Genomic DNA, 72089 nt, shown 5'->3' with positions numbered 1-72089 from the left:
AAAGGTGTGGCTGTCCCCCGGTCCTCGATAATCAAAACCGGTCTTCAGAGGCGGTCTATCAGGAGCACTCTCACTTCTAAGCCCACAGGTGAAACCCCACTTTCTCTCCACTGACTGTCCAAGGGAGATTCACCAGGAGCTAACAGGGCACAGGAATGTCTCTGCAACCTGAGATGGGACCCTTCTGGTCTCCATCTGCTCCCAGAGCTGGAGCTGTCCTATTGCTCTCTAGACCAACAACCTTCCCACAGAGAGATGGTCCCTTAGGAGTGCTCTCATTGCGAATCATACAGGTGGGAACACACATTTGCTGCACAGTTGTTAAAGGAGAGACAAACTGGGAACATTCCTGGCAATGGAGTGGTGGGGAGGCATGGGAGAGGAAACACCTGGTCTCTATCAGAGCCCAGAGCTAAGGGTGTGTCATAGCCCTCCAGACCCAAAACAAGGCCAGAGAGTACTGGTCTCCCAGGAGCATTCCATTCCTAAGATCAGGCGTATATGAGATTCCAGGAGGCACAAGCTAAAGTCAGAAAAAACAAGACCAATTAACATTAGCAATAACTGGATGGCAATAGGCAAGCCCAAGAAGCGAAGCATCAGAAACCAACATTAATTGTCATCATCACGACACAGTACCATGGGGTGGTGAGAAGAAGGTATATCCTTCTGTTTTAGGATAGAATGTAATATGAATATCTGTTAAGTCCATTTGGATCATGATTTCTCTTAGTCCGTCTATGTCTCTGTTTAATTTCTGTTTCAATGATCTGTCCATTGATGAGAGTGCGGTGTTGAAATCTCCTCCTATTATTGTGCGAGGAGCAATGTGTGCTTTGAGCTTTAGTAAGGTTTCTTTTATGTATGTAGTTACCATTGTATTTGGAGCATAGATATTTTTGACTGAGAGTTCATCTTGGTAGATTTTTCCTCAGATGAATGAATATGAAGTGTCCTTCTTTATCTTTTTGATGACTTTTCATTGAAAATTGATTTTATTCGATATTAGAATGGCTACTCCAGCTTGCTTCTTCAGACCATTTGCTTGGAAAGTTGTTTTCCAGCCTTTCATTCTGAGGTAGTGTCTGTCTTTGTCCCTGAAGTGTGTTACCTGTAGGCAGCAGAATGCAGGGTCCTCCTCACGTACCCAGTTTCTTAATCTATGTCTTTTATTGGGGAGTTGAGACCATTGATGTTGAGAGATATTAAGGAATAGTGATTATTGTTTCCTGCTGTATTCATATTTGGCTGTGAGATTATGTTTGTGTGCTTTTCTTCTCTTTGTTTTGCTGCCAAGACGATTACTTTCTTGCTTTTTCTAGGGTGTAGCTTGCCTCATTTACGTTGGGCTTTACCATTTATTATCCTTTGTAGCACTGTTTTTGTGTCCTTTCTTTATTGCTTCTATTTCCATTTTTAACTCCTTCACCTGTTTGATTATGTTTCCTGGAATTCTTTCAGGGATTTTTGTGACTCCGCTTTATTGGCTTCTACATGTTTATTTATGTTTTCCTGCGTTTCTCTAAGAGAGATCTTCCTGTCTTGCTTGAAGTCCCCCAGCATCATGATCAAATGTGATTTTATATCTAGATCATGGTTTTCTTGTGTGTCTGGATACTCAGTGTTTGCTTTGGTAGGAGAATTGGGCTCCAAGGATGCCATGTAGCCTTGGTTTCTGTTGGGTTCCTGCAATTGCCTCTCGCCATCAGGTTTTCTCTGGTATTACCTTGTCCTGCTATTTCTGACAGTGGCTAGACCGTCCTATAGCCCTGTGTGTCAGGAGTGCTGTAGACCTGTTTTCCTGTTTTCATTCAGCCAGTTATGGAAACAGAGTGTTCTGGTTTTGGGCGTGTAGTCTTTCCTGTCTACTGGTCTTCAGCTGTTTCTGTTCACCTGTGTCCTGAGTCCACCAGGTAGGTCACTTGGAGATGAAAAGTTGGTCTTACCTGTGCTCCTGCGGCTCAAGTTGCTCATGGGGGGGCTGCTTTTGAGCTCTTGGTGAGGGAGGCTACCAGGAGGGTCTGCGCTGCCTTTTCCTGGAGCCCCAGTACACCGGGGTCCCAGATGGCATTAGGTGTTTTCCTCTGGAGTCCGAAATGTGGGAAGAGTGTAGTCTCTTCTGGCTTCCCAGGCGTGTCTGCGCCTCTGAAGGTTTAGCTCTCCCTCCCACGGGATTTGGGTACAGAGAACTGTTGATCTATTCCCTTCAGGTCTGGGTGGTGTCTGGCCTGCGGAGGGGGGGTCTGGACTATGAGGGAGTCTTGCGAAGCATCAGAAACAAACACTAAGTGTCATCATTACAACAGTTCTCTCACCACAACAAATAATGGGTATAATAACACAGCAGCAAATCAAGATTTGGACTGAAAATCACATCTCATGGTCATGATAGAGGATTTTAAGCAGGACATAAATAACTCCTTTAAAGCAATACAGAACACATGTAAATAAGTAGTTGCCTTAAGAGGAAACAAAAAAAATCCCCTAAGATTTAAAGAATAGCACTAATAAAGTGGGGAAGAAATTGAACAAAAACCATCTAGGATCTAAAAATGTAAATAGGAGCAATAAGGAGACCACAAAGAGAGACAAACCTGAAGATAGTAAACATAGGAAAGAGATCAGGAGTAATAGACGTAAGCATCACCAACAAAATATAAGGGATTGAAGTGAGAATCTCAGGGGCAGAAGATTCCATAGAAAACATTGATACAATAGTCAAAGAAAATGAAAAAAAAAGTACAAATCTTCTAAGCCAAAACATCCAGGAAATCCAGAACACAACAATGTTGTGAGAAGAGCAAACTTAAGGTTAATAGTCATAGAGGATAATAAAGATGCCAAACTTAAAGGGACAGTAAATATCTTCAAAGTTTTTCTGAGGTAAACTTCCCTAACTTAACGAAAGAGATGCCCATGAACATGAAAAAAGCCCACAGAATCAAAATAGACTGGATGATAATAAAATTTCCTCCCATCACACACATAATTTGATGTCTGCTTCCTGCTATATGGATTATGTTACAAGATGTGGGATTTGTACTATTGACAGACTCAGCAGTATGAGCCCATGAGAAACTTTTGCATCTCAGAAGCTCCTTTTGTAACTAAGAATTGAATTTTTGTAAATCATGCCATTGTCTGGAGGTATAGAAAAGTAAAAGGATTCTAATGAAATACTTCTGAAGGAACCCTATTACCTCTTTTCTACTAATTTCTAAACAATTGATAAAATCAGTCATACAAAACTGAATGTAGAACATTCAGAAATTCAAGAACTCATCAAACCCCATGGGAGAGAGAATTCATCGCCCAGACGTGTGGGCACTCCTGAGACTGCAAGGCAGGAGAGACCGCCAACTCTTCCTACCATTGCCCACATCCCTGGCTCAAGAGGAAACTGTATAGGGCCTCTGGGGACAGGAAGATAGGCACAGTCAAGCTGCAGCAAACTGCAGTCCAGACTGTGCCCTGATCTGAAGAGACCCGGTCAAACAGCTCCCTGTACCTAAATCCCATGGGAGGGAGAGATAAACCTTCAGAGGGGTAGACATGCCCGGGAAAGCAGAGGAGACTACTCTCTGCCCACATTTCTGAGAGGAATCTCTAGAGGAATGTGCATAGTCCCTTCTGGGAGCCCTGTGCACAGGGATCCCGGAGGAGGTGGAGGGCCTGCTGGCTGCTGACCTATTTGAGAACTGAAACCCAGGCCCGAGGAGCGACTTCAGACCTGAAACCAGAGATAGAACCAACTTTTCTTCTCCAAGTGACCTGCCTGGTGGACTCAGGATACAGGCCCACAGGAACAGCTGAAAGCCAGTGGATTGGAAGGACTACACTAATGAAAGCAGAACATTCTGTTCCCATAACTGGCTGAAAGAAAACAGGAAAACAGGTCTACAGCACGCCTGACACAAAGGCCTATCGGACCGGCCAAGTCACTCTCAGAAATAGCAGAACAATGTAACACCAGAGACAACTTGATGATGAGAGACAAGCGAAAGAAGCCCAGCAACAGAAATCAATACTACATGGCATCAGTGGAGCCCAATTCTCCCAACAAAGCAAACACTGAATATCCAAACACAGCAGAAAAGCTATATCTAGATATAAAATCACATTTGTGATGATGGAGGACTTTAACAAAGACATAAACAAATCCCTTCAAGGAATGCAGGAAAACACAAATAAACAAGTAGAAGCCCTTAGAGAGGAAAGATAAAAATCCATAAAAGAATTACAGGAAAGCACAATCAAACAGATGAAGGAACTGAAAATGGAAATAGAAAAAAGTGAAGAAAGCACAAAGGGAGACAAGCCTGGATATAGAAAACCAAAGGAAGAAACAAGGAGCTGTGGATAGAAGCATGAAACAGAACTCAAGAGAAAGAAGAGAGCATTTCAGGAGCAGAAGATTCCATAGAAATCATTGACACAACTGTCAAAAATAATGTAAAAGGTAAAAAGCTACAAAACATACAGGTATCCCAGGATACAATAAGAAGATCAAACCTAAGGATAAAAGGAATAGAAGAGAGTGAAGACTTCCAACTCAAAGGACCAGTAAATATCTTCAACAAAATCATATAAGAAAACTTCCCTAACCCAAAGAAAGAGATGTCCATGAACATACAAGAAGCCTACAGAACTGCAAATAGATTGGACCAGAAAAGAAACTCCTCCCGTCACATAATAGTCAAAACACCCAATGCAGAAAACAAAAAAAGAATATTAAAAGTACTAAGGGAAAAAGGTCAAGTAACGTCCAGAGGCAGACCTATCAGAATTACACCAGCCTTCTCACCAGATACTATGAAAGCCAGATATCCCAGACTCTACAAGAACAAAAATGCCAGCCCATGTTACTGTATCCAGCAAAACTCTCAATTAATATAGATGGAGAAACCAAGATATTCCATGTCAAAATCAAATTCACGCAATATCTTTCTACAAATCCAGTCATACAAAAGATAATAAATGGTAAAGCCCAATACAAGGATGCAAGCTACACCCTAGAAAAAGCAAGAAACTAATCGTCTTGCAACAAAACAAAGTGAAGAAAAGCACACAAACATAATCCCACATCCATATACAAATATAACAGGAAGCAACAATCACTATTCCTTAATACCTCTCAACACCAATGGATTCAATTCCCCAATAAAAAGACACAGACTAACAAACTGGATACGTAATGAGTATCCAGCATTTTGCTGCCTACAGGAAACACGCCTCAGAAACAAAGACAGCACTACCTCTGAGTAAAAGGCTGGAAAACAACTTTCCAAGCAAATGGTCTGAAGAAGGAATCTGGAGTAGCCATTCTCATATCAAATAAAATCAATTTTCAAGCAAAAGTCATCAAAAAAGATAAGGAAGGACACTTCATATTCACAAAAGGAAAAATCCACCAAGATGAACTCTCATTCATCAATATCTATGCTCCAAATACAAGGGCACCTAAATACATAAAAGAAACCTTACTAAAGCTCAAAGCACACCTTTGCTCCTCACATAATAATACTAGGAGATTTCAACCCCCACTCTCACCAATAGAGAGATCACAGAAATAGAAATTAAACAGAGACATAGTCAGACTAAAAGAAGTCATCAACCAAATGGACTTAAACACATATTTATACAACATTCTATCCTATAACAAAAAGATATACCTCCTTCTCACCACCTCATGCTACTTTCTCCAAAATTGACCATATAAACGGGCACAAAACAGACCTCAACAGATATAGAAAGAAAGGAATAATCCCATGCGTCCTATCAAACCACTACACTTAAAGCTGGTCTTCAATAACAGCCAGGAAAGAACGCCCACATATACAGGGAAGTTGAACAATGATCTAGAAATAAAGAAAGAAATGAAAGACTTCTTAGAATTTAATGAAAAAGAAGGTCCAACATAACCAAACTTATGGGACACAATGAAAGCTGTGCTAAGAGGAAAACTCACAGCTCTGAGTGCCTACAGAAAGAAACAGGAGAGAGCATATGTCAGCAGCTTGACAGCACACCTAAAAGCTCTAGAAGAAAAAGAAGCAAATACCCCCAGGAGTAAAGGACAGGAAATAATCAAATCAGAGCTGATATCAACCTAGTAGATAGAAAAAGGCTATACAAAGAATAAACAGAACCAAAAGATGATTCTTTGAGAAAATCAACAAGATAGATAAACCCATATCCAGACTAACAAGAAGACACAGAGAGTGTGTCCAAATAAAGAAAATCAGATAAGAAATGGGAGACATAACTACAGAATCAGAGGAAATTCAAAAAAACATCAGATCCGACTACAAAAGCCTATATTCGACAAAACTTGAAAAATCTGGAGGAAATGGACAATTTCCTAGACAGATATCAGGCACCGAAGTTAAATCGGGAACCAAAAAACTATTTAAACAACCCCATACCTCCTAAAGAAATAGAAGAAGTCAATAAAGTCTCCAAACCAAAAAGAGCTCAGGTACAGATGGGTTCAGTGGAGAATTCTATCAGACCTTCATAGAAGACCTCATACCAATACTATCCAAACTATTCCACAAAATAGAAATAGACAGAGCGATACCGAATTCCTTCTATGAAGCCACAATTACTCTTATACCTAAATCACACAAAGACCCAACAAGGTAAGAGAACTTCAGACTGATTTCTGTTATGAATATCGATGCAAAAATTTCCAATGAAATTCTTGCAAACCAAATCCAAGAGCATATCAGAACAATAATCCATCATGATCAAGCAGGATTCATCCCAGATATGTAGGGATGGTTTACCATACGGAATACCATCAACGTAATGCACCATATAAACAAACTGAAAGATAAAAACCACATGATCGTTTCATCAGATGTTGAGAAAGCATTTGACAAAATTCAACACCCCTTCATTCTAAAAGTCCTGGACCGAACAGGAATTTAAGGCACATACCGAAACATAGTAAAAGCTATATACAGCAAATCAGTAGCTAACATTACACTAAATGGAGAGAAACTTGAAGCAATCCCACTAAAATCAGGGACTAGACAAGGCTTCCCACTCTCTCCCTACTTACTCAATATAGTTCTCAAAGACCTAGCCGGAGGAATCAGACAACAAAAGGAGATGAAAGGGATAGAGATTGGAAAGGAAGAAGTCAAAATATCACTATTTGCAGATGATATGATAGTATATTTAAGTCATCCCAAAAGTTCAACCAGAGAAATGCTAAAACTGATAAACATCTTCAGCAAAGTGGCTTGGTACAAAATCAACTCAAATAAATCAATAGCCTTCCTCTACACAAAAGAGAAACAAGCCGAGAAAGAAATTAGCGAAATGACACCTTTCATAATAGTCCCAAATAATATAAACTACCTTGGTGTGACTTTAACCAAGCAGGGGAAAGATCTGTATGATAAGAACTTCAAGCCTCTGAAGAAAGAAATTGAAGAAAATCTCAGAAGATGGAAAGATCTCCCACGCTCATGGATTTACAGGATTAATATCGAAAAAAATGGCCATTGTACCAAAAGCAATCTACAGATTCAATGCAATCCCTATCAAAATTACAATCCATTTCTTCATAGAGTTAGACAGAATAATTTGAAAATTCATCTGGACTATGAAAAAACCCAGAATAGCTAAAACTTTCCTCAACAGTAAAAGGATTTCTGGGGGAATCACTATCCCTGAACTCAAACAGTATTACAGCGCAGAAGTGATAAAAACTGTATGGTATTGGTAAAGAGACAGGCACATAGACATGTGGCATAGAACAATGAATCCACACACCTATGGTCACTTGATTTTTGACAATGGAGCCAAAACCATCCATTGGAAAAAAAAAAAAGATAGCCCTTTCAGCATACAGTGCTGGTTCAACTCGAGGTCAGCTTGTAGAAGAATACAGATTGATCCATACTCATCACCCTGTACAAAGCTTAAGTCCAAGTCTATCAAGGACCACCACATCAAACCAGATACACTCAAACTGATAGAAGAAAAAGTGGGGAGCAATCTCGAACACATGGACACAGGATAAAATTTCCTGAACAAAACACCAATGGCTTATGCTCTAAGATCAAGAATCGACAAATGGGATCTCATAAAACTGGAAAACTTCTGTATGGCAAAGGACACTGTTGTTAGGACAAATTGGCAACCAGCAGAGTGGGAAAAGATCTTTACTAATCCTACAACTGATAGAGGGCTTATATCCAAAATAAACAAAGAACACCTGAAGTTAGACTGCAGGGAGACAAATAACCCTATTAAAAAATGGGGTTCTGAGGTAAACAAAGAATTCACAGTTGAGGAATGCCAAATGGCTGACAAGCATCTAAAGAAATGTTCAACATCTTTAGTCATAAGGGAACTGCAAATCAAAACAACCCTAAGTTTCCGCCTCCAATGATGGGGTCCTGATTTGGAGGTCCAGAGGATGAGAATGCTAGGAAAGGTAGAAGGTAGAATCTGCAGCAGCTGTGGTGGGTAGATCATGCACAAGCTGTGTTGTCTTATACCAAGTAAGCTTCTAAAGAGTAGCGTCTTTTATATTATTTACAGGGGATAAGTAGAACCAAGTGGAAATTTCTATGAAGCAATCAGTAACTCTCATACAATGGTACAAACTCAGGAGAAGTCTAATAAAACAGTGCTGTACAAGGGAACCCTAAGTATCCAAAATCATTCCTAGCGAAGTCCACAGTTGACGTGGAACTGATAATCATATCTATAGGGCAGACCAGGCCTCAATGTTCTTTGTGACCCTATAATCTCACCTTGGGCATTTTGTTAGGGTCCTGTTCTTTGAGACCATCATGGGTCTTATCGCTGAGTTTAAGCAAGATTAGTCCCCTTTTTTATGGTTTGGAGACAAATATCTGGACAATGCTGCTAAACAAACATATACACTACTATCCTAATCTTAAACAGGACTGCTTAGCATACTCCATACCTGTGAGGTGTTTATAAGCAGTCCTACCTCAGCTACATTCTACTTAGTGTAACTTATTATAATCTAAACGTTGGTAAATCATTACATTCTCATTTCTACTCATGTAGTACACAGCTTATAATTAGAGTACTACACAACACACGAGATATTTCACAGCATCCGAAAATCAAGCCAAATGGACCTTATAACTAACTGTTAACTATCAAGTTCAGAACTTTTAGAAGATAGTTTAAATCCCGGGGTTTCAGGGTTGATATCCTGCCAAGTATATTTCTCAACACAAGCGGCCGCCATAACGATTTCGGAGAAATGCAGGTTTCATAATAAAGTAATTCAGTATCCACACTCTGGTACTGCATTGGACCTCACAAGTGGCTGTGTTAGTTCTGGCTGCCGCTTTCCGTCCAGCCACTGGGATGTATCCTTTGCTAAGCAGCTTGCTCCTCCTGTTTGTGGACATGATCTTGCACTTACCATGTTGGGTGTTCTGAGCTCCTCTCACAGCAACCTGAAGAGTGACTCAGAATGTAACATCCGGAAGCACTCAGAGGGGCTGAGTTTCCAAAGGAAGTTGCTGACCTTGTACCTGGAAGAGCCACCTCCTCCCCTGACTGCTAACTCCCTCTCGAGGTGCTGATTGGCTAGTGAATTTTGAGTGACATCAGCCTTATCCTTAGGGTTCGAGGGTTTTAAAAAGACACAGCATAGTGGTTCCAGCCTAGGCCAATGTTTTGCAATACCTGCAGATCAGAATTTCAGCAGCACAACCGCTTTTCTTCCAATAGCTTACCTGTCTGTCCTCCAGTGAATCTCCCTTGTTCCCTTGTTCCTGGTTTTGTTCCCAGCAGTTAATCCATGCAAGCAGGAAGGAATGATTTGACCTCTATCTACACTTAGAAGAGTGAGACCCCAGACAGATATCTCAGACTGCAAGTTGATTTAGGTCCACATGTACCCAGATAAACTACTGTTTGAGTAATAGAAGCTGCTGTGAGTTAGAAGCTGTGAGAAATTTTTATTCTGCTTGTGTATAAATGCCACTGGAGAATTCAATAATGCATGCCGCGTTGCAAAGCTTCTCTACCTCCCCACTGTCCTGATTGCTGTGACCCTACCAAGGGACCTCAACACATTAGATGATGACAGAAGTGAAAAGGCGGGGGCATCTCCAGAAGGAATGAGAGGCTGCGGAAGGGCTTCTCTAGGATGTGCCAGAGACCTGGAATGGGGGATGATCCATGGAATGAGTGAGTGTGATGGTAGCTGAGACACTTCAAGGAGTATGTGATATGGAGCCTGAAGTGACCACCTCCTGTAACCTGACAGGACTCCCAATGAAGGACTGATCATACTAACCCATCTACAAAATCTTCCTGCCTACAGGAGGTGCAGGGACAAAGAAGGAGTGGGGTCTGAGGGAGTGGCCAACCAATGACTGGTCCAATTTCAGATGAATCCCATGGACAAGAACCAATCCCTGACTGTATTAATGATACTCTGCATCCTGACAGACAGGGGCCTAGCATATCTGTCCTTTTAGAGGCTCCAGGCTGCAGCTGTACAAAATGGTTAAACACTGGAGAGAGCACCAGAAGTTTGTGATATATTTTAGGAGAAATTGAGGAATCTGGGGGTAATAAGAACTTCATACATAGACCAACAGAGTTAATTGACCTCTATATTTAAGGGTTGTCAGAGAACTATCCACAACCCAAAAAGCATTCATGGACTGGACCTGTGCTACCCCCTGAAAACATGCCTAGCATATGTTCAGCTTGGAGCTTTTTATTCAGGTAGGTTCCCCAATACCTGGAGCAGAGTGAGTCCTTGATTCTGTTGGCTCCCTGTGGGGTCTGTTCTAACATCACTGCTTAGTCTCATGGACATGGTATTAATGAAAAATCATTGGCTATTTTACAAAATGTAAAGAAGACAATATTTTACTAGTGTAATGTTTTAGGTAAATTTATTGGCACATCTGTGCAATAAGAACGGGCTACAGAAGACAAGGTAGTTAACCTGACTTTGAACACTATATAAAGAGGGCCAAGAAGGTTCTACAATTGTGTCACTCACTCACTACATATCATCCATGCCTTGGAAACCCATATAACATTAAAAACACACACATGCATGTGCACACCCAAACACAGAGACACACCAAACTGGAATACACATACCATAAAGTATTTATTAAAATAAAGCTCACTTCTTTTACATTATCTAGCATCTCTAGATTATCTCCTTTGATGACATACTTGAAGATGAAGTACCAAGTCCCATGTAATGGGAATCTGAAGAAGCATAGAACATCAAAAAATATGTACCTACACATAACAATCAAGATATGCTGTGAGAAACACAGTTAGTTACTGATTTTTATATTTATTGACTTCTAAGGTATACATGAAAATGCTGTTTTGGATACATAGGAATTATTTTATCACTGTTACATTCTTTTAAAACATTTTAACTTTAACATTGTTAAAATGTGTTACCAAAACAGGACAGAATGAAGTGTTTCTTCTATGTTATAACTTGTGTTCTTTCGGCTGACACATAAAAATCAAGACAAAAGGTTGCCTTGACTAATGACTGACATCCAAGCAAGCATATATAACAAATCACAATATCTGAAGGGAATTTTTAATACTTCTGTTGTCACATCACATGGGAACCTACACCCCTCTAAAGCCATGGGTAAATTAAATTGTTATTTAAGTTGTTTTAGACACTGTTTTTTATCATATCAACAGAAAAGGCGCTAATACACGTCCAAAATGTTTTATACCTGGTTGAGAAATTTTATGTAATTGAAGAGAAATATTATTATAATTTTAAGAAAGTAGGAGGACGATCATATCTTACAGCTTCAAAAGATTATGAACACATTGTTTCTCCTAAAAACTAATCTTCTGTAACAGAATGTCATAGATTCCCTTCACTGTCCTTTTAGACTAATGAGATTAATTATATACTGAACATTTTATTCTTGTATAGAGAATTTGTAAAGTGCAAAACGCTAGCACACTGCCTATAACTATGGATTTATCTACAGGATGACTTTTCTGATGTTTTTTGAGAATAATGCTGCATGCAATGATTTACCAATTGCTTATTGATAGGAATCCAGCCCAGTAAGTGTCATGTATTTGTGGATAACTTTTTTGTAAAAAGCCTTTTACTCATTAATTACATTGGTAGGGTTACTCTCCAATGTGGTTATTTTCTTATTTATTGAAAAATTCCTGATAGACAAATATTGGGTGTATTGGAATTTGGTTAATACCCACTTCTCCCTGGCAACAGAGCACAAGTTTACCAATCCGAACCAGCTGAGGATAGGCATTCTCAGTGTCTCAAATGCAGGAATCTTGTGCAATTTGGGGACTGATTTAACATAAGCAGCATTAGAGCCAATGCACATTTCTCTCATTTTGTCCATTTAAAAGGCCTTTTATCTCAGACATACATTGAACATTGTTGTAATAGTTATATCTATAAGGTATGATATACACTAACCACATCCAGTTCATCAGTTTTGTCAATAGAGTTGGGACACTATTCTGGCATCTATCCTAGCTTAAAGAGTTTACAATTTTATGCCTGAATTTTGTTTTTGTATTAATTTGGATTTCCACGTGAAAACCATGCTTGCAAATCTACATAATCATACTTCAGTGTCTGTTCTACACTTTTCCAACTTATCCACTCATGTGGATATTTTTGTTCCCCTTTTAAAGAAGTAGTGTAGCATCTCAACTTGGGTCATCCTTCTTCTTGAGTTTCATGTGGTTCATGGATTGCATCTTGGGTTATTTGAGCTTAGGGACGAATATCCACTTATCATTGAGTGCATACGATGTGTTTCTTTTTCTGTGATTGAGCTACCTTTTTCAGGATGCTATTTTCTAGTTCATTCCATTTGCCTATGAATCTCATGAAATCATTGTTTTTAATAGCTGAGTAATACACCACTGTGTAGATGTACCTTATTTTCTGTTTCCATTCCTCTGTTCAAGTGCATCTGGGTTCTTTCCAGCTTATGGCTCTTATAATTAAGGCTGCTATGAACATAGTGCAGCACGTGGTTTTGTTGTACGTTAGAGCACTTTTCGGTATATGCCCAGGAGAGGTATAGCTGGGTCCTCAGGTAGTACAATGTCTAATTTTCTGAGGAACCTACAGACTGATTTCCCAAGAGGTTATACCAGTTTGCAATCCTACTAACAATGGAGGAGTGTTTTTCTTTCTCCATATCCTTGCCAGTATCATCTGTCATCTGAATTCTTATTTTAACATAGATATTCTGACTGTTTTGTGGTGGAATCTCAGGGTTGTTTTGATTTGCATTTCAATCATGAATAAGGTTGATGAACATTTCTTTATGTTCTTTTTTGACATTCGATATTCCTCAGCTGTGAATTCATGTTGAGCTCTGTACCCCTTTTTTAATAGGGTTATTTGGCTCTCTGGAGTCTAACTTCTTGAGTTCCTTGTATATTTTGGATATTAGCCCTCAGTCTGCTACGTCGGATAGTAAAAGACCTTTTCCCACTCGGTTGCTTGATTACTTTGCTAATGACAGTGACCTTTAACTTACAGAATCATCACAGTTTTTTGAGGTGCCATTTGTCAGTTCTTGATCTTTGAGCATAAGCCATTGGTTTTCTGTACAGAAATTCTCCGCAGTGCCAATGTGTACAAAAGTCTTCTCCACTTTTCTTCTATTAGTTTGAGTGTATCTGGTTTGATGTGAAGGTCCTTGATCCTTTTGAATTTAAGCTTTGTACAGGGTGATATGAATAGATGGATTTGTATTCTTCTACATGGTGACCTCCAGATGAACCACCATTGGTTGAAAATGCTATCTTTTCTCCATTGGATGGTTTTTGCTCCTTTGGCAGAGATCAAGAGACCATAGGTGTGTTGCTTCATTCTGGGTCTTCAATTCTATTCTGCCAATTTATCTGCCTGTCTCTGTACCAATACCATACAGGTTCTATCACTATTGCTCTGTAACACTTCCTGAGGTCAGGAATAGTGATTTCCCAAGAATTTCTTTTATTGTTGAGAATTATTTTAGCTATCCTGGGTTTTTTTTTTTTTGTTATTCCAAATGTATTTGCAAATTGTTCCATCTATCTCTATCTAAATTTGAGTGGGAATTTTGTTCAGGATTGCATTTAATCTGTAGATTGCTTTTTGCAAAATGTCTATCTTTATTATTTCAATCCTGCCAATGGTCGGCATGAGAGGTCTTTCCATCTTCTGAGATCTTCTTCCATTTCTTTCTTCAGAGACTGAAGTTCTTGTCATGCGAATCTTTCACTTGCTTAAAGTCACAACGAGGTGTTTTATATTATTTGAGACTATTATGTAGGGTGTAATTTTCCTAATTTCTTTCTCAGTATGTTTATCCTTTGAGTAGAGGAAGGCTGCTGATTTGTTTGAGTTAATTTTATACCCAGCCACATTGCTTAATTTTCTTATCAGGCTTAGTAGTTCTCTGGTGGAACTTTTGGAGTCTCTTAAGTGTACTATCATATTATCTGAAAATAGTGATATTTTAACACCTTCCTTTCCAATTTGTATTCATTTGAAGTCCTTTTGTTTTCTGACTTCACTGGCTATGACTTTGAGAACTATACTGAAGAAGTAGGGAGAGATTGGACAGCTTTGTATAGCCCCTGGGTTTAGTGTGATCACTTGGTTTTTCCTTTGAGTTTGTTTCTATAGTGGATTATGTTCATGGATTTCCATATGTTGAACCATTGCTGCATACCTGGGATGAAGCCTACTTGATCATGGTGGATGATGGTTTTGATGTGTTCTTGGATTCGGTTTGCAAGAATTGTATTGAGTACTTTTGTGTCAATATTCATAAGAGAAACTGGTCTGAAGTTCTCTTTCTTTGTTGGGTCTTTGTGTGGTTTAAATACAACAGTAATTGTGACTTCATAGAAGTAATTTGGTTGTTCTCGTCTGTTTCCATTTTGTGAAATAGTTTGGACAGTATTGTCCATTTCCTCCAAATTTTCAAGTTTTTTTGAATGTAGGTTTTTGTAGTAGGATGTGATGACCTTTTTGCATTTTTACAGATTCTGTTCTTATGATTCCCGTTTCACTTCTGATTTTCAAAATTGTACATGCTCTCTGTACCATCTGGTTATTGTGGCTAAGGGTTTATCTATCCTGTTGGGGGGATTGCCAGACCCACAGAACTGAGGACACTCCTGAGAAATTGGTGGAGACTATTCTCTGCCCACATCGCCAAACCAAGAGGAAAATGCCTAGTGCCACCAGTGCCCCCTTCATCCAGTGATCTAGGAGCAATCAGGGGTAGGACACTTCAGGTTATTGCCCTTGCTGAGACCTGAAAGCCAGATACCAGGACTGCCTACACGCCTCAATGCAGAGGTAAGACCAACTTTTCTACAAGTGACTTGCCTGGTTTACTAAGCACAAAGAAAGGCAGAAGTGCTCTGGAACAGGACACTCTGGTTTCTCGATGTGTCAGGAAATGCTCTGATCTCATTCAACTGCTCCCTGCTCCCAATCCTTTGGAGGATATAGCTGAACACCCGAAGTGCAGACAATCTTGAGACCGCAAGACAGATTGCCAATTCTGCCCACCTCTACAATATTTCTGGCCCTTGAGGAAACTGCATAATGCCTCTGGACATCGGAATATAGGAGCAGCCAGGTGTGTCAACCCACAGTCCATGTCTACATCTGGAACTGAATGGAACTGGTCAAACAGCTCCACACACACAAAACATGAGAGGGGTTGTGACTAAGCTGGACCCTCAGAATTGTGGACACTCCTAAGAAATCAGAGGAGACTACCCTCTGCCGAAATATGTGACATCAGAGGAAAATGCTTAGTGCCATCTCTGCACCAGCACCCAGGGAATTAGGAGAGTCATGGTCAGGACATATCCGGTTCCTGTCCTCTCAGGGGATTGATAGCCAACTGCTAGAGATGCATCTAAGGAGAACACAATAAAGAACCTTCAAACTACCTGTCACTATTGTTCATGGTTGAAAGGCATAGCCAGAGTTACTAATAAGCTTGTACAACTCATTTGGGCCTCAGGACAGTAGTAGCTCCTCTACTGGGCGAATCACAGAGCGAATGACTCACACATCTGAGTCCTCCAAGCTCTGCAGTTCCATCATGAGTACAGACAGAGCCCCAGTCCATGACGTTGGCATTTAATAGAATGTTCCAGTCTCCCAGAGCACTTGTTACCCTTTTCCATGGCACAGTGTCCATTCTTTGCACATTCAATTATACATTCACTGAGTAAAATAAAAGACATCACTGCTCCTAGGCATGTTGCATTAGAGAGTTTATTATACACAAAAGAGAGAACACAGATAGATCTTTGGGTTTTTGGGACAGCCAAGAAAAGCATGACCTTGAAACTTGTGGAGAGTGGAAGGAGGGGAGAAGGAAGAGCCAGACAAAGAGGTCAGAATAATAATTATAAATGAAAAAGCCCAGTTATCAAATGGTTGGAAGTGTAAGTGAGAGAATGCCATCCCTACTCTTGGGCTAGAGGATGAGGTATGTTAGCAATATTCTGTGACAGTTAGGGATTGAGTTCCAATGAGAAAATCAGAAGGCCAGATTTGCTTTGTTTTGATCAATAGCTCCCTCCTCCCTAGCCACTATTCCCAGGCTTTCAGACTTAACACCAGGAAGAAAGGAAAAGAAGACATGATTTAATTTTACTCTTAAATGTTTTTTTTAATCTTAAAACACACTGTATGGTCCAATATTTTTCACGGAGTAAAATATGGTCTAGAGCACACGAAGTATTGTAACTTTTCTCTTATTTTCTTTATTTTCAAAGAGGAATAATAACTTTTCTGTTAGGCACAGCCACACCAGTTAGTCTAGATCTCTTTTTGAACTAGGGAAAACACAGAAATTTGGTTTCTATATATCAGTTCAGTTCATCATTCAGGATCATCATTGGCCTGCTCTGTAGAATGCCCCAAGCTGGCCGGTATGGAAATTTACTGATTTTCTAAAATGGATTTCTTGCCTACTCATGCCAACAACTACCAAAGCAGAAAGGCTTTACCTTCCTTCTTCCTCCTCTTTTTCTGGGCTGTGATTATACCTGCTTGAACGTTGGTCAGTGAATTAAATTGTTACACAGCTTCCTCCTAATTCATACTCCCGTCAATCCTAATATAGGGAGGTAGAGCAACAGTCATTCACATGGTCTTTTTCTCCTTAGTGAGCAGACAGAGCCCAGCCTGAAAGGAATTGCATGACAGTCCTCTGACCACTGGTCAGCAGAGGCAGGATTAGGTGTTCAAATAAATCTTGATTATGATCTTAGGAAAGCCTGAGCTGATACCTTAAATCCTATTTTAATTGGGAAGACACACTGTAATGATTATACCAAGAATCTCCTCTTTCAAGTTTGTAAGTTTGTGTACACAATTCTTATCACATATTCTCTGTCTTGTAATACTGATCAAGGAATCCTGAATCAGTGATTGGGCAGAATCAGAGACCAGGATGGGAATTCCACTGGGAAGAGGAAGGAGAGGTGGGGAGCAGATGTGCTGTGTGGACAAATGAAACTGACCCATGAAAAAATGGTCAGAAGAGTCAAGTCAATAATTTTAAATAAGTACCACAGGATAGGGTTTGGAGGTAGCCAGGTCAGCATAGAAGGTCAGCATAGGTCCTTTGATTGCTGAGCAATCGAGGAGCACTTTTAAGTAAATCTAAGTTTTGTTGTGCAGGGAATGGGAACAACAAAAGGTAAAGAAATAACTCTGCCAGATTAATACACTGTTTACATTTATGTTACAATTAATTCATGATCATATGTATGTATGTATGTCTCTAGAGAAAACCTGTGCTTGTGAACATGATTGAGTGGGTTTTCATGTGTTTGCACATGTCTGCTCCACAGAGGACATACAATCACAGGAGAAGCATGGGACTGGAATTACAGCAAAACCAATTTGTAGGGATGGAACATTAATCTTTGGCAACAACATAAATTATTCTTAGCTCTAACTTGGCCGACTAGCCATTTTGTAATTTAAAATTATTTTTATCCTTCTTAATGAATGTGTGCTACATCAGTTGTCCCATTTATTCCTAGGACCATCATGTCCCAAAACTTTTCCCATCAATTTCTGATTACTTTTAACTATGTGTGAAAAAGTATGTTCACATACATGAATAAAGCATGATGAGTCCATTTCAGGTGATGTGTGCATATGGATTCAGGACTGAACAAACTGCATTGATTGCATTGAATGGCTACAGAGGGAAGTCAAGTTTTTCTGAGTCTAATTGTCCTACCTACACGAGAGTTGTACTCTTTATTGAGCAGCAATTTATTTATTTATTGAGTGGTTCAAAGAAAATTCTCTGTGTAGCTCATGCCATGCAGATAACAATCCCAGCCTTTTATTTTACATATCAAGCCAGTCATTTACTCAAAGTTTCCTTGTGATTACCTTTAGAATGAGCATCCCATGACCCCAGGCCCTTAATTTTTTAGTAGACAACAAGGATATATTTTCTGTTAATATTGCAAAAGTACTTAACAGAGATCTGTCTCTGTTAAGCAGACGTGTTAAGAGAGCTTGGTGGCAATGTCCTGAAATTACCATTTCAAAAATTATTGGTCCTGGCCTTATAATGCTGTGTCCTACAAGTGAACCTGAAAATATTCCATGTTAATTACTGTCTTCTCACACTAACTTCAATCTTTTGAATTAATAATGCAAGGTATATTCTCTCTCTCTCTCTATATATATATATATATACATACATATATATACATATATATAATATCTCTACATCTATCTACCTATTTATTTATCTACCTTTCTGTAATTAAGGTCTAACTTTATTCAGTCAGTAGGATGATTGCAAACTTAGATTGTGGCCAGGCGAAGGGGGTCTTTCACTGGGAATTTAAAAGAGATATTTCTAACAACCAGGAAGGTAAATTACTTTGTAAACTTATCTTTAATCATTTTTTACAGTCCAGTCCTTATCTCCCTCCTTTCTGCCCTCCAACAGTTCCTCATCTCATTCCTCCTACCCTGTCTCCAAAAGGATGTCCCCAAACAGATACAAACACAATATCCCACAAGCTTTTTCCCACTCCCATGGATATCAAGGCTCTCAAGGGTTAGGTGTGTATTCTTTCACAGAGTCCAGACCATACAGTCTTTGGTGTACTTATGTTGGGAGTCCCAGGTCAACCAGTAGTCACAACTAAGGAATGATGAATGACTGAGAAACACCTAAAGAAATGTTCAACATCTTTAGTCATAAGGGAAATGCACATCAAAAGAACCCTGAGATTCCACCCCACACCAGTCAGAATGGCTAAGATATAAAACTCAGGTGACAGCAGATGCTGGTGAGGATGTGGAGAAAGAGAAACATTCCTCCATTGTTGGTGGGATTACAGACTGGTACAACCATTCAGGAAATGAGTCTGGAGGTGCCTCAGAAAAGAGGACATTGTACTACCTGAAGTTCCACCTATACCTTTCTTGGGCATATACCCAAAAGATGCTCCAACATATAACAAAGACATATGGTCCACTATGTTCATAGAAGCCTTATTTATAATAGCCAGAAGCTGGAAAGAACCCAGATGTCCTTCAACAAAGGAATGGATAAAGGAAATGTGGTACATCTACACAATGGAATACTACTCTGCTATCAAAAACAATGACTCTATGAAATTCATAAGCAAATGGATGGCACTGAAAAATATCATCCTGAGTGAGGTAATCCAATCACAGAAAAACACAAATGTATGCATTCATTGAAAAGTGTATATTAGCTCAAATGCTCTAATTAACCTAGATGCACAGAACACATGAAACTCAAGAAGTATGACCAAAATGCGACTGCTTCAGTCCATTTGTAAAAGGGGAACAAGAATAACCTAGGGAGGGAATAGGAAGGCATAGTTTAGAACAGAGGCTGAAGGAACGCCCATTCAGATCCTGACCAACATGTATCCCATATGTATACAGCCACCAAACTTGATAAGATGGATGAAGCAAAGAAGTGCAGGCTGACAGGTACCGGATATAGATCTCTCCTGAGAGATATAGCAAGAATATGGCAAATACATAGACGAATGCCAGCTTCAAACCACTGAACTGAAAACGGGATCCCTGTTGAAGGAATCAGAGTAAGAACTGAAAGAGTGGAATTGCAAAGACGAGGGACACCAGGGCAGACAGGACACAGAAGTTGGGCTGATGGACATTAGGAGGCATCCCTAAATTTGCTCCATCTGGTGAAATACTAGCCTCTAAAGCAAGATGCTTAGTGAGGGGCTGAAACCTTGCTCTACACAGAGGGCACAGATGCCCAGAGGGTACAACATCTTTTGATGAATCCCTGGGCCTTTCTGTCTGAGAAAGTGTGCACAGCTTCATAAAGTGTACCTCTTGTGCAGAATGCTCCTTTGCCAATAGGTACTCCACTGAGTCAGGCTGTAAATAGCTCAGATAATAAAGAACTTACATTGTGTTGTTTTGTACATGCTTGGCCAAGTGGGTGGAGTTGTTAGGTGTGTACCATTGGAGAAGGTATATCACTGTGGTTGTGGTCATTATGATCCCTTTCCTAGCTGCCTGGAAGCCAGTATTCTGCTAGCAGCCTTCAGATAATGATGTAAAACTCTGAGATCCTCCTGTACTATGCCTACCAGGATGCTGCTATGTTCCTCTCTTGATGATAGTGGGCTGAAACTCTGAACCTGTAAGCCAATCCCATCTATATGATGTCCTTTGTTAGATTTGATTTTTTCACCGTGTTTATTATGAGATTTGCCTTGTTCACAGTATCTATTATAAGCAGTTAAACCTTGGAAGGTAACATGCAAGCATGAAGGTTTGAGCTGACCCCTAGCCACACTCAGAACACTATGACTCCAGACAGACATCTCAAACTGCAAATTGATTTAGGTTAGCTTGTACACAGATGAACAACCATTTGTGTAGTAAAGGCTGTTTAGATTTAGAAGCTGTGAGAAATTTTTATATTGCTTTCCTATAAATGGTACTGAGAGAGAACAAATTGTATGTAGTGTTGCACAGTTTCTCTGCCTGCCCACTAACTTGATTGCTGTGACCCTACCAAGGGACCCCAACACACTAGAGGATGACAGATGTGAGGAGGTAGGGGGCATCTCCAGAAGGAATAATATGATTGGGACATGATTGTCTAGGATGTGCCAGAGATCTGGTTAGGGGACGCTCCATGGAATGTATTAGTGTGATGGTAGCTGAGACTCACTCCAAGGAGCGTGTGAGATGGAGCCTGAAGTGACCACCTTCTGTAACCTGACAGGACTCCCAGTGAAGGAATCATCATACTAACCCATCTACAAAACCTTCTTGCCTACAGGAGATGCAGGGACAAAGAAGGAGTAGGGTCTGAGGGAATGGGCTACCAATGACTGGTCCAACTTCAGACCCATCTCATGGATAACAACCAATCCCTGACAGCATTAATGATACTCTGCATCCTTACAGACAGGAGCCTAGCATATCTGTCCTCTTGGAGGACCCAGGTAGTAGCTTTCCAAAATGGCCAAACACTGGAGGGAGCTCCTGGAACTGGTGGAATATTTTCCAGGAGGAATTGAGGAATCTGGAAGGAATAACAATTTCACAGGTAGAACAACAGAGTTCATTGACCTCAGTACTTAAAGGATCCCAGAGAATTATCCAAAAACCAAAGAGGATTCATGGCCTGGACCTGTGCCCACACCCGAAAACATGTATACCCCATGAGCAGCTTGAAGGTTGTTATTTATATATGTTCCCAAACAACTGAAAGAGAGATGGTCCCTCAGCCTGTTGGCTGCTTGTCCTATCTGTTCTCTTAACTTCGCTGCCTATTCTCGTGGACATGGCAATATTGAAAAAACACTTGTTATTTTACAATATGTACAGAAGACAATTTTTGACTATGATATTTTAGCTAATTTTATTTGCATATCTTTGCAATAGGAAATGTCTACAGTATGTAATAATCACAACATAAGTTCGAACACTGTATAAAGAGGATCTAAAATTTTGTCTCCCAATCTCAACATCTTACATACCTTAATAACCCATATCACAGTAAACACACACACACACACAAACACTCACACACTACATATTTTATTAAAATACATCTCATTTCTTTTACATTATCTAGCATCTTTAGATAATCTCCTTTGATGACATCCTTGAAGTGGAAGTACCAAATGGGACCTATTTGGTACCTGGAGAACCTCAGAACTTTAAAAAATATGTACACATCCACAACAATCAATGGTATGGATGTTCAAATGTAGGATAGACACACACACACACACACACACACACACACACACACACACAAACCACCCACCATAAGCACACACAGATCTGTATTTAATATGCATAAATCATCTCATTCCCTGGGCCACTCCCAAACTTACACATTGCTAACGACCCTCCCTGTGACAGTTCTGATTGATTGCTTAGTAAAATCTTTATCACATCTTTGCTACTCACAACCGACTTGGGGCGACACCGCTGAGGCTCCTGTTCCATGCCACTTACATGGAGGGTACTCTGTCTTTCTCAGCTCTCAAGCCTGCATCCAATTCCTTTCCTGGTCTGGTGATCCTCTTTGCTCTTGAATCCAAAAGTGATTCCTCTGTCTCTGCCTAGACATTGGTCTCTTGTAATTTTACCAATAAGAACGTGCTGGGGATAGGGAGTCTCAGGTCTCAAATGCAGGATTCTCATGTAATTTGGGAACCAATTTAGCATTAGAGGACATTAGAACCAATCCACACCAATTGGGAAGAAGCAACAAAGAAACAATCCCCAGCCCCAAAAATACCCCCTGCCTTTTTCATCACCCTCCAATTCATCATCTGGTAAAACTAAGTTCTCATTCCCAGGCAGACATGAGTTGTGGACTTCCCATTGGTGGCCACCTTCCTTTACTCATCTTTTTGTTTTTGAAAACATAATTACGGTCTCTAATAATGCCCTGGCTGTTTATCTTGTGCTCCTCAAAACACAACACTTGTACTCTAACACCAAAGATCAAACAAATATCATTGACTAAACTGTAACACCCACATCCTAAAACAGTTGACACTTTAATCTATACAAGCATCTACCCTTAAATTCTGGACAGTGGGAAAATGTAACTGAAATTGGCCCAGATGTGTTTCCTCTTTATTTCTTAATTGATTGTTCAATTTTTTTTTTCATTCCAGTGTTATCCCCCTCCTGGTCTAACCTCACTGTTCCACATTCCACACCTCTTCCCTACAACACCCAAGAGGATGTCCCTATCCCACCATCCCACATTGTGTCACCGTAAGTCTCCTGAAGATATGTGTATCTTCTCTGAATGGGTCCAGACCTAAATGTCCTCTATTGTATGTGTTGGGGGCTCCTATGCTCATGTACATGCTGCCTGGCTGGTTGAGATGGGACCCTTCTGGTCTCCATCTGCTCCCAGAGCTGGAGCTGTCTTATTGCTCTCTAGACCAAAAACCTTCCCACAGAGAGATGTTCTCTTAGGAGTGCTCTCATTGCGAATCACACAGGTTGGAACACACATTTGCTGCACAGTTGTTAAAGGAGAGACAAACTGGGAACATTCCTGGCAATGGAATTGTGGGGAGACATGGGAGAGGAAACACCTGGTCTCTATCAGAGCCCAGAGCTAAGGGTGTGTCATAGCCCTCCAGACCCAAAACAAGGCTAGAGAGAACTGGTCTCCCAGGAGCATTCCATTCCTAAGATCAGAGGTATATGAGATTCCAGGAGGAACAAGCTAAAGTCAGAAAAAACAAGACCAATTAACATTAGCAATAACTGGATGGCAATAGGCAAGCCCACAAGCGAAGCATCAGAAACCAACAGTAATTGTCATCATCATGACACAGTACCATGGGGTGATGAGAAGAAGGTATATCCTTCTGTTTTAGGATAGAATGTAATATAAATAAATATCTGTTAAGTCCATTTGGATCATGATTTCTCTTAGTCTGTCTATGTCTCTGTTTAATTTCTGTTTCAATGATCTGTCCATTGATGAGAGTGCAGTGTTGAAATCTCCTATTATTATTGCGTGAGGAGTAATGTGTGCTTTGAGCTTTACTAAGGCTTCTTTTATGTATGTAGTTACCCTTGTATTTGGAGCATAGATATTTAGGACTGAGAGTTCATCTTGGTGGATTTTTCCTCAGATGAATGAATATGAAGTGTCCTTCTTTATCTTTTTGATGACTTTTAATTGAAAATCGATTATATTCGATATTAGAATGGCTACTCCAGCTTGCTTCTTCAGACCATTTGCTTGGAACGTTGTTTTCCAGCCTTTCATTCCGAGGTAGTGTCTGTCTTTTTCTCTGAGGTGTGTTACCTGTAGGCAGCAGAATGCAGGGTCCTCATTGCGTACCCAGTTTCTTAATCTATGTCTTTTATTGGGAAGTGGAGACCATTGACGTTGAGAGATATTAAGGAATAGTGATTATTGCTTCCTGTTGTATTCATATTTGGCTGTGAGATTATGTTTGTGTGCTTTTCTTCTCTTTGTTTTGTTGCCAAGACTATTAGTTTCTTGCTTTTTCTAGGGTGTAGCTTGCCTCCTTCATGTTGGGCTTTACCATTTATTATCCTTTGTAGTGCTGTATTTGTGTCCTTTTTTATTGCTTCTATTTCAACTTTTAACTCCTTCACCTGTTTGATTATGTTTTCCTGGAATTCTTTCAGGACCCAGCTATACCTCTCTTGGGCACATACCCAAAAGATGCTCGAACATATAACAAACACATGCTCCACTATGTTCATAGCAGCCTCATTTATAATAGCCAGAAGCTGGATAGAATCCAGATTCCCTTGAAGAGAGGAAGGGATACAGAAAATGTGGTCCATCTACAGAATAGAATAATACTCAGCTATCAAAAACAATGACTTTATAAGATTCATAGGCAAATGGATGAAACTGGAAAATATCACCCTGAGTGAGGTAACCCAATCACAGAAAAACACACTTGGTATGCTCTCATTGATAAGTGGTTATTAGCCCAAATTCTTGAACTACTATAGATGCACAGGAAACATGAAACTCAAGAAGGATGACCAAAATGCGGATGCTTCAGTCCTTCTTTAAAAGGGACAGGATAAGGAGGCAAAGTTTAGAACAAAAGCTGAAGTAAAGCCCATTCAGAGTCTGCCCCACATGTGGCCCATGCATATACAGCCACCAAACTAGATAAGATGGATGAAGCTAAAAGTGCAGGCTGACAGGAAACAGATGTAGACATCTCCTGAGAGACACAGCTAGAATATGGCAAATACATAGGCGAATGCCAGTAGCAAAGCACTGAACTCAGAACAGGACCCGTGATGAAGGAATCAGAGAAAGGACTGAAAGAGCTGAAGGGGCTTGAGACCCCATATGAACAACAATGCCAAGCAATCAGAGCTACCAGGGACTAAGCCACTACCCAAAGACTATACATGGACTGACCCTGGGCTCCAACTGCACAGATAGCAATGAAAAGCCTAGTAAGGACACGAGTGGAAGGGGAAGCCCATGGTCCTGCCATAGCTGGATCCCCAGTGAACGGGATTCTTGGGTAGGTGCGTGGTAATATGGGGAATTGGGAGGGGAACAACCATATAGAAAGGGAGGGACAGAGGCTAGGGGGATGTTGGCATGGAGACCGGGAAAGGGAACAGCATTTGAAATGTAAATAAGAAATACCCAATTTAGTACAGATTGAGAAAAAATGTAACATTTGTCAGATGTGTTCAAAATTGCCCTTAATCACTGTGCTCAAGAGGAAGTGGTGGGCAGATCTACGTGAGTTCTGGACAATCAGGACTGCACAGAGAGACCCTGTCTAAACACCCCCATCCATTAAAATCAAAGAAATTCAAGAAATCAAGCCTTCACTTTGCCAATCCTGTCCTACTGGAAACAAAACGCAAAGCAACACCTGTGTGCATGTCCTGGATCGTGAGATGTAAGTGCAACACCTGGCCTCTCCAAGGGCTACAGAGCCCCTTCCACTCATGTGCATTCACACTCAGGAAGGATCAAAATCAAGAGACTCTGCTCTAATTACCGCATGGACAACAGAACCAGAGTCTGACCCACAGTGCATCTTAGTACCTGCAGATCACAGTTGGGTATGTCACCAGACTTGCTACTCTTGCCCTGGCAATGGAGATTCCCCACAGTCATCAAGGAATGTCTTGTGGTCTTCCTCACAGTTTGCTACAGACACATCTGAGGAGAATACTATAAAGAACTCTAAAGACACCTTTCTCTACTATCTCTGAATGATAGGCTTGCCAGAGTCACTCATTAGAATGGAAAGCTCATTTGTGCGTCATATGAGAAGCAGCTCCTCTACTGGGGGATGACAGAGCAAATGACTCAAACAGCTGAGGCCTTCAAGCTCTGCAGTTCCATATTAGGTACAGACAAAGCCCTAGGCTTGGAAGTTTGCATTTAATAGAATGTCCCAGTCTCCAAGAGCACTCATTCATCTTTGCGAAGGCAGTGTCCCTTCTTTGCATATTCAGTTATACATACAATGTATAAAGTAAAGGACATCCCTGCTCCAATGCATGGTGGAGTAGAGTTTATTGTACACAAAAGAGAGAACACAGAGAGATGTAGGCTTATCTGTGACAGCCAACAGTAGACATGACCTTGAAACTTGTTGAGACAGGAAGCAGGGAAGAAGCAAGAGCCACACCAAGGACGGGGTCAGAATGATAATGAGAAATGAGAAAGATCAGAAACTGAATGGTTGGATTCCATAAGGAATTGCAGCTGGGAGAATGGCATCCTTATTCTTGGGCTAGAGGAGGAGGTATGCCAGCAATATGCTGTCATAGGTTAGGACTGAGTTCTGGTGAGAGAATCAGAAGGCCAGCTTTGCTTTGATGTGATAAACAGGGCCCCCCAGCCATTTGTCCCATGGATTCATACTTACCACTATGGGAAAGGAGAGGAAATGGATTAATTATATTCTCAAATACTATTTGTCAAATTCAAAACATGCTGGATGATCCGATATTTTTCAAGGACTGAAGTGTGTACTAGAGCGCACCAAGCATTATACTTTTTCTCTTACATTGTGTATTTTCAAACAGGAATAATAACTTTCCTGGTTAGGAACAGCCACACTTTGTCTAGATCTTCTTTTTCCCAAACTAGTGGAAATACAGAAATTTGGTTTATACATATAAGTTCAGCTCCTTTTTGCTCTGATCTGGAAAACGCCCCAAGATGGCCAGTCTGGAAATTTACTGATTGCCTAAAATTACTTGCCTACTCACGGTTAATGGGAACCACTTCCAAAGCAGAAATGCCTCACATTCTTTATTCCTCCTCCTTTTTTTGGGCTTTGATTACACCAGCTCCAAAGTTGGAAAAAGAACTCAATTCTTAACCACACAGGTTCCTTGTAATTTGTAGTTCTCGCATCCCTAACACAGGGCGGTTAGACAACACTCATTCATCTGTTCTTTTCCTCCTTACTGACAAGAGAGACGAGAGCTTGAAAAGAGTTGGAGGACAGTCTTCTGACCACTGGTCAGTAGAGGCAGGATTAGGTGTTCAAACCAATCTTAACTGTATGACATTAAGAAAGCCTGAGCTACAGACATGTTGCTCGAAAAAGGACGATATAAATTCTCTTTAGAAGAAAGAATAATTTTTTTCTTTATTAACTTGAGTAATTCTTATTTACATTTCGATTCTTATTCCCTTTCCCGGGTTCCAGACCAACATCCCCCTAACCCCTCCCCCTCCCCTTATATATGGGTGCTCCCCTCCCCATCCTCCGCCCATTACGGCCCTCCCCACAACAGTCATGTTCACTGGGGGGTTCAGTCTTGGCAGGACCAAGGTCATCCCCTTCCACTGGTGCTCTTACTAGGCTAAAGAAGGAAATTCTTAATTCCTGGGAAACATTGGAGAATAAAAACAAGTACAGGAATATAGCATCTGTGCATAAATAGTGAAATTTATAAAGTAATAATCAAAATTGACTTTATGCAAAGATAAATACAAGTGACTCTGAAAAACAGCAGGTCTTCTTCATAGAAGGAATGGCATTAATAAGATAGTTATTATCCTTGTCCCTGTGTGAAATGTTAACTACTGAGATCTATATCATGACACACCAAGGTGCAGATGGTGGCACGAGCTATACAATTTGGGGATGATTTAAGTTTGTAAACAAAGATTCCACATATCTCTATATTACGGGTCCTGAAATAGGAATTTATCATCCACTGTCTCAAGCTCATCTTCCAAAATTAAATACCCACAAATATACTTTTTTATTACATGTATTATTTGATATGTGATGTGAAATTACAAATTTTTCACCCTGCCTGAATCAGATACTTCTCCAGATTGGCGACTTCTACAATAGACTCCCTTCAACTTTGGTCGTTGATCTAGCTATTTCCCACCCTTTTTCATCTGACAGTTAAGAGAGTACAGAATTCCTCTGGTTCTCATGTGAAGGTAGAAGAAATGGACAGTTCATTAAATGACTCAAATGAACAGGTATAAAACATCATTTAGCTTCATTCCTTTATCTCAAAAATTTAGGCATTTCCAGCAAAAGAATGCAAGGTCATTGCCCTGGGGAGCAACTGACCAAGATCAAGGCTACCTGAGTCTTAGGCTAGTCTGAGACTACATTGTCTGAGAATCATTTCTACAAAGAGCAGAAGATACAGCTCTCTCACAGTTAATATATCCCAGAAAGAAATCACTTCCCATACAATTAAAATCAACAAACAAAAGTCTTTTTAATGATACCATGGGCTCCATTCTGTGCAATGCTAAAAAAGGAGCTAGCCAAAACATTGTTTTGGATTCCACATATGCTGGAATGGATAATTTTCTATCCAGAAAAGTCCTCAGGTTGTTGAAATACAGTTTAAATAAGGACTGCAAGTGCTACCTAGGCGGCTAGCAGATTTATACAGCAAAGATCCCCAGAATCATTTCTTAAGTGCATGAGAGTCCTGAAATAGTAGTTTCTTTCCTGTTATTGGGTCCTGATTTGGAGGTCCAGAGGATGAGAATGCTAGGAAAGGTAGAAGGTAGAATCTGCAGCAGCTGTGGTGGGTACATCATACACAAGCTGTGTCTTATACCAAGTAAGCTTCTAAAGAGTAGCGTCTTTTATACTATTTACAGGGGATAAGTAGAACCAAGTGGAAATTTCTATGAAGCAATCAGTAACGCTCATACAATGGTACAAACTCAGGAGCAGTCTAATAAAACAGTGCTGTATAAAGGGAACCCTAAGTATCCAAAACACGTCCCTAGCCAAGTCCATTGTTGACTTGGAACTGATAATCATATCCATATGGCAGACCAGGCCTCAATGTTGTTCGTGACCCTATAATCTCATCTTGAGAATTTTGTTAGGGTCCTGTTCTTTGAGACCATCATGGGTCTTATCGCTGATTGTGAACAAGATTTGTCCCCTTTTTTATGGTTTGCAGACAAATATCTGAACTATCCTGCTAAACAAACATATATACTACTATCCTAATCTTAAACGGGACTGCTTAGCATACTCTATACCTGTGAGGTGTTTATAAGCAGTCCTACCTCAGCTACATTCTACTTAGTGTCACTTATTATACCCTAAGCGTTGGTAAATCATTACATTCTCAATTCTACTCATTTACTACACAGCTTATAATTAGAGTACTACACAACACACGAGATATTTCACAGCCTCCAAAAATCAACTCAAATGGACCTTATAACTAACTGTTAACTACGAAGGTCAGTCCTTTTAGAAGATAGTTTAAATCCCGAGGTTTCAGGATTGATATCCTGCCAAGAATATTTCTCAACACAAGCAGCCGCCATGAGGATTTCGGACAAATGCAGGTTCCATAATAGAGTAATTTAGTATCCACCCTCTGGTACAAGGAAAGACTGCCAGGGACCTCACAAGTGGCTGCATTAGTTCTGGCTGCCACTTTCCCTCCAGCCACTGGGAGGAACCATTACACATGAATCCTTTGCTAAGCAACTTGATCCTCCTGTTTGTGGACTTGATCTTGCACTTACCATGTCAGGCATTCTGAGCTCCTCTCACAGCACCCTGAAGAGTGACTCAGAAAGTACCACCCGGAAGCACTCAGAGGGGCTGAGTTCCCAAAGGAAGTTGCTGACCTTGTACCTGGAAGAGCCACCTCCTCCCCTGACTGCTAACTCCCTCTCGAGGTGCTGAGTGGCTAATGAATTTTGATTGACATTAGCCTTATCCTTAGGGTTCATGGGTTTTAAAGAGACACAGCATAGTGGTTCCAGCCTAGGCCAATGTTTTGCAATACCTGCAGATCAGAATTTCAGCAGCACAACAGCTTTTCTTCCAATAGCTTACCTGTCTGTACTCCAGTCAATCTCCCTTGTTCCCTGTTCCTGGTTTTGTTCCCAGCAGTTAATCCATGCAAGCAGGAAGGAATGATTTGACCTCTATCTACACTTAGAAGAGTGAGACCCCAGACAGATATCTCAGACTGCAAATTGATTTAGGTCCACATGTACCCAGATAAACTACTGTTTGAGTAATAGAAGCTGTTGTGAGTTAGAAGCTGTGAGAAATTTTTATTCTGCTTGCCTATCAATGCCACTGGAGAATTCAATAATGCATGCAGTGTTGCAATGTCCTGATTGCTGTGACCCTACCAAGGGACACAAACACATTAGATGATGACAGAAGTGAGAAGGCAGGGGCATCTCCAGAAGGAATGAGAGGCTGCGGAAGGGCTTCTCTAGGATGTGCCAGAGACCTGGAATGGGGGATGCTCCATGGAATGAGTGAGTGTGATGGTAGCCGAGGCTCACTCCAAGGAGTGTGTGATATGAAGCCTGAAGTGACCACCTCCTCTAACCTGACAGGACTCCCAATGAAGGAATGATCATACTAACCCATCTACAAACCTTCCTGCCTACAGGAGGTGCAGGGACAAAGAAGGAGTGGGGTCTCAGGGAGTGGCCAACCAATGACTGGTCCAACTTCAGATGAATCCCATGGACAAGAACCAATCCCTGACTGTATTAATGATACTCTGCATCCTGACAGACAGGGGCCTAGCATATCTGTCCTTTTAGAGGCTCCAGGCTGCAGCTGTACAAAATGGCTAAACACTGGAGGGAGCTCCAGAAGTTTGTGATATATTTTTAGCAGAAATTGAGGAATCTGGGGGTAATAAGAACTTCATACATAGACCAACAGAGTTAATTGACCTCTATACTTAAGTGTTGTCAGAGAATTATCCATAATCCAAAAAGGATTCATGGACTTGACCTGTGCTACCCCCTGAAAACATGCATAGCATATGTGCAGCTTGGAGCTTTTTATTCAGGTAGGTTCCCCAACACCTGGAGCAGAGAGAGTCCCTGATTCTGTTGGCTCCCTGTGGGGTCTCTTCTAACTTCACTGCTTAGTTTCATGGACATGGTATTAATGAAAAATCATTTGCTATTTTACAAAATGTAAGAAAACAATATTTTACTAGTGTAATGTTTTAGCTAAATTTATTGGCAAATCTGTGCAATACGAAACGGCTATAATATACAAGGTAGTCAACCAGACTTTGAACACTATATAAAGAGGGCCCAGAAGGATCTACAATTGTGTCAGTCAGTCCCCACATATGATCCATGCCATGAAAACCCATATAACATTAAAAACACACACATGCATGTGCACACCCAAACACACAGACACACCAAACTGGAATACGCATACAATAAAGTATACTAAAATAAAGCTCACTTCTTTTATATAATCTAGAATCTCTAGATAATCTCCTTTGATGACATACTTGAAGATGAAGTACCAAGTCCTGTGTAATGGGAATCTGAAGTAGCATAGAACATCAAAAAAATATGTACCCATCCATAACAATCATGATAAACTGTAAGGTACACAGTTAGTTCCTGATTACTATATTTATAGACTTCTAAGGTATATATGAAAATGCTGTTTGGATACATATGAATTATTTAATCATTGTTACATTCTTTTAAAACATTTTAACTTTAACATTGTTAAAATGTTTTGACAAAACAGGACAGATTGAAGTGTTTCTTCTATGTTATAACTTGTATTCCGTAGGCTGACACATAAAAATCAAGAGGCAAAAGGTTGCCTTGACTAATGACTGACATCCATTTTTAATTTTTAATACTTCTGTTGTCACATAACATGGGAACCTACACCCCTCTAAAGCCATGGGTAAATTAAATTGTTCTTTAAGTTGTTTTAGACACTGCTTTTTTTTTTTACCATATCAACAGGAAAGGCGGTAATACACGTCCAAAAGGTTTTATACCTGATTGAGAAATTTTATGTAATTGAAGAGAAATAATATTATAATTTTAAGAAAGTAGGAGGACGATCATATCGTACAGCTTCAAAAGATTATGAACACATCGTTTCTCTTGAGAACTAATCTTCTGTAACAGAATATCGTAGACTCCCTTCAGTGTGCTTTTAGACTAATGAGATTAATTATACAGTGAACATTTTATTCTTGTATAAAGAATTCATAAAGTGCAAAATGCTACCACACTGACTATAACTATGGATTTATCTACAGGATGAATTTTCTGATGACTTTTGAGAATAATGCTGCATACAATGATTTACCAATTGCTTATTGATAGGAATCCAGTCCAGTAAGTGTCATGTATTTGTGGATAACTGTGTTGTAAAAAGTATTTTACTCATTAATTACATTGGCAGGGTTGCTCTCCAATGTGGTTATTTTCTTATTTATTGAAAAATTCCTGATAAACAAATATTGGGTGTAATGGTATTTGGTTAATACCCGCTTCTCCCTGGCAACAGCTGCCCAAGTTTACCAATCGGAACCAACTGAGGATAGACATTCTCAGTGTCTGAAATGCACGAATCTTGTGCAATTTGGGGACTGATTTAACACAAGGAGCATTAGAACCAATGCACATTTCTCTCATTTTGTCCATTTAAAAAGCCTTCTATCTCAGACATACATTGAACATTGTTGTAGTAGTTATATCTATAAGGTATGATATACACTAACCACATCCAGTTCATCAGTTTTGTCAATAGAGTTGGGACACTATTCTGGCACCTATCTTAGCTTAAAGAGTTTACAATTTTATGCCTGAATTTTGTTTTTGTATTAATTTGGATTTCCACGTGAAAACCATGCTTGCAAATCTACATAATCATACTTCAGTGTCTATTCTACACTTTTCCAACTTATCCACTCATATGGATATTTTTGTTCCCTTTTTAAAGATGTAGTGTAGCATCTCAACTTGGGTCATCCTTCTTCTTGAGTTTCATGTGGTTCATGGATTGCATCTTGGGTTATTTGAGCTTTGAGCCGAATATCCATTTATCATTGAGTGCATACGATATGTTTCTTTTTCTGTGATTGAGCTACCTCTTTCAGGATGCTGTATTTTAGTTCATTCCATTTGCCTATGAATTTCATGAAATCATTGTTTTAATAGCTGAGTAGTACTCCACTGTGTAGATGTACCTTATTTTCTGTTTACATTCCTCTGTTCAAGTGCATCTGGTTTCTTTCCAGCTTCTGGCTCTTATAAATAAGGCTGCTGTGAACATAGTGCAGCATGTGTTTTTGTTGTACGTTAGAGCACTGTTCAATATATGCCCAGGAGAGGTATAGCTCAGTCCTCAGGTAGTGCAATGTTCAATTTTCTGAGGAACCTACAGACTGATTTCCCGACAGGTTGTACCAGTTTGCAATCCTACGAACAATGGAGGAGTGTTTCTCTTTCTCCATTCCTTGCTAGTATCTGCTGTCATCTTGATTTTTATTTTATATTAGATATTCTGACTATTGTGTGGTGGAATCTCAGGGTTGTTTTGATTTGCATTTCCATCATGATTAAAGTTGATGACCATTTCTTTACGTTCTTCTCTGACATTCGATATTCCTAAGCTGTGAATTCATATCGAGCTCTGTACCGCTTTTTTAATAGGGTTAATTGGCTCTCTGGAGTGTAACTCCTTGAGTTCCTTGTATATTTTGGATATTAGCCCTCAATCTGCTATGTAGGATTGTAAAAGACCTTTTCCCAATCTGTTGCTTGATGATTTTGCTAATGATAGTGACTTTTAACTTACAGAACCATCGCAGATTTATGAGGTGCCATTTGTCAGTTCTTGATCTTTGAGCATAAGCCATTGGTTTTCTGTACAGGAAATCTCCCCAGTGCCAATGTGTACAAAAATCTTATCCACTTTTCTTCTATTAGTTTGAGTGTATCTGGTTTGATGTGAAAGTCCTTGATCTTTTTGGATTTAAGCTTTTTACAGGGTGATAAGTATAGATGGACTTGTATTCTTCTACATGGTGACCTCCAGATGAACCACCATCATTGTTTGAAAATGCTATCTTTTCTCCATAGGATGGTTTTAGCTCCTTTGGCAGAGATAAAGAGACCATAGGTGTGTTTCTTCATTCTGGGTCTTCGATTCTATTCCGCCAATTTATCTGCTTGTCTCTGTACCAATAACATACGGGTTCTATCACTATTGCTGTGTAATACTTCCTGAGGTCAGGAATGGTGATTTCCCAAGAAATTCTTTTATTGTTGAGAATAATTGCACCTATCCTGTTTTTTCTTTTTTTTTTTTTTTTGTTAATCCAAATGTATTTGCAAATTTCTCCATCTATCTCTATCTAGAATTGATGGGAATTTTGTTCGGGATTGCATTTAATCTGTAGATTGCTTTTTGCAAAATGCCCTTTTTTAGTATGTTAATCCTGCCAATCGTCGGCATGAGAGGTCTTTCCATCTTGTGAGATCTTCTTCCATTTCTTTCTTCAGAGACTGAAGTTCTTGTCATACAGATCTTTCACTTGCTTGTTTAAAGTCACAACGAGGTGTTATTATTTGAGACTATTATGAAGGGGCTCATTTCTTAATTTCTTTCTCAGTATGTTTATCCTTTTAGTTGAGGAAGGCTACTGATTTGTTTGAGTTAATTTAATACCCAGCCACTTTGCTGAATTTTCTTATCTGGCTTAGTAGTTCTCTGGTGGAACTTTTGGGGTCACTTAAGTATACTATCATATGTGCAAATAGTGATATTTTAACACCTTCCTTTCCAATTTGTATTGATTTGAACTCCTTTTGTTTTCTGACTGCACTGGCTATGACTTTGAGAATTATACTGAATAAGTAGGGAGAGATTGGACAGCTTTGTATAGTCCCTGGGTTTAGTGTGATCATGTGGTTTTTATCTTTGAGTTTGTTTCTATAGTGGATTATGTTCACAGATTTCCATATTTTGAACCATTGCTGCATACCTGGGATGAAACCTACTTGATCATGGTGGATGATGGTTTTGATGTGTTCTTGGATTCGGGTTACAAGAATTGTATTGAGTAATTTTGCGTCATATTCATAAGGGAAATTGGTCTGAAGTTCTCTTTCTTTGTTGGGTCTTTGTGTGGTTTAAGTACAAGAGTAATAGTGGCCCATAGAAGTAATTTGGATGTGCTCGTCTGTTTCCATTTTGTGAAATAGTTTGGACAGTATTGTCCATTTCCACCAGATTTTCAAGTTTTTTTGAATGTAGGTTTTTGTAATAGGATGTGATGAATTTTTTGAATTTTCACATATTCTGTTTGTATGACTCCCTTTTCATTTCTTATTTTCAGAATTTGCACATGCTCTCTGTACCCTCTGGTTATTCTGGCTAAGGGTTTATCTATCCTGTTGGGGGGATTGCCAGACCCACAGAACTGAGGACACTCCTGAGAAATTGGTGGAGACTACTCTATGCCCATATCGCCAAACCAAGAGGAAAATGCCTAGTGCCACCAGTTCCCCCTTCACACAGGTACCTTGGAGCAATCACGCGTAAGACCCTTGAGGTTATTGCCCTTGTTGAGACCTGAAAGCCAGATGCCAGGACTGCCTACACCTCAATGTAGAGGTAAGACAAACTTTTCTACAACAAGTGATATGCCTGGTTGACTCAGGACACAGAAAGGCAGAACTCCTCTGGAACAGGGCACTTTTGGTTTCTGGCTGTGTCCGGAAATGATGTGATCCAATTCAACTGCTCCCTGCTCTCAAATGCTTTGGGGATAGAACTGACCAACCAGAAGTGCAGATAATCTTGAGATTGTAGGACACATTGCCACTTCTGACCACCTCTATCATATTTCTGGCCCACAAGGAAACTGCATAATGCCTCTGGACATAGGAATATAGAAGCAGTCAAGTGTGTGAACGCACAGGTCTGCATCTGGAACTGAACTGAACTGGTCAAAAAGCTCCACAAACACAAAACCCATGAGGTGTGGATACGGAGCTGGACCCTCAGAATTGTGGACACTCCTAAGAAATTAGAGGAAACTACTCTCTGCTGAAATCTCCAACATCACAGGAAAATGCCCAGTGCAATCTGTGTTCCTACACACAGGGACTAGGAAAATCAGCATCCAGACATATTCAGTTCCTGTCCTCTCAGGGCGTTGATAGCCAACCACTACAGATGCATTTAAGGAGAACCCTATAAAGAATCTGCAAACTACCTGTCACTATTGTTCATGGTTGAAAGACATAGCCAGAGTTACTAATAAGCTTGTACAACTCATTTGGGTCTCAGGACAGTAGTAGCTCCTCTACTGGGGGAATCACAGAGCGAATGACTCAAACATCTGAGTCCTCCAAGCTCTGCAGTTCCATCATGAGTACAGACAGAGCCCCAGTCCATGACGTTGGCATTTAATAGAATGTTCCAGTCTCCCAGAGCACTTATTACCCTTTTCCATGGCACAGTGTCCAATCTTTGCACATTCAATTATACATGCACTGTATAAAATAAAAGACATCACTGCTCCAAGGCATGTTGGATTAGAGAGTTTATTATACACAAAAGAAAGAACACAGATAGATCTTTGGGTTTCTGGGACAGCGAAGAATAGACATGACCTTGAAACTTGTGGAGAGTGGAAGGAGGGGAGAAGGAAGAGCCAGGCAAAGAGGTTAGAATAATAATTATGAATGAAAAAGACCAGTTATCAAATGGTTGGAAATGTAAGTGAGAGAATGGCATCCCTACTCTTGGGCTAGAGGATGAGGTATGTTAGCAATATGCTGTGACAGTTAGGGACTGAGTTCTGACGAGAAAACCAGAAGGCCAGGTTTGCTTTGTTTTGATTATTAGCTCCCTCCCCGCTACCCACTATTCCCAGGCTTTCAGACTTAACAACAAGAAGAAAGGAAAAGAAAGAAATGATTTAATTTTACTCTCAAACGTTACTTTTAAAATTTAAAACACACTGTATGGTCCAATATTTTTCAGGGAGTAAACTATGTACTAGAGCACACCAAGTATTGTATCTTTTCTCTTATATTCTTTATTTTCAAAAAGGAATAATACTTTTTCTGTTAGGTACACCCACACCAGTTTGTCTAGATCTATTTTTGAACTAGGGAAAACACAGAAATTTGGTTTCTATATTTCAGTTCAGTTCCTCATTCAGGTTCATCATTGGCCTGCTCTGTAGAATGCCCCAAGCTGGCCATTATGGAAATTTACTGATTTTCTAAAATGAATTTCTTGCCTACTCATGGTTAATGCCAACAACTACCAAAGCAGAAAGGCTTCACCTTCCTTCTTCCTCCTCTTTTTCTGGGCTGTGATTATACCTGCTTGAAAGTTGGTCAGTGAATTCAATTCTTACACAGCTTCCTCTTAATGCATACTCCCATCAATCCTAATATAGGGACATAGAACAACACTCATTCACATGATCTTTTTCTCTTACTGTTCAGACAGAGCCCAGCTTGAAAGGAATTGCATGACAGTCCTCTGACCACTGGTCAGCAGAGGCAGGATTATGGGTTCAAATAAATCGTGATTTTGATCTTAGGAAAGCCTGAGCTGATATTTTAAATCCTATTTAAATTGGAAAGACACATTGTAATGATTATACAAAGAATCTCCTCTTTCAAGTTTGTAAGTTGTGTACACAATTCTTATCACATATTCTCTGTCTTGTAAATCTGATCAAGGAATCCTGAATAAGTGAATGGGCAGAAACAGAGATCAGGGTGGGAATTCCACTAGGAAGGGTGAGGATAGGTGGGGAGCAGGTGTGCTGTGTGGAAAAATGAAATTGACGCATGAAAAGATGGTCAGAAGAGTCAAGTCAATAAATATAAATAAGTACCACAGGATAGAGTTTGGAAGTAGCCAGGTCAGCATCGAAGGTCAGCATAGGTCCTTTGATTGCTTAGCAGTCGAGGAGCACATTTATGTAAATCTAAGTTTTGTTGTGCAGGAACTGGGAACAAACTAAAGGTAAAGAAATAACTCTGCCAGATTACATTTATGTTACATTACATTTACATTTATGTTACAATTAATTCATGATCACATATATGTATGTATGTCTCTAGGGAAAACCTGTGCTTGTGAATATGACTGAGTGGATTTTCATGTGTTTGCACGTGTCTGCTCCCACAGAGGACATACAATCACAGGAGAAGCATGGGACTGGAATTACAGCAAAACCAATTTATAGGGATGGAACATTAATGTTTGGCAACAACATAAATTATTTTAGCTCTAACTTTGCCCACTAGCCATTTTGTAATTCAAAATTATTTTTATGTTTTTTAATGAATGTGTGCTACATCAGTTGTCCCATTTATTCCTAGGACCATCATGTCCCAAAACTTTTCCCATCAATTTCTGATTACTTTTAACTATGTGTGAAAAAGTATGTTGACATACATGAATAAAGCATGATAAATCCATTTCAGTTGATGTGTACATATGGTTTCAGGACTGACCAAACTGCATTGATTGCACTGAATGGCTACAGAGGGAAGTCAGGTTTTTCTGAGTCTAATTGTCCCAACTGCAGGAGAGTTCTACTCTTTACTAAGCAACAATTCATTTATTTATTGAGTGGTTCAAAAAAAATTCTCTGTGTAGCTCATGCCATGCAGATAACAAACCCAGCCTTTTATGGTACATATCAAGCCAGTCATTTACTCAAAGTTTCCTTGTGATTATCTTAAGAATGAGCATCCCATGACCACAGCCCCTTAATTTTTTAGTACACAACAAGGACATATTTTCTGTGAACATTGCAAAAGTACTTAACAGAGATCTGTCTCTGTTAAGCAGAGATGTTAAGAGAGATTTGTGGGAATGTCCTGAAATTACCATTTCAAAAACTCCTGGGTCCTGGGCTTAAATTGCTGTGTCCTACAAGGGAACCTGAAAATATTCTTTGTTAATTAGTGTCTTCTGAGAGTAACGTCTATCTTTTGAATTAATAATGTAAGGTATATTCTAACTCTCTCTCTCTTTCTCTTTCTCTCTCTCTCTCCATATATATGTATATGTATATATATATATAACATTTCATTTATATATATTATATCTCTATATCTAGCTATTATCTATTTATCTATCTTTCTGTAATTAAGGTCTAACTTTATTCAGTTGGTAGGATGATTGCAAACTTAGGTTGTGGCCAGGCAAAGGGGGTTTTTCGTTGGGAATTTAAAAGAGATATTTCAAACAACCAGGAAGGTAAATTACTTTGTAAACTTATCTTTCACCATTTTTTATTGTCCAGTCCTTATCTCCCTCCTTTCTGCCCTCCAACAGTTTGTCATCTCATTCCTCCTACCCCGTCTCCAAGAGGATGTCTCCAAACAGACACATACACAATATCCCACAAGCTTGTCTCACTCCCATGGATATCAAGGCTCTCAAGGGTTTGGTGTGTCTTCTTTCACTGAGTCCAGACCATACAGTCTTTGTTGTACTTATGTTGGGAGTCCCAGGCCAGCCAGTAGTCACAACTAAGGAATGCCAAAAGGCTGAGAAACACCTAAAGAAATGATCAACATCTTTAGTCATAAGGGAAATGCACATCAAAAGAACCCTGAGATTCCACCCCACACCAGTCAGAATGGCTAAGATATAAAACTCAGGTGACAGCAGAAGGTGGTGAAGATATGGGGAAAGAGAAACATCCCTCCCTTGTTGGTGGGATTACAGACTGGTACAACCATTCATGAAATGAGTCTGCAGGTGACTCATAAAATTGGACATTGTACTACCTGAGGATCCAGCTATACCTCTCTTGGGCATACACACAAAAGATGCTCCAACATATAACAAAGACACATGCTCCACTATGTTCATAGCACCCTTATTTATAATAGCCAGAAACTGGAAAGAACCCAGATGCCCTTCAACAGAGGAATGGATACAGGAAATGTGGTACATTTACACAATGGAATGCTACGCTGCTATCAAAAACAATGACTCTATGGAATTCATAGGCAAATGGATGGCACTGAAAAATATCATCCTGAGTGAGGTAATTCAATCACAGAAAAACACAAATGTGTGCATTCATTGATAAGTGTATATTAGCTCAAATGCTCTAATTACCCTAGATGCACAGAACACATGAAACTCAAGAAGTATGACCAAAATATGAATGCTTCAGTCCTTCTTTTAAAGGGGAACAAGAATACGCTTGGGAGGGAATAGGAAGTCAAAGTTTAGAACAGAGGCTGAAGGATCGCCCATTCAGATCTTGACCCACATGTAGCCCATATGTCCACAGCCACCAAACTTTTCAGATGGATGAAGCAAAGAAGTGCAGGCTGACAGGTACCGGATGTAGATGTCCTGAGAGACACAGCCAGAATATGGCAAATACATAGGTGAATGCCAGCTTCAAACCACTGAACTGAAAACGGGACCTGTCCCGCGCGACTTTTCGCCAGGAAGGAGCACGCGGACATTAGAAATCCTTACTGTGACCACTTTATTAATCTTAGAAGAGCAAAAGCCATGCCTTGCCAACTTGGGGGCGCTTATAAAACCCTCGTGCAGCACACCCACACCTGATTGGTTGTTACCCATGATCTCATAAGGCACGCCCCGGAGTGGGCAAAGACCTGGCATGAAGGCACTCTTGCACATGCGCACAGTTAACTACCTGAAAAGGGGGGGCCGGCTGGCGCGGCGAAGGTTGGCGCCATCTTGTAATGGCGGAGTCTATCCTGACCTACCACGTGGGGCGCAGTGGAAGACAGCGCCATCTAGTGGTGGCGAACGTATTGTGGCCCTCTACATCTCACCCTTATAATTTATATAATTTTATAGCAGAAATGATCACCCTATCCCGTGCAATGAGGAAACCTCAGCGATGTGCAAGGGCTGATCAAAGGAACACTGAGTCTCTCTCAATCCCAGTGCAATGGATCCACAGATCCGTGGGGTGCAGGAGCAGAGAACTCAGATACAGAGAGTATCCCTCTCCTCCCAGTGCAATGGACCCACAGATCCATGGGGTGCAGGAGCAGGGAACTCAGATACAGAGTAAATCCTGAACAAGATAACCAATTTCCAGGTGAGGCCCTTTGTACAATGGCCACAAGTGCTTGAGTGATAACGGCCTTGTCACGTTACTGTTGAGATCTGAGTTTGTAAACCAACCATGGTATGAATACTGATCCACAGCATAGGGCTGCATCAAACAGAGCCACTCCCGATAAGTAGTGGGCACCTCATGTGGTCCTCCTCAGCTGTTACCACCAAGGACCGGAGTCAAGCTGCTCTTATAATAAAATTTAGAATTCCCAATTGTTAGTAACTACTCCAGAAAGTTCACCCACTGTACTTGTCTAACAATAGATTGGGGGAGGATAACTCCAGACACTGCAGACACAATGTCTGCAGCAGTAATGGCTGCTACAATAGCAGCGAAAGTGTCCAGGTCTTTTCCAGGACAGTTCAGGATCAGTCATTCTTCTCTGGAACAACCAGCAGACAATGGAACCATTTCTGAGATCTGTATAACCAGGACAGAGTTCTCCAGTCACTGTAGCTTTATACAGGTGGCTTTCTGTGAAGCTACACTCTGTAAAATGACAACACCAGTTACCAGTTAAGGCAGCAAGAGTCACCAGGGAAATGAAAGGACAGGGGTAACAGCTGGAGTCCAGTCTTCTCCAGGAAGCAGCAGTGTACAGAGTCTGAGCGTAGGCCACAATGGGACGGGAACACACGCAGCGGTAACACTGACTGCAGCAACGGCAAAGTCTCTGTGATGACAAAGGATGAAGGGGAATCTTCTATCTTCCTCTCAGGGCAGAGGAATGACTCCAGGGACCCGAACCACGAGAGCTGAATCTTCATGCTCCCAGGATCAGCAAGTCTCACCAGACACTCAGGCAGCTGGCACACTCCTGTAGCATCCTGTAGAAAAAACACAAACATTCCCTCTTCCCCATATAAAATATCTGGACAGGAACATGTCAATAAGTGGATCTCTCTATTTCACCTAGGCAGAAGTATGCCTAGTTGTAGGGTGCCATAAACTTTGGCATCCAAATTTTTAAAATTGAAATAAAAGTAGCATTATTTAGCATACAGGGATAACTCCCCCTTTTTATTTATTAAGATATAGTAAAGATATTATTTATTAAGGTAAGTCCTCAAGGATTAAGTTGAGGACACTGAGCACTTGTATTTATAAATTGACTTGTATACCAAATTATTGTCTCCAGCATAATTGTATTGGATATATAAAGAATGAGATTTTTTCACTAATTGTTCTTATGTAAGGCCTATAATCTGTCTGGTAGATAGTTCTCCCTTGTTAAGGAGCCCAGGCAATCCAGTTTGAATTTTTAAATGTCCTATAAAGGAACAGTATTTAGTGCTCTTAACCACTAAGCCATTTTTCTAGCACCTCACAAACTTTATTTACCTAAACATAAGCATTAATTAGAAATGTCAAATCTTGTAAATATTGTCCAGATTCAGTCTTCCTAGAAATCTCTGAGCTGGCAGGGTGAGGCTGGGAGTTGAAAGTAAACAAATGGAGTCTTCCTCTTTTCGTGAGGGTGTGTTATCAACTCTATTACCATTTTTAAAGAGCTGGGTCTATGGTTTTGTTTAGTTGTCTGAGCCAGAGCACTGAAGGGACAGTGAGTTGTCAGACATTTACACTGAAATCACTCACTGATTTCATGTAGAAAACTTGCCTCTAATAAAGCATTAAGTAATTGAAATCAATTGTAAACCACAAGCCACACATTGGCTATCAGCATATGAATAGAAAGCATGATTTTTTAACATATTAAAAACAGCGGATAAAGCATGGAATTTAATAATCTGTGTTGAAGCAATAGAAACTCAAGAGAATAAACAAGTGATCTAATCATATATGTAGCCTTTTCATTAGATGAACCACCTTTAAATGTACTAAGCGCATTTCCTATGGGTTGTACGCACAAATATGTAGGAAGTACAAAAGCATGTAAAGAGTAAAATTATCAATTTTGTCCGAAAAATTTGTATATGTAATAGGCCAAATATCAGTATTTAGTAGTAACCAATTAACTGTTGTTTGGAATAAGATATGTTTTACCAGGTTTCTATTTAAAATACTTCCATGACTCCAGTCCAGAACTCTGTACTAACACAGCTGAAGCTTTATCTCCAATGTGCATAACAAAGACCTAAGTCCTCTGGTAAGGTGAGGTACTTAGCCAATTAACATATCTTTAGAAGCTTAAAATTAGCTTTAAATATTCTTATCTGGAGTAGTGTAACAGCTACTCCCCAAATATTAAAGCTCATTTTGAGAGCAAAGGTTTGTAATAAAAATTTCCATGTACATTGAAAGATTTAAGTTCTAACTTCTTACACTGAAGAAGCAACAAAATTACCTAATATGAGTCTGTTAGCCATTCTTAATGATATCACTTTATGGGCTCTCTAAAACTATAAGCAAGCTCACGAAATGAAAACTCACAATTGTTATGACGAAAACAAATTGTATAAAATCAATCCTCTAAATCTGTCTTGAAATGGCAGTTGGAGTAAGGAAACTGGCTGTAATGCTCTCACAAGTTCTAAAACCTCATCAATCCTTATAAATCCTGTAACAATCTCTACCTGTTTGATTTTTCCTTAATTAAAAATAAGTTTGAGTTAGTCAATGTAACACTGGCAATCCTAAATCACAATCTTTAAGTTCTCCTTGTAACACCAGAACACAGCCATGAGGTCACCTGAATTCTGAGTATGTGACTAGGCAGCTGTTCTCTGGGCAGTGGAAATTAGCATTAGAATACAGATAACTTCAGGGCAAGCCACAACTTTGGAAAGCAAAACTCAACCTCCAACAAACAATCTAGTCTCCAAGGCACCCCAGGTCTATCTATTATGTTACAAAGTTTGACTGTCAATTCTTACATTTGGACTCACAATGGTGTGGTCTCCAATACCTCAACAAGGGACAATGTCCTAAATTCTTTTAGAAGCCTGGTTTCTAGGATAAGAGTTCCATAAAAATATTACCTAAATTTAGACCTGTCTGCCTAGGTTGGCCCATGTCACACGGTATCTAGAATGACTCCATCCAGATTACCAGCTTTATGTCAACTTTCTGTTACCAATATTATACCTTTTTAACCATATCCAATAACTTGAAAGCCAATAGTCCATAACCAAGGCAAGTAGAGCATATTTATACATATAAAACCAATGAGAAACAAAATTGAAGTGGCTACACCTATCTTTAATATATAGACCAAACATCATTTTTACCCTTTTACCTATGATTTTAAGAGAAGCACCTTGTCACCTGTTGAGTCAAGTAATAAGTCAAGGATTTTTTTAAGAGAAACAGCTATCAACTCTTGTATGAAGAAGCTGTTGGCGCTTTTAAGATCAGCTCGTGTAGACGCTTAGCTTCTGGTCAGCTTCTCCAGCTAATCTAGACACCTGGCTCCAGGCACAGGGCTTTAAAAACCTGATTGAAACTTTTTTATTCATTTGTTCCTTTTTGAAACGAGTTAAAACCAAGTCAAGGTGTGCACGACCGGCAGATAAAGTTTTTACCATTTTTTCTTTTGAACATGAAACATAAAACTTTTAGACAACGAGAAACAAAAACCACAGACATACACTGACAGACATGGGGACATCCTGGTGCACCAGAGACAAACAATAGACAAAGAGGGGAAAAAGCCAGATGGTGTTCACGGCGACTATCCACTCGAGTGGAGTTGATATGGGCGATGGATTGTCTCAATTCCTGGACTAGTCCACCAACGTGTTGAAACCCAATTTCTGTAAGATACTGAGAGATATTATCTGAACAGAACGACCGACATTCGCCAATGGTATGGAAGTGAAACACAGCCCTGAGTTTTTTACTCACAACCCAATTACATTAACTCTATCAGGCTGTGTACGGGCACTGAGATGTCCTTTTGTTTGATTCTCCTGAATAAATTTTCAGGCAGTCTGCCTCTATCAAATCTGATCAGTATGACTCTGTAAAGCTGTCGCGTCAGCGCCCGGACGCCGCGGCGTCCCCAGAGCCGGCGCGGGAGCTTAATTACACCTTTCATAAGCACTAAGACAAAGTTTTTCTCCCCAAATACTATGTTCCTTTTACCTCCTCCCTTCTCACCCGGGGCATTCTTTCCCCAATTTTTCACCCCTGGCGGTGGTAAGACCGCAGGGGGGCCTGGTGCTTGAGATCGATCAGTTCATTGCAACTTTTCACTATCCTCTGTTTCTGACGATTTTTGCCCTTCCCCCAACACTCTCCGCTTTGCTGTTACAGCTGGGCAGTTCCCACGCGACCTCTGACGCCGTTTGGCGGTAGCTAGAAACTCAAAGGTCAATAGAAACAACTCGAGGGTTGCCAGAGCAACCATAGCGGCACCTGCCATGTCCGGCAGGGGACTGAGCTGGAGCAGATCAGGGCTAAACATTGTCTCTCAGAGTTCTTTTTACCTGCATTCCACAGCTTCTGGATTTCTTCCGTGAAACGGAGGCTTCCTCTTGGCACCGGCGATGATGTAGCTTTCTGTGTCCCGGATTCTCGGCACCAAATGTCCCGCGCGCGACTTTTCGCCAGCAAGGAGCACGGGGACATTAGAAATCCTTACTGTGACCACTTTATTAATCTTAGAAGAGGAAAAGCCACGCCGCACCAACATGGGGGCGCTTAAAAAACCCTCGTGCAGCGCACCCACACCTGATTGGTTGTTACCCATGATCTCATAAGGCACGCCCCGGAGTGGGCGAAGACCTGGCACGAAGGCACTCTTGCACATGCGCACAGTTAACTACCTGAAAAGGGGGGGCCGGCTGGCGCAGCGAAGGTTGGCGCCATCTTGTAATGGCGGAGTCTATCCTGACCTACCACGTGGGGCGCAGTGGAAGACAGCGCCATCTAGTGGTGGCGAACGTATTGCGGCCCTCTACAGGGACCCCTGTTGAAGGAATCAGAGAAAGGACTGAAAGAGCTTGAAGGGGCTTGAGACCCCATAGGAACAACAATGCCACCAACCAGAGCTTCCAGGGACTAAGCAACTACCCATAGACTATACATGGACTGATCCTGGGCTCCAACTGTATAGGTAGCAATGAATAGCCTATTAAGAGCACCAGAGGAACGGGAAGCCCTTGGTCCTGCCAAGACTGAATCCCCAGTGAACGGGATTGTTGAAAGGAGGGCGGTTATGTGAGGAGGATGGTGAGGGGAACACCCATATAGAAGGGGAGTTGAAGGGGTAGGTGGATGTTTGCCTGGAAACAAGGAAAAGTACTAACAATTGAAATGTAAATAAGAAATACCCAATTGTAAGTAAGAAAGACCCAAATGCTGGATCTAGAGGGAGTAAAAGACAACCATTTTATATTTTATAATATTACAACAACATAATTAGTTAAGGAAGAAAGAAAAAAATTAAAGACTTTTAAGAGTTTAATGCAAATGAAGGCACAACATACCTAAACTTATGGGACACAATGAAAGCAGAGTAAAGAGGAGAACTCAAAGTTCTTAGTTCCTCCAAAATCAAACTGGAGAGAGTACAGCAGCAGCTTGACAACACGCTTGCAATCTCTAGAACAAAAAGGAAAAAATACACCCAAGAGGATTAGACAGCACGGCATACTGAACTCAGTGCTCTAATCAACCAAAAGAAACAAACAAACAAACAAACAAACAAACAAAAAAGAAAAAAATGAAAAATCAAACAAAACAAATACAAAGCAACAACAACAACAACAAAAACAAACTCTATGTAGAATGAACAAAACCAGAAGCTAGTTCTTTGAGAAAATATCCTAGGTAGAAAATCCCTTAGCCAGAGTCAGCGGAGGGAAGAGTGACAGTTTCGAAATTAATGAAATCAGAAATGAAAAGGGAGACAAAACAACAGAAACAGAAAATATTAAATAATTATGAGATCCAATTCCATACACCTACACTAATCAAAACTTGAACATCAGGAGAAAGTGGACAATTTTCTATATAGATACTGTTGGACCCAAAGGAATACCACCAAAGATCCATCATACCCAAATAGCACCAGAGCCGAGATTCGATGCAATCAGCAAGAGGTTTATTAATTCTGGGACATCGGGGTTCCTCAGCCTTCAAGCAGGAGAAGATGGCTAAGAACTCTGTTCTACAGATACATGCTACGTTTAAGCACAAGAACCAAAAAAAAAAAAAAAATGCACAGGAATGGGGATGGGTACATCGAGGCACACAAGGATTTTTTTTGGAGCCATAGTCAGATTGTCCATGCTTCCTGGACCAGTGCTCTGGATTTGGGTGGTGGAAAGTCTCTGCCAGTCCTGCCGGTCATGTGACTACCAAGAGGAGAGGATGTTACTACGTAATAAAACCACAAATGGGTGGGGGAGGTATAACTGGTTGAATTTCCCCGCAGGGTTGCACAAAAACACCTATCAAAGAGAACTCCAGATCAATTTTCCATAAGAATACCTATTACAAAATACTCAATAAATTTCTAGCAATCTAAATCCCAGAACACATCAAAATATTCACCCTTCCCAATCAAGTAGGTTTCATCCAAGGAATGCAGGGATGGTAAAGTATATGTAATGCCATAAATGTAATCCACTGTATAAACAAACTCAAAGAAAAAAAACCCATGTTCAACTCGTTATATACTGTGATGGTTTGCATATTCTTGGCCCAGGGATTTGCACTATTAGAAGGGATGGCCTTGTTTAAGGTTGTGTGTCACTGTGTGATGGCCTTTGAGACCCTCCTCCTACCTACTTCTCAGATGATTAGTCTGTTCCTGGCTTCTGTTGGGTGAAGATGTAGAACTCAGATCATTCTGCACCGTGCCCCCCTGGATGCTGCCATGCTCCCTTCTTGATGATAATGGATTAAACCTCTATACTTGTAAGCCAGCCCCAATTAAATGTTGTGCTGCAAATCTTGCATTTACCATTGTGTGTGTTCACGGAAATAAAACCCTAAGTGAGTCAGAAACTGGTACCAGGGCCTGGGGTATTACTGTGATAGGTCTGTTCATCCTTTTCTTTGAAAGAATGTGTACTTTGAGACTTTTGATTTGGATAGCAATGTAATGCTTTAAATGGGACTTAATATGTTATCTTATTAGGAATGGGAAAATTGTAACTTAGAGTGATTTGAATTGTGCAGGATTGGCACAAGAAAGTTCAAAGGGGAAGGATTTCAGTATGTGCTGTATAGACTGCTTATGTGGTATTTTGTTGTAGAATGTCACTACTTCATGCCTTGTCTGAAGAGTCTGCCTGAGGCTAAGGGGAAAACACTCAGATTAATTGTCTTGACAAAGGAAGTCTCAGAAATATCCATAATAGACTTTGTTTTTTGGTTAAGTCTCATGTAGAGCACTTTAATGAGAAAAGGGAAGTTGAGAGATGAAAAGTACAACATATGTGATTAGAATATTAAAGTTATCCAGTGAAATGGAGCTGAATCCTGGGTTCAAGGTTATTAAATTTAATAAAGGAAGTAATGATCTTGTGCCAAGATTCCACCAAACTAAATTAGCTCCAGCCATTTAGAAAAAACTTTTAATCCCAGGAGACAGGAATACATGTCTCTAAAAACATAAACTTGGTATTCTGTGGACTACCCGATCCAAGCGACATTCTCTTTAAGTTTCATTTTTAAAAAATCCTTGAAGTAGAAACAAATTGTTTAAATTTGTTTCTAAGGCTCATTGTTATTGTTAAAATAAAATATAGTAACAATAGCAACTTAGAAAAGAAAATATAATTTAAGATCACAGTTCCTGGCTATATCCAATTATTGGATGATGTCACAGGTTCAGGAGCTTGATACAAGAGTACACAGCTATCCAAAGACAAGAGAGAGATTGCTTAAATTATGTGGGCTAATGAACAGTTCTCTTTCTGAAATCTTTCACAACCAGGGCGCGTCCCTAGGAAATGGAAGCACTCACCTTAGTGAGTGTATTCACCTCAAGAAATACAATTATGACAATATCCCAAAGATATAGTCACATGCTAACCTGATTCAAATGATCCCTGCTTGAGACTTTCCTTCCTGTGATGCCAGATTGTGCCAAGTTGACAATTATAAGGATCCATCACATCCTCTTCATTTCTATGGTAGTTGAGACAAACTAACAAGTCTTCTGGGCTTTGAACAAACCAAAGCACTTGTGCATGATTGGGGGAATGTGAGAAGATCACACCCTATACAAAATGGGATGGTAGGGGTTGGGGATTTAGCTCAGTGTTAGAGCACTGGCCTAGCAAGCACAAGGCCCTGGGTTCAGTCCCCAGTTCTGAAAAAAATGAAAAAAGAAAAAACAAAAAAACAAAATGGTATGGTGACAGCCTTAGGGTAACCAATAAAAGAATTAACAAGGAAGCCCATAATTCCACTTACAGAAGAACTGAACACCAGGTTCACCAAACCCATATTTTCAAGACATGTGAGGTGAAACAGCCAGATTTCATTAGAGAATTGAAGAAGTAAGGAATGCAAGATTTATACAGAGAACATAGTATCAGTAAGCACATCTGCCATAATATGGATGAACATTCAAATCCCTCAGTTGTTTTTCTATTATTTGCAATAGGAAATGTCTACAGTGTGTAATACTCACAACGTAAGTTCGAACACTGTATAAAGAGGATCTAAAATTTTGTCTCTCAGTCTCAACATCTTACATGCCTTAATAACCCACATCACAGTAAAAACACACACACACACACACACACAAACACACACAAAATATTTTATTAAAAATTCATCTTATTTCTTTTACATTATCTAGCATCTTTAGATAATCTCCTTGGATGACATTCTTGAAGTATTTGGTACCTGAAGAACCACAGAACATTAAAAAATATGTACATATCCACAACAATCAATGGTATGGATTTTCAAATGAAGGATACACACGCACACACACACAGACACACACACACACACACACACACACACACACACATACACACGCACATACAAACCAAGCCCACAAGGACACATGCACACACAGATCTGTATTTAATATGCATAAATCATCTCATTGCCTGGGCCACTCCCAAACTTGCACATTGCTAACATACCCCTCTGTGACAGTTCTGATTGATTGCTTAGTAAAATCTTTATCACATCTTTGCTACTCAAAACCGACTTGGGGCAACACCGCTGAGGCTCCTCCTCCCTGGCACTTACATGGAGGGTACTCTGTCTTTCTCAGCTCTCAAGCCTGCCTCCAATTCGTTTCCTGGTTTGGTGATCCTCCTTGCTCTTGAATTCAAAAGTGATCCCTCTGTCGTTGCCTAGACATTGGCACCTTATAATTCCACCAATAAGAACATGCTGGGGATAGGGAGTCTCAGGTCTCAAATGCAGGATTCTCATGTAATTTGGGAACCAATTTAGCACTAGAGGACATTACAACCAATCCACACCAATTGGGAAGAAGCAACAAAGAAACAAGCCCGAGCCCCAAGAATACCCCACTTTTTTAGTCAACCTCCTTTAATCATCTGGTGAAACTAAGTTCATGTTCCGAAGCAGACAGGAGTTGTGGACTTCCCTTTGGTGGCCACCTTCCTTTACTCATCTTTTGTTTTTGAAAACATAATGACGGTCTCTAATAATGCCCCGGCTATTTATCTTGTGCTCCTCAAAACACAACACGTGTACTCTAATATCAAATAACAAACGAATATCATTGACTAAACTGTAACACCCACATCCTAAAACAGTTGACATTTAATCTACATAAGCATCTACCCCTTTGAGTTCATTTTCTGTCCATGATCCAGGAGCAGCATTATTACAATAAATCCCTGCCATTTTCATCACCTGTGTTTGAGTTGTGTTGTATTTGAGAGAACCCTATTGCACAAAGGCTTTTCCACATTGTTTACACTCATATCTTTACAGCATGATTATTTTCATGATGATAAAGACTTTAGAAATGTGCAAAGGCTTTAGCATATTCAATGCCTTCATAGCTTTTTTTTTTTTGCCCTGATGATGATATGTGAGAATTGAAAAGACCTCCCCATATTAAATCTATTCACATAGTTACTATCTGATACGGATCGTTTCATGTTGGTGAAATCTATAGAAATACATGATTGTTTTACCAGGCTAAATGCACTCACAAGGTTTTATTAAATACACTCAAAGCATTTTTCTAAATTATGATTTATTTTTTGCCTTTGAATATGACTGATATGCGAAGGTGTTACCACTTTGCTTACATTCATAGGGTGTCCCTCTTGTTTGTCTTCTTTTATGTATTTGAACGATGATTGCTCATTCAAACAGAGAGGCATAATAACACTGATTATATTATTGGGTTTCTATTGAGTATGTCTTCTTTTATTTACTTGCAAAGTACTATGATTTGCAAAAGGCGTGCCACATTTCTTACATTCATAGGGTTCCTATGCATGGTGAATTATGTTATGGGCTAGGAAATGACTGTTTTGGGAAAGATTTTACCACAGTAGTTACAGTCCAAGCATTTTTCTCTAGTACATATTCAGTTATACAATTGAAGATGCTTGGGATGTCTAAGGCTTAGGAACATTTAAGACATTCATTGGGTTTCTCTGCCGTGATTGTTTATGTATTTGGAGGTCACTGCTTTGTGAGAATGTTATAAAACCACACTGGATGCGTTCAAAAAAGTTTCTCTCCTGTATGTGTACTTTTAAGTTTTTAGAGACCACTGCTTTGTGAGAAAGCTCTGGCACATTGGTTACAGTTAAAGGGTTTCATTCCTGCATGGTTTCTGTTGTCTTTGTAGATGACTCGTTTTGTGCAAAGGCTGTAGCATATTTGTTCCATTCACAGGGTTTCTCTCCAGTATGTCTTCGTTTTTATTCTTAGAGATTACTACTTCCTGCAAAGGCTTTCCCATATTGGTTACATTCATAGGGTTTCTCTCCTGTATGCATTCTTTTATATTTTTGGTGATCACCACTTTTTACAAAGGGTTTACAACATTGGTTAATTCATAAGGTTTTTCTCAATTATATGTTCTTTAATGTCTTTTGAGATTACTCCTTTGTGCAAAGGCTTTGCCACATTGGTTACGTTCATAGGGTTTCTCTCCTGTATGTGTTCTTATATGGGTTTGGAGATTACTGCTTCCTGCAAAGGCTTTACAACATTGATTACATTCATAGGGTTTCTCTGCTCTGTGTGTTCTTTTATGATTTTGAAGAGTGCTGCTGTCTGTAAATGCTTTACAACATTGAGTACATTCATAAGGTTTCTCTCCTGTGTGTGTTCTTTTATGTTTTTAGAGAGTACTGCTGTCTGCCAAGGCTTTGCCACATTGGATACATTCATAGGGTTTGTCTCCTGTATGAGTTCTTATATGTATTTGAAGATTATTTCTTCGTGCAAAGGCTTTGCAACATTGGTTACATTCATAGGGTTTGTCTCTTGTATGAGTTCTTATATGTATTTGGAGAGTACTGCTGCGTGCAAAGGCTTTACCACATTGATTACATTCACAGAGTTTCTCTCCTGCATGTGTTCCTTTATGATTTTGGAGAGCACTGCTTCTTACAAAGTCTTTACAACATTGGTTACATTCAGCAGGTTCTTCTCCATTATGTGTCCTTTTATGTCTTTTGAGATTATTACTCTGTACAAAAGCTTTACCACATAGGTTACCTTCATAGGGCTTCTCTCCATTATGCCTTTGGGTATGACTCTGAACTGCAAAGCCATTACCATACTGAATAAAATCAAAAGTCTGCTTCCCAGGAAAACTTCTTTCATACCTGCAAATACAATTGACACATGTAAATTTTTTCTCACATTGATTATATTCATGAATCTTTTTTTTTTTTTCGGAGCTGGGGACTGAACTCAGGGCCTTGTGCTCACTAGGCAAGCGCTCTACCTATGAGCTAAATCCACAACCCCCTCATGAATCTTTTTATATCTATGAATTCATTTCAAATTTTGTTTAAGTGTAAGGAGCAAAATGATCTTAACATAATATCAGTCTGTTTATATTCAAAGGTGTTGCCTTATATGTCTTGAACGTTTGAAGACACATGGAATAGGAAGAGAATTGGTTACAGGACTCATATTTATTCTATAATTTTTCTACTAAGATTGTTAACATATTTGAAGAAAACTCTATGAACTCAGAGCGTTTGTAGTCTGGCTGTGAACATAAATTTTGCTATCTTTGAGGAATACTACATTTGCAACATGAGCCAATACAAAGAGGAATATTTCTATAACCCTAATCTCATGATGTGATTCAGCACTTTGAATGTGTAAATGTCACCAATCATAGTCAAAAACTAAATATTTATCAACTTTTCCCACATTAAGAAACTCTCCTCAAAGTGGTATCTACTGTACATCTTCTAATTGTTCTGGAAAAGAGAGAGGTATGTTGCTTCTTTCAGTATCACTATGCTCTCCTGGCTTGCATTCACAGGGACATATGACATCCATAGCAAAAGAAGAATAATGCACTACATTCAACACATAACAAAATAAATTTCTATATTACATTTACAAAATTTCAATTTGTTTTCCTCAGAGAGATGTGGTACAGGGTTTAAGGTTTCTCCACAAAACCATTCTTGATTCACTAAAACTGTCCATATCATTAAATTTAGCCATGCTGTTACAGAATAAGGTTCACCACAATTTACTATGGACTATTTGCTTATTAAAAGGGTGTAGACATATAATGATGACCTAATCAATATTTGATGCAGTGTGTATTTTACCCAGTTGCTTTTCTTTAAAACTTGCTACACATATGAAACTTTCTTGGGAGGTATTATCTTATCATCTTTCATGTGACAATTACCTTCCATGTCTTCTAGAACTTTTACAGTATTCTTCAGTAGTATTGTCTTCTCAAATGTAGCCTAAAAATAGTATCAGAGAAATTATGTTAAATTATTGGAATTAGGCAACATTTAAATTACTATCTGTAGTGAACTTTAGAACCATAACTGATTTACTCACTTCATTCTTCCTCATTTTTAAGTGAAATAAAAAAAAAATCAGGGTTAGGGATTTAGCTCAGTTGTAGAGCGCTTGTCTATCAAGCGCAAGGCCCTGGGTTCGGTCCCCAGCTCTCAAAAACAAACAAACAAACAAAAAACCAAACAAACAAACAAAAAAAACAGATCAAATATTGAACAAAACCAGCTGTGCCTATATTTTACAAAGTGAATGATAAATTCATTGAATTACCTATAGCGCTGAGATTCCTATCGGTCTCCAGCATTACACCGTGGTAAAGACTCTTCTGAGAAGGATTCAGCAATGCCCACTCTTCCTGAGTGAAGTTCACATGCACATCATCATTGGTCAGTACATCCTAAAAGATACAATACATGTGTACATGATACAGCATGATACCACCTTCCAGTCTCCATTTGTGCCCACAGCTGGAGCTGTCCCAAAGAACTGCATATTCAAAACTGGTCTTCAGGGGTGGTCTATCAGGAGCCCTCTCACTGCTAACCCCACTTTCTCTCCACTGACTGTCCAAAGGGAGAAATACCTGGACCTCCCAAGGCCCAGGATCTATAGAGCAACCTGGGATGGTACTCTTATGGTCTGCATCTGGTCCCAGAGCTGAGCCTGTCCTATTGCTCTATAGACCAAAATCCTCACCACACGGAGGTGGTCTCTTAGGAGTGCCCTCATTGCCAATCACTCGGGGTGGAACACACATTTGCTCCACAGTTGTTAAAGGAGAGATGAGCTTGGAACAATCTTGGCAATGGAGTGGTGGGGAGGCCTGGGAGAGGACACACTTGATCTCTATCTGTGCCCAGTGCTAAGGGTGTGTCATAGCCCTCCAGACCCAAAACAAGGCCAGAGAGTACTGGTCTCCCAGGAGCATTCTCATTCCTAAGATCAGAGGCATATGAGTCTGCAGGAGGAACAACCTATTGTCAGAAACAGCAAGATCAACTAACATTAGCAATAACTGGATGGCAGTAGGCAAGCATATGAAGCGAAGCATCAGAAATCAACACTAATTGTCATCATCACAACGCAGTTCTCTCACCACAACAAGCAATGGGTATATCAACATACCAGCAAAGCAAGATTTGGATTGAAAATCACATCTCATGGTCATGATAGAGGATTTTAAGCAGGACATAATTACCTCCTTTAAAGCATTACAGAACACATGTAAATAAGTAGTTGCCTTAGGGAGGAAACAATAAAATCCCCTAAAGATTTACATTAAAAAACTACAAAAGAGTGGAAGAAACTAAACAGAGACATATAGGATCTAAAATTGTTAATAGGAAAAATAAGGAAGCCACAAGGAGAGACAAACATGAAGATAGGAAACATAGGCAAAAGATCAGGAGTAATACGTAAGCATCACCAATAAAATATAAGGGATTGAGAGAGAATCTCAGGGGCAGAAGACACCATAGAAAACATTGACACAACAGTTAAAGAGAATGCAAAAAAAAAACCCCAAAAAACTTCTTAGTCAAAACTTCCAGGAAATCCAGAACAGAACAATGTTGTGAGAAGAGCAAACTTAAGGTTAGTAGTTATAGAGGATAATAAAGATGTCAAACTTAAAAAGCAAATATCTTCAAATTTTTTGTGAAGTAAACTTCCCTAACTTAATGAAAGAGATGCCCATGAACATAAAAGAAGCCCACAGATTCAAAATAGACTGGACGATAATAAAATTTCCTCACATCACACTTTATTTAATGTCTGCTTCCTGCTATATGGATTATGTTACAAGATGTGGAATTTGTACTATTTACAGACCCAGCAGTATGAGCACATGAGAAATTTTGCATCTCAGAAGCTCCTTTTGTAAGTAAGAATTGAATTTCTGTGAATCACTCCATTGGCTGGAGGTAATAGAAAGGTAAAAGGATTCAAATGAACTACTTCTGAAGGAACCCTATTACCCCTTTTCTACTAATTTCTAAACATGACAAAATTAGTCAAACAAAACTGAATGTAGAACATTCAGAAATTCAAGAACTCACAAAACAACATGGGAAAGATAGTTCATCACACAGACTTGTGGGCACTCCTGAGACTGCAAGGCAGGAGAGACCGCCAACTCTCCCTACCATTGCCCACATCCCTGGTCTAAGAGGATACTGTATAGGGCCTCTGGGAACAGGAAGATAGGCACAATCAAGCTGCTGTAAACTGCAGTCCAGACTGTGTCCTGATCTGAAAACACCCGGTCAAGCAGCTCCCTGCACCCAAATCCTGTGGGAGGGAGAGCTATAGCTTCAGAAGGGCAGACACACCTGGGAAACCAGAGGAGACTACTCTCTGCCCACATTTCTGACTCTAGAGGAATTTGCTTAGTTCCATCTGGTTGCCCTGTGCACAGAGATCCTGGAGGAGGAGGAGGCCCTGCTGACTGATGCCCTCACTGAGAGTTCAAACACAGCCCCCAGGAACACTTCAGAACCGAGACTAGAGGTAAGAACAACTTTTCTGTTCCAAGGAACCTGCCTGGTGGACTCATGACACACGCCCACAGGAACAGCTGAAAGCCAGTTTACAGGAAAGACTACACTCCTCAAAGCAGAACACTCTATTACCATCACTGGCTGAAAGAAAACAGGAAAACAGGACTCTTGACACACAGGCCTATAGGACGGGTTAAGTCTCTCTCAGAAATAGCAGAACAACTTAATACCAGAGACAACTGGATGTTGACAGGTAACTGAAGGAACCCAAGCAACAGGAATCAAGAATACGTGGCATCATGGGAGCCCAATCCTCCCACCAAAGAAAACACTGGATATCCAAACACACCAGAAAAGCACGATCTAGATTTAAAATCACATTTGATCACGATGATGGAGGACTTCAAGAAAGACATAAAGAACTGCCTTAGAGAAATGCAGGAAAACACAAATAAACAAGTAGAAGCCCTTAGAGAGAAAAAACAAAAATCCATGAAAGAATTACAGGAAAACACAATCAAACAGGTGAAGGAATTGAAAATGGAAATAAAAAAAAAAATGAAGAAAGCACAAAGGGATACAAGCCTGGATATATAAAAAAAAAAGAAAGAGACAAGGAGCTGTAGATACAAGCATAAAACAGAAAACAAGAGAAAGAAGAGAGCATTTTAGGAGCAGAAGATTCCATAGAAATCATTGACAGAACAGTGAGAGATAATGTAAAAGGGAAAAAACTACTTGCCCAAAATATACTGGAAATCCAGGACACAATGAGAAGATCAAACCTATAGATAAAAGGTATAGAAGAGAGTGAAGACTCCCAGCTCAAAGAACCAAATATCTTGAACAAAATCACAGAAGAAAACTTCACTAACCTAAAGAAAGAGATGCCCATAAACATAAAAGAAGCCTACAGAACTCCAAACAGTTTGGACCAGAAAAGAATCTCCTCCTGTTACATTACAGTCATTAACACCAAATGCACAAAACAAAGAAAGAATATTAAAAGCTGTAAGGGAAACAGGTCAAGTAATGTAAAAAGGCAGACCTATCAGAATTACACCAGACTTCTACCAGAGACTATGAAACCCAGAAGATCCTGGAAAGATGTCATACAGACCCTAAGAGAACACAAATGACAGTCCAGGTTACTGTACCCAGCAAAACTCTCAATTAACATGGATGGAGAAACCAAGATATTACATGAGAAAATCAAATTCACACAATATCTTTTTACAAATCGAGCCATACAAAGGATAATAAATGGTTAAAGCCCAACATAAAGGAGGCAAGCTACACCCTAGAAAAAGCAAGAAACTAATTGTCTTGCAACAGAAAAAAGAGAAGACAAGTACACGAACATAATCTCACATCCAAATATGAATATATCAGGAAGCAACAATCACTACTCCTTAATATCTCTCAACATCAATGGACTCAATTCCCCAATAAAAAGACACAGACTAAGAAACTGGATATGTAATGAGGATCCAGCACTTTGCTGCCTACAGGAAACACACCTCAGAAACAAAGACAGATACTACCTCAGTGTGAAAGTCTGGAAAACAACTTTCCAAGGAAATGGTCTGAAGAAGCAAGCTGAAGTAGCCATTCTAATATCGAATGAAATCAATTTTCAAGAAAAAGTCATCAAAAAAGGTAAGGAAGCACAAGGCCCTGGGTTTGTTACCTAGCTCCGAAAAAAAAATATATCAAGTATTAAACAAAACCAGCTGTGCCTATGTTTTGCAAAGTGAATGATAAATTCATTGAATTACCTAGAGTGCTGAGATTCCTACAGGTCTCCAGCATTACACATTGGTAGAGACTCTTCTGAGAAGGATTCAGCAATGCCCACTCTTCCTGAGTGAAGTTCACATGCACATCATGATAGGTCAGGACATCCTAAAAGATACAATACATGTGTACATGATACAGTATGATACCGCCTTCCAGTTTCCATTTGGTCTGCATCTGCTTCCAGAGCTGAGGCTGTCCTATTGCTTTCTAGACCAAAAACCTTACCACATTGAGATTTTCAATTTTCAAGCGAAAATCATCAAAAAAGATAAGGAAGGACACTTCATATTCACCAAAGGAAAAATCCCCCATGATGAACTCTCAATCCTAAATATCTATGCTCCAAATACAAGGGCAGCTATATACATAAAAGAAACCTTACCAAAGCTGAAAGCACAACTTGCACCTCACACAAGAATATTAGGAGATTTCAACACCCCACTCTCACCAATGGATAGATCATGGAAAAAGAAATTAAACAGAGACATAGTAGACTAAAAGAAGTCATGAACCAAATCGACTTACACAGACATTTATACAACATTCTATCCTAAACAAAAAGATATACCTCCTTCTCACCGCCTCATGCTACTTTCTCCAAAACTGACTGTATAATCAGGCACAAAACAGGCCTCAACAAATACAGAAAGGTAGAAATAATCCCACATGTCCTATTAGAACACCACAGCTAAAGCTGTTCTTCAATAACAACAGGGAAAGAACTCCCCATATACAGGGAAGTTGAACAAGGCTCTACTCAATGATAACCTGGTCAAGGAAGAAATAAAGAAAGAAATTATAGATTTCTTAGAATTTAATGAACATGAAGGTACAACATACCCAAACTTATATATAGGACACAATGAAAGCTGTGCTAAGAGAAAAACTCATAGCTCTGAGTGCCTGCAGAAAGAAAGAGGAGAGAGCATATGTCAGCAGCTTGACAGCACATCGAAAAGCTCTAGAAGAAAAAGAAGCAAATACACCCAGGAGGAGTAGAAGGCAGGAAATAATCAAACTCAGAGCTGAAATCAACAAAGTAGAAACAAAAAGGACTATACAAAGAAGCAACAGAACCAAAACCTGGTTCTTTGAGAAAATCAACAAGATAGATAAACCCATATCAAGACTAACCAGAGAAGAGAGAGAGTGTGTCCAAATTTACAAAATCAGAAACGAAAAGGGAGACATAACAACAGAATCAGAGGAAATTCAAAAAATCATCAGATCCTACTACAAAAGCCTATATTCAACAAAACTGGAAAATCTGGACAATTTCCTAGACAGATATCAGGAAACGAAGCTAAATCAGGAACCGATAAACCATTTAAACAACCCATTAACTGCTAAAGAATTAGAAGCAGTCATTAAAGTCTCCCAATGAAAAAAAAGCCCAGGTCCAGATGGGTTCAGTGCAGAATTCTATCAGACCTTCCTAGAAGACCTCATACCAATACTATCCAACTACTCCCCAAAATTGAAATAGACGAAGTGCTACCAAATTCCTTGTATGAAGGCACAATTACTCTTATACCTAAACCACACAAAGACAAAAAGGAAAGAGAACTTCAGACCGATTTCTGTTATGAATATTGACGCAAAAATACTCAATGAAATTCTGGCAAACAGAATCCAAGAGGACATGAAAACACTCATCCATCATGATCAAGTAGGCTTCATGCCAGATATCCAGGGATGGTTTAATATACGGAAAACCATCAATGTAGTCCATTATATAAACAAACTTAAAGATAAAAATTACATGATCATTTTATCAGATGCTGAGAAAACAGTTGACAAAATTCGACAACCCTTCATGATAAAAGTCCAGGAAAGAAAAGGAATTTTAGGCAAGTATAGAAACATAGTGAAAGCTATATAAAGCAAAGTGGTAGCTAACATTAAAGTAAATGGAGAGAAACTTGAAGCAATCCCACTAAAATCAGGGACTAGACAAGGCTGCCCACGCTGTTCCTACTTATTCAATATAGTTCTTGAAGTCCTAGCCAGAGCAATTAGACAGCGAAAGGAGATCAATGTGATACAGATTGGAAAGGAAGAAGTTAAAATGTCACTATTTGAGTGATCCCAAAGTTCCTCCAGAGAACTACTAAAACTGATAAACACCTCCAGCAAAATGGCTGGGTACAAAATTTACTCAAATAAATCAGAAGCCTTCCTCTACACAAAAGAGAAACAAGGTGAGAAAGAAATTAGGGAAAAAGACACCTTTCATAATAGTCCCAAATAATATGAGATGCCTCGATGTGACTTTAACCAAGCAGGTGAAAGATCTGTATGATAAGAACTTCAAACCTCTAAAGAAATTGAAGAAGATCTCAGAAGATGGAAAGATCTCCTATGCTCATGGATTGGCAGGATAAATATAGTAAACGTGGCCATTTTACCAAAAGCGATCTACAGATTCAATGCAATTCCCATCAAAATTCCATGCAATTCTTCAGAGAGTTAGACATAACAATTTGTAAATTCATCTGGAATAAGAATAAACCCAGGACACCTAAAACTATCCTCAACAATAAAAGGACTTCTGGGGGAATCACTATCCCTGAACTCAAGCAGTATTACAGATCAGTAGTGATAAAAACTGTATGGTATTGGTAAAGAGACAGGCAGATAGACCAGTAGAATAGAACTGAAGACACAGAAAGGAGCCCCCACACCTATGGTCATTTGATTTTTGATAACGGAGCCAAAACAATCCAATGGAAAAAAAGATAGCCTTTTCAGCACACGGTGCTGGTTCAACTGGAGGTCAGCCTGTAGAAGAATGCAGATTGATCCATTTTTCTCACCCTGTAGAAAACTTAAGTCCAAGTCCATCAAGGACCTCCACAGCAAGCCAGATACACTCAAACTAATAGAAGAAAAAGTGGGGAAGAGTCTCGAACACATGGGCACTGGAGAAAATTTCCTGAACAAAACACCAAAGGCTTATGCTCTTAGATCAAGAATTGACAAATGGGATCGCATAAAACTGTAAAACTTCTGTAATGCAAAGGACACTGCTGTTAGGACAAAACAGCAATCAACAGATTGGGAAAAGATCTTTACCAATCCTCAATCCTACATTAACTCATGAAGTTAAACTGCAGGGAGACAAATAACCTATTAATAATGGGGTTCAGAGCTAAACAAAGAATTCACAGTTGAGGAATGCAGAATGGCTGAGAAGCACCTAAAGAAATGTTCAACAGCTTTAGTCATAAGGGAAATGCCAATCAAAACAACCTTAAGATTCCACCTTGAACCTGTCAGAATGGCTAAGATCAAAAACTCCAGAGACAGCAGATGTTGGCGAGGATTTGGAGAAAGAGGAACACTCCTCCATTGATGGTGGGATTGAAGACTGGTACAACCACTCTGGAAATCAGTCTGGAGGTATCTCAGAAAATTGGACACTGCACTACCTGAGGACCCAGCTATACCTCTCTTGGGCATATACCCAAAAAAATGCCCTAACATATAACAAAGAAACATGCTCCACTATGTTCATAGCAACCTTATTTATATTAGTCAGAAGCTGGAAAGGGCCCAGATGCCCTTGAAGAGAAGAATGGATACAAAAATGTGGTCCATCTACACAATGGAATATTACTCAGCTATCAAAAACAATGACTTTATGAGATTCGTAGGCAAATGGATGGCACTGGAAAATATCACCCTGAGGGAGGTAACCCAATGACAGAAAAACACACATGGTATGCACTCACTGATAAGTGGTTACTAGCCCAAATTCTCGAACTATCATAGATGCATAGAACACATGAAACTCAGAAGGATGATCAAAATGCATATTGTGCAGCCTTATCTGTGACAGGCAAGAATAATCATGACCTTAAAACTTGTTGAGACAGGAAGCAGGGAAGAGACAAGAGCCACACCAAGGAAGGGGTCAGAATGATAATGATAAAAGAGAAAGATCAGTTACCAAACGTTTGGATTGCATAAGGAATTGAATCTGGGAGAATTGCATCCTAACCCTTGGGGTAAAGGAGGAGGTATGCCAGCACTATTCTGTGTCAGTTAGGGAGTGAGTTCTGATTAGAGAATCAGAAGGTCAGGTTTGCATTGACTTGATAAATAGGGCTCCCAAGCCATTTGTCCCAGGAATTCAGACTTAACACTATGGAAAAGAAGAACGAAATGAATTAATTATATTCTCAAATACTATTTGTCAAATTCAAAACACACTGTATGGTCCGATATTTTTCAAGGACTGATGTGTGAACTAGAGCACACCAAGTATTATATCTTTTCTCTAACATTTTGTATTTTCAAAGAGGAATAATAACTTTCCTGGTTAGGCACATCCACACTTTGTCTAGATCTTCTTTTTTTCGAACTAGTGGAAATACAGAAATTTAGTTCATACATTTAAGTTCAGTTTCGTTTTTAAGTTCACCTTTGCTCTGATCTGGAAAGCGCCCCAAGATGACCAGTCTGGAAATTTACTGATTGTCTAAAATCACTTGCCTACTCATGGTTAATGAGAACAAGTTCCAAAGCAGAAATGCCTCGCCTTCTTTATTCCTCCTCCTTTTTTGGGCTGTGATTATACCAGCTCCAAAGTTGTCAGAGAAGTACATTCTTAACAACACAGGTTCCTCATAATTTGTAGTTCTCGAATCCCTAAAACAAGGAGGTTAGACAACACTCATTCATGTGTTCTTTTTCTCCTTAATGACAAGATAAACAAGAGCATGAAAAGAGTTTAGGACAGTGTTCTGACCACTGGTCAGTAGAGGCTTGATTAGGTATTCAAATCAATCATAACTGTATGACATCAAGAAAGCCTGAGCTACAACGATGTTGCTCGAAAAAGGAAGATATAAATTCCCTTTGGAAGAAAGAATGAAATTCTTAATTCTTGGGAAACAAGAACTGGAATATAGCATCTGTGGATAAATAATGAAAATTATAAAGCAATAATCAAAATTGACTTCACAAAGGTGAACACAAGTGACTTTGAAAAACATAGAAGGAATGGCATTAATAAGATAGTTTTTATCCTTGTCCGTATGTGAAATGTTAACTGCTGAGATCTATATCATGACACACCAAGCTACAGACGGTGGCATCTGCTATACAATTTGGGGATGATTTAAGTTTGTAAACAAAGATTCCACATATCTGTATATTACAGGTCCTAAAATAGGAATTTATCATGCACTGTTTCAAGCTGATCTTCCAAAATTAAATATCCAGCAATCTACTTTTTTAATTACATGTATTATTTAGTATGTGATGTGAAATTACAAATTTTTCACCCTGCCTGAATCAGATACTTCTCCAGAACGGCGACTGCTATAGTAGACTCCCGTCAACTTTGGTCGTTGATCTAGCTATTTCCCGCCCTTTTTCATCTGACAGTTAACAGAGTACACAATTCCCCTGGTTCTCATGTGAAGGTAGAAGAAATGGACTGTTCATTATATGACTCAAATGAGCAAGTATAAAACACCATTTTGCTTCATTCCTTTAACTCAAGAATTTAGGCATTTCCAGCAAAAGAATGCAAGGTCTTGGGGAGCAATTGACCAAGATCAAGGCTACCTGAGTCTGAGGCTAGTCTAAGACTACATTGTCTGAGAATCATTTCTATAAAGAGCAGAAGATGCAGCTCTCTCAGAGGTAATATATACCAGAAAGAAATCACTTCCCATATAATTGAAATATCAACAAGCAAAGGTCTTTTTAATGATACCATGGGCTCCGTTATGTGCAATGCTAAAAGAGGAGCTAGCCAAAAAACAGTGTTTTGGATTCCACATATGCAGCGATGGATGATTTTCTATCCAGAAAAGGCCTCAGGTTGTTGAAATACAGTTTAAATAAGGACTGCAGGTCCTACCTAGGCAGCTAGCAGATTTACATAGCAAAGATCCACAGAATCAGTTCTTAAGTGCATGTGAGTCCTGAAATAGTTTCTTTTCCTGTTATTGAGTCCTGATTTGGAGGTCCAGAGGATGACAAAGCTAGGAAAGGTAGAAGGTAGAATGTTCAGCAGCTGTGGTGGTTAGATCATTCACAAGATGTGTCTTATACCAAGTAAGCTTCTGAAGAGTAGCGTCTTTTATAGGGAATAAGTAGGACCAAGTGGAAATTTTTATGAAGCAATCAGTAACTCTCATACAATGGTACAAACTAAGGAGAAGTCTAATAAAACAGTGCTGCACAAAGTGAACCCTAAGTATCCAAAACACGTCCTTAGCCAAGTCCATAGTTGACTTGGAACTGATAATCATATCCATATGGCAGACTAGGCCTCAATGTTCTTTGTGTCACCTTGAGCATGTTGTTAGGGTCCTGTTCTTTGATACCATCATGGGCCTTATCGCTGAGTGTAAACAAGATTTGTCCCCCTTTTTATGGTTTGTAGACAAATATCTGAAAAATCCTGCTAAACAAACATATATACTACTATCCTAATCTTAAAGAGGACTGCTTAGCATACTCCATACCTGTGAGGTGTTTATAAGCAGTTCTACCTCAGCTACATTCTACTTAGTGTCACTTATTATAGCCTAAGCGTTGGTAAATCATTACATTCTCAATTCTACTCATGTACTACACAGCTTATAATTAGAGTACTACACAACACACGAGATATTTAACAGTCTCCAAAATTCAACTCAAATGGACCTTGTAACTGTTAACTACGAATGTCAGAACTTTTAGAATATAGTTTAAAACCCGGCGTTTCAGGGTTGATATCCTGCCAAGTATATTTCTCAACACAAGAGGCCACCATAACGATTTCGGAGAAATGCAGGTTCCATAATAAAGTAAATCAGTATCCAACCTCTGGTAGAAGGAAAGACTGCCACGGACCTCACAAGTGGCTGCATTAGTTCTGGCTGCCACTTTCCCTGCAGCCACTGGGAGGAACCATTACACATGTATCCTTTGCTAAGCAGCTTCTCCTCCTGTTTGTGGACTTGATTTTGTCACTTACCATGTCGGGCGTTCTGACCTCCTCTCACAGCACCCAGAAGAGTGACTCAGCATGTACCACCAGGAAGCACTCAGAGGGGCTGAGTTCCCAAAGGAAGTTGCTGACCTTGTACCTTGAAGAGCCACCTCCTCAGCTGACTGCTAACTCCCTCTCGAGGTGCTGATTGGCTAGTGAATTTTGAGTGACATCAGCCTAATCCTTAGGGTTCGAGGGTTTTAAAGAGACACAGCATAGTGATTCCAGCCTAGGCCAATGTTTTGCAATACCTGCAGATTGCAGATCGGAATTTCAGCAGCACAACCGCTTTTCTTCCAATAGCTTACCTGTCTGTCCTCCAGTCAATCTCGCTTGTTCTCTTGTTCCTGGTTTTGTTCCCAGCAGTTAATCCATGCAAGTAGGAAGGAATGATTTGACCTCTATCTACACTTAGAAGAGTGAGACCCCAGACAGAAATCTCAGACTGCAAGTTGATTTAGGTCCACATGTACCCAGATAAACTACTTTTTGAGTAATAGAAGGTGTTCTGAGTTAGACGCTATGAGAAATTTTTATTCTGCTTGTCTATAAATGCAACTGGAGAATTCAAAAATGTATGCAGTGTTGCAAAGTTTCTCTGCCTCCCCAGTGTCCTGATTGCTGTGACACTACCAAGGGACACAAACACATTAGATGATGACAGAAGTGAGAAGGCAGGGGGCATCTCCAGAAGGAATGAGAGGCTGCGGAAGGGCTCCTCTAGGATGTACCAGAGACCTGGAATGGGGGATGCTCCATGGAATGAGTGAGTGTGATGGTAGCTGAGGCTCACTCCAAGGAGTATGTGATATGGAGCCTGAAGTGACCACCTCCTGTAACCTGACAGGACTCCCAATGAAGGACTGATCATACTAACCCATCTACAAAACCTTCCTGTCTACAGGAGGTGCAGGGACAAAGAAGGAGTGGGGTCTGAGGGAGTGGAAAACCAATCACTGGTCCAACTTCAGATGAATCGCACGGACAAGAACCAATCCCTGACTGTATTAATGATACTCTGCATCCTGACAGACAGGGGCCTAGCCTATCTGTCCTTTTAGAGGCTCCAGGCTGCAGCTGTACAAAATGGATATACACCTGAGGGAGCTCCAGAAGTTTGTGATATATTTTTAGGAGAAATTGAGGAATCTGGGGGTAATAAGAACTTCATACATAGACCAACAGAGTTAATTGACCTCTATACTTAAGGGTTGTCAGAGAATTTTCCACAAACCAAAAAGCATTCATGGACTGGACCCGTGCTACCCTCTGAAAACATGCATAGCATATGTGCAGCTTGGAGCTTTTTATTCAGGTAGATTCCCCAACAACTATAACAGAGACAGTCGCTCAGTCTTTTGGCTGTCTGTGGCATCTGTTCTCCTAACATTGATGCTTATTCTCATGGAAATGGTAATAATGTAAAAACAATAGCTTTTATAAGTTTATGGCTATATAATATTTTGTTCAATATATTTAGGAACCCTTCCCATTTCTTTGCTTCTTGTTTAAAAGTAAGGCCTTTTCCAAATTACACCTTAAAATAGCTGCCAAGCTATAACTTATAAAATCACCATAACCAGACACCCAGATCCAAGTATCAGGATGATGACTGTTCACAAAATCTTCCTGCTGAAATGAGCTGATGAATTTCTTAATGGGGAGAGGAGGGGTAGGAAAATTATAATAAATTTGGATAGAATTAAGAAAGCTAGCTTTACTATTTGTTTTCCAGTCTCGGCATATCTTGGAGAATCGGGGTTTGGTTGACATTCTGGAATCTATCTGAAATGCTGATAAACTGAGTACAGTTTGCGTCAGCAGCAATTTCTGAAACTGTTCTGGAAGCCAGTCTCTGGAAAAGGCATCACAAAGCAGGTAGCTGGAATAGCAGGCCATTTCAGCCTCCCTGCAAATGATTCTTGTCCAAGCAGAACATTCTGCAATGTATGAATGTCACAAACAAGATTTTAGTACTTTTAAGATCTTTCCATGCATTGTGCAAGGCGCACAGATCAGCTAAGATGAAATTTTGCTCCTTGTTTGAAAAGTTGAAAGACAACTATCCTTTTCTGAGTAAATGTGATCAATAGTCAATTGTAATAAATCGTCAGTCATGCCACGTGTAGGATTTCACTATGAATCTTAACTGTTCCACAACCAACAACATGTCTAATTTTAGCTCAAATTTTGGATACAGACATTTTTATGTCTAGACCAGTTACAGGGCTGTTCCCATGTAAAACTATCAGCAAATCAAGTTGTCTGTACTGTTTGATTTCCTCAAACTTTTCTTTTCTGTATCCTAGAACTTAAGTGGGGTTTCCCCCATCTTATTGGATTCATAAAACCAGGAAGGGGTTCAAAACCTTTTCTTTTCTTCTAAGAACACAAATATAGAGGCTCTTTCCCATAATAGCATGTCGTTGGTCCAGTAACCCAAAATCTCAATGGTAAAGATTGATTCAATTAGCAGCCTCCTTTTTCTTCAGTCTTGATCCCTTTTGAACTCTTTTCCAAGGATTTTTAATATAACCACCAAACTTATAACCACATGTTTTGATAAAGAATTCAAAACAATCAAAACATCTAAGTAATTGTTATTAGTTTTTGAGACAGTGCTCCTGGTTCAGGGACAAAAAAAGGGAGTCCCTCCCTGTTTGTACATGAGAAAAAGGCCTAAGTTTATAGTATTTGTCTGGCATAAGGTTATTCTACCTATTCCCTGCTCTTCATGCACATTTTGAGATCAAAATATTCTATGTATTTATTTATGCCTACTTAAATTCTCCATTCTATGGAACTTAATATCTCTATCAGGATAGTTACCTGTATCTATAAATCTACATTTATATACCCTTCCACTTTATATAACTTGAATACACATCCTTTCCTATGGATTTACTTCAGATAAATTCCCTTCTACTTACTGTGTAAGCCTATTTGCAGACTCTTAATTTGTCACACCTGGCCAAGCAATTCCATCACTGCTGTGTAGCTATCGGTCAAACAATCCAAGTGCCTTCCCTGGCACAGACTTTCTCAGATTTTCTTTAAAGCACTTTTCATTCATTCTTCATTGTGTGTAGATTAACACCTCATTATTATTTGTTGAGATAGGATTTCTCTCTATCTCCCTGCCTTTGTGTCCTCTATTTCAGATCAAAGGCCTGGATTACTTTATTACAGATATAATTTAAACACATACAATTACCATTATATTTTTATCCTTAAAAGTAATTAAACTAATATCATCTATCTCTCTCCTTTGCTTATCGGATAATAGAAGGCAGGCAGCCTCTCCCACCGACCTCTCTCTCTGCCTTCTGGGCAACTATCTCTTAGTACCACATGGGCTTCCTGCACTTCTGAGCTTAAACATCCTGAGTCAGACAGAAATCTTTAAGAAGGGCCCGTGATAAACCCCACCCCTGCTACCCAGCTTGCCTGAGACGACTTGAGGAACTTTGCTGTGTCCCAGCTCATGCCACGAACCCCAGAATTATGCAAAAGTTCAAGCACACCTGTTGTTCTAGTGCTGAACCTGCACAGCTTGATGAACAACCATGTGGCTCTGGCAAAACCAGCAACTCTGCTAACAATCCAAGTTTTTCCACCTCCCAATCTCACACCATGGCCTGTGTTTTCCGTTTTAGAATCTTCAATTAAGTTTTAGTACTGAAATCAAGCCTACAGTTGAGACATATTCTGTAGAGGTGGTTGGTTACTCAGCTCTACAAGTGGACACTACCTGCCAGAGTTCCTGGCTGTCCTGTCAAATGCTATGGATTCTCAAATGAAAGACAGAGAGACAGACAGACAAACAGACAGACAGACACACACACACAGAGGGAGAGAGATAGGGAGAGACAGAGACAGAGAGAGCACTCTGTATTTAATATGCATAAATCAGCTCAGTGGCTGGGCCAGTCCCTATCTTCTACATTGATAATTCCTCCCCTGAGATAGTTCTAACTTATTACTTACTAAAATCTATATCCCATCTTTGCTATTCAGAACCAACCTGAGGAGACACCACTGAGGCTACTCTTCCTTGGCACTTACATGAAGGGCAGTCTGTCTTTCTCAGCTCCCAAGCCTGCATCCAACTCCTTTCCTGGCTTGGTGATCCTCTTTTGTCCCCTTGCTCTTGAATCCAAATGTGATTACTCTGTCTCTGCCTAGACATTGGCCTCTGGCAATTTTATAAATTAGAACCAGCTGGGGATAGGGAATCTCAGCATCTCAAATGCAGGATTCTCATGCCATTTGGTAACCAATTTATCACAAGAGTGAATTAAAACAAATCCATACAATTTGAGAAGCAACAAACAAACAAACCAGCCCAAGCCCCAAGTATACCTTTATTTTTAACACCCTTCATTTAGTCATATGTGGAAACTTAGTTCTAGTTCCCAGGCACAGAGGTGTTGTAGAGTGCCCATTGGCAGACCACCTCCCCTTATTCAACATTTTGTTTTTGAAAACATAATGACTGTCTGTAACAATGCCCACTGCTGTTTATCTTGTGCTCCTCAAAACATAATGCATATTCCCTAACACCAAAGAACAAATGAATATCATTGATTAAACTGTAACACCCACATCCTAAAACAGTTGACACAGTAAACTACATAAGCACCTGCCCCTCAATCCTGGACAGTGGAAAATGTAGCTGAACTTGCACAAATGTTTCTGTTTCCTCTTAATTTTTTTTATTTGTTTAATCTTTTTTTGTACAGTCCAGACTTATCGCCCTCCCTTGTCCATACTTTGACTGTTCCACAAGGCACACCTCCTCTCCCCATCTCCAAGAGGATGTCTCCATCTCTCCATCCCACTCTCAAAGGTCCCAAGTCTCCTGAGGGTTAGTTGTATCTTCTCTGAATGCGTGCAGACCCAAGTGTCCTCTACTGCATGTGTTGTGGGAGTGGTCATATCATGTATATGCTGCCTGGTTGGTTGAGCAGTGTCTGAGACATCCCAGGGGTCCAGGTTAATTGACATGGCTGGTATTCCTATAGGATCACTCTTCAGTCTCTCCCAGGTTTTTCCTAGTTTAACCACAGGCATCAGCAGTTTCTGCCCATTGGTTGGGTGTGAATGTCTTCATCTGACTCGTTCAGCTGCTTTTTGGGTCTTTCAGAAGACAGCCATGATAGACCGCTGTTTCTAAGTATACCATAGCATGAATAATAGTGTCAGACCTTGGTGCCTCCCACTGAGCTGGAACACAATTTGGACCTCCTTTTGCTTACGCTCTTCTCCATTTTTGTTCTTTCAGACAGGGAGAATTCTGGGTCAGAGGTTTTGATTGTGGGATGGCAGCTCTACAACACTCTGGCTCACAGTGGTTAGGCAGGTATCTTACTTGTCACAGTTTAGACTCTGAGTTCATTTTCTGTCCATGATCCAGGAACAGATTTATTAAAACAAATTCCTGTCATTTTCATCACCTGCATTTAAGTTGTGTTGGAATTGAGAGGACTCCATTCCACAAAGATTTTACCACATTGTTTACACTCATATCTTTACAGTATGATTACTTTCATGATGATAAAGACTGTAGAAAAGTGCAAAAGATTCAACATGTTCAATGCCTTCATAGGGATTCTTTTATTTTTTTTGCTATGATGATGATGTGTGAAAATTGAAAAGACTTCACCATATTAAATGCACTCAAAAGAATTTCTCTATGCTAAGGTTTATTTTGTGCATTTGACTATGACTGACATGCGAAGGCTTTACCACATTACTTATAGTCACATGGTTTCTCACCTGTTTGTCTTCTTTTATGTATTTGAAAGATGATTGCAATGTACAAAGGCTTCATCCCATTGATTATATTCATAGGGTTTCTCTTGAGTGTGTCTTCTTTTACTTACTTGGAGAGTACTGTGACTTGCAAAATGTTTACCACATTTCTTATATTCATAGGGTTTCTAGGTAATCTGTATTATTTTATGTGCTAGGAAATGACTGTTTTGGGCAAAGGCTTTACCACCTTAGGTACAGTCAGCAGTTTTCTCTAGTATATATTCTTTTATGGATTTGAAGATGATTGTTATGTAAAAGGGCTAGAGAACATTGATGACAGTCATGAGGTTTCTCCATAGTATGTGATTGTTTATGTATTTGGAGGCCACTGCTTTGTGAAAATGGTAGAAAACCATATTGGTTTACATTCAAAAAGTCTCTCTCTTGTGTGTATACATTTAAGATTTTAGAGACCACTGCTTTGTGAAAAAGCTTTACCATATTGGGTACACTAAAAGGGTTTCTCTCTTATATGCTTTCTTTCATGTTTTTGCAGATGACACTTTTGCACAAAGGCTTTACCACATTGCTTACATTCATAGGGTTTCTCTCCTGTGTGTGTTCTTTTATGTAACTGGAGATTACTTCTTCCTGC

At 39.7% G+C, this 72089-nt stretch overlaps 1 long non-coding RNA gene across 1 annotated transcript; it reads right to left on the bottom strand.

The window, feature by feature from the left end:
- Positions 1 to 51601: 51601 nt before the first annotated feature.
- Positions 51602 to 65751, bottom strand: LOC103691992 (uncharacterized). The gene is made up of 5 exons (XR_015684083.1): positions 65663 to 65751; positions 58662 to 58788; positions 54656 to 54782; positions 54264 to 54324; positions 51602 to 53208 (listed from the first exon to the last, which is right to left on the bottom strand). It is a non-coding gene; the product is annotated as an uncharacterized LOC103691992 (long non-coding RNA).
- Between the last annotated feature and the right edge of the window lie 6338 nt (positions 65752 to 72089).

The sequence above is a fragment of the Rattus norvegicus genome, chromosome 3, assembly GCF_021556685.1.
Source record: "Rattus norvegicus strain SHRSP/BbbUtx chromosome 3, alternate assembly SHRSP_T2T, whole genome shotgun sequence".
NCBI classification, from domain to species: domain Eukaryota; kingdom Metazoa; phylum Chordata; class Mammalia; order Rodentia; family Muridae; genus Rattus; species Rattus norvegicus.
This window is presented reverse-complemented; position numbering and strand designations above follow the sequence as displayed.